Source organism: Nelumbo lutea, chromosome 2 (assembly GCF_056320005.1).
Source record: "Nelumbo lutea isolate HS-2025 chromosome 2, American lotus-T2T, whole genome shotgun sequence".
In the NCBI taxonomy this organism is placed as follows: domain Eukaryota; kingdom Viridiplantae; phylum Streptophyta; class Magnoliopsida; order Proteales; family Nelumbonaceae; genus Nelumbo; species Nelumbo lutea.
In genome coordinates, this window is record NC_142685.1 from 14,883,662 (window position 1) to 14,954,900 (window position 71,239).

The window sequence follows — 71,239 nt, forward strand, 5'->3', positions numbered from 1 at the left end:
TTGATTGATCAAAACTCTTCCCATACCATATCTTTTCTGCATCATAGATTTTCCCTTTAAAAAAATGTTCGCAAAAATTATGAAAAAAAAAATTAGAAAAACTATTTCAACAGTCGTATTTCAAATGAGAAATTAATTAAATTTGTCCTTTTTTAAAAAAAATTGTGAAGTACGAGTTGAAAATAAAAAATAGGGTAAAATAGAAAAACCTCCCCTCACGTTTTTTATAATCATAAAAACATCTCCTATAGTTTCACTTTAGTAAAAACCTCCCCTAAATTTTTAAAGAATTCGACAAAAACCTCCCTTCCAGCAGTGACCCAAACGGAAAACGTCAGATTGGTACATCATTTTTGTTCCAAATTCCCATTTTACCCTTTTACAAATTAGCATACATTTTTATTGAAATACCCCTATCGACCTATTATCCTCTTTACCTCTCCCGTCAACCTCTTTTATCCTCTATCCTATCCCTAAATTCTTTCATCTAAAGAGGAGGAAAGCTACAGCTCTTTTAATCTTTCATCCAAACCCAAACGGAACACAGCTATTTCCTTTTCTCCCTGAACTTTCTTTGTCGATTTCTTCCTCCTCTTTTAATCTCCCAAGAATCTGCAATTTTGTGCTCACTTATGTTTCTCGTGTTTATTGCCCTACTTGACTTAGAAAAAAAATCTATTTATTGAACCATAAAATTTTAATGTATTTTGGAGGTATGGGCCTGTTGAATGATAAAGAGTATTTTTCTTATAAAAAATCTTCAAACCAGTGGTTGTTTGTGCTAATGGAATGTTGTTTTTAGGACAAAATTAATTAATGCACAATTCATTGGCCTGGCCGCCTGACATAAGGTGATGCAAGATACTTATGGTGGGGAATAGGATGATATTGATCATCCGTATGAGGGTCCTATAGCCAACCATCCTCCATTACCAGTCAAGGAAGCTAATGGGAACGAGGGCTCATTCTCATGAGTTTTTTGTACACGGGTTTCCAAATCATAAAGCACACAGTGTGTTGTATATTTTCAGCCCCAGACTTTTTATATACAGGTTTTCAAATCATTCTTCGGTATAAATGCATCACTGTAAGTCATCTGTATATATATTTCACTTCTAGGAAGGAAATTATTTCCAAAATTGGGTCCTTTAAATTGAAAAACATATCATATAGCCCTAATCTACTCTTGCAGGTGAAGTGTTCTCTCTTCCAAAGTTCTGTGATTCCAAGTTTCAACTGAGATAGAGAAAACAGAGCAAGATGAACAATTTGATAACAAAACCCTTCCTCAGCTATGTGGATCTGAAGAAAGAAGCCATGAAAGATTTGGAAGCTGGCAACGTCGACCTAGAGATGGTAGTGACGATGACGCAAAATCAAATAGACCATAGGAGGCCGAGATGGTGAAAGAGATTAGTTTCACCAAAGACATCCTTGGCCAACTGCAGCAAGCCAACGAAGAGAGCAAATGCCTCCACTAGTCGGAGACCCTAAAAGCCCTGCACACACGGACCAATGCCGATATCGTGACCGTTCTTAAAAGGTGAGAAGCATAAAGTCTCAAGTTGAGGATATGGACTGCGCCAACGCTGCCAATAGGAGGCTCTCTAGATACAGAGAAGGGACGCCGGTGGACCGCACAAGGACTTCGGTCACCATCATGCTGCAAAAGAAGCTAAAGGAGTTGACGGACTTCCAAGAGTTGAGGCAGCGGATGATGGTGGAGTATAAAGAAACGGTGGGTTGTCGATATTTCACGGTAATAGGGGAGTACCTAGAGGAAGAGGTGATAGAAAAGATTATATCAAGTGGGGCAGGAACGGGAGGGGAGGAGCTACTGCAGAGGGCGGTGCAGGAGCACGGGAGGGAGGGGAAGGTACTTGAGACGGTGTTTGAGATACAAGACAGGCATGGCGCAGTGAAGGAGATTGAGGGCAAATCTGATATATTATAAATTAATTGAATGACGATTCAAGGTAATTTTGTAAATGTTGACATTTTTCGTTTGGTCATTGACCTAAGGGAGACTTTTGCCGAATTTTTTAAAAATCCAGGGGAGGTTTTTGGTAAAATGAAACTATGGGGAAGATTTTAATGATTGTCAGAATCGTCAAAGGAGGTGTCTATAAAACAGTATCGATCCTAACGAATTGTTAAGCGGTGTCTATAAAACATCCCCCAAAAAAATGAAGAAATTAAGACAAAAAATCTACTGTATTTATTTCAACCAAACGATTGAAAAACAAAAAAACCACCACTCACACTAATTACTGGTATTACTTGTGGGGTACATTACGCGAACCCTTACCCGAACGTTCATTTTCATATCGACATATACAACTCAACCCCACCAAGACCTCCGAGATGGCTGCCTCCGTCTTTTCCCTATCTGAAAAATGCAACGTCTGCAACAACAATATGGTTGGCTTTGCGTCGAAGTTCTGCTTCTCGAAATTCCTCTCGGTTTGCCACTTGACGGTATCATGCGCCATGGGCGCAAGCCACCCCAGAATCTCCTTCAGCGCCTCCCTCCATCCCTCTGCCAGCGATTCATCTATAAACAACTTGGACGAGTTCTTCTCCCTACTCCAAGTGTTCTTCAACTTGGCCTTCACCGACATCTTTAGACTGGCCGGTAACATCTGGTACAGTTGCTCTCGCGTGTCGTTTCCTATGGAACACGGCGAGTCGACATACTTCTCTACCTGAATTATAACGTTTGCATACCGCAACGCCAGACCCGAACCACCCAGCGTCGATGGTGGCGCCACCTGTAGTAACTTATTCCTTTTCCCAACCCCTCCAAACAGATAATAATGGTTCTCCTTGAACCCAATTCCAAAACCCACACTCATACCGATTTGCATGTCTTCCTCCGGGTTCGACTCTCGACTCCAAAACCGGATCAAACCCCGCTTGGGATTGTTAGGGCCTGGTAGAGGCCCCGATTTTGAGCATGCCGATATTTCTTTTACCGATCTGTCGCGAATCGGGTACAGTGGGTAATCAAACTGGTGCGAAGTGGAACGTGAGTGACGGTTTGGAACCTGAGGTAGAACTGAAATGTAGGGCCCAAAAACGGTGCATATGCGGGCGTAGATGATGCAGATGGTTCGAGCCATCAGACCGACGCTCTTGTCGAAGGGCTGACTCCAGAGGGAGACGTCCCTGTAGTGTCGAACCTGTTGCCTCTGCCACGCCAGTTTCTGCTCGAACAAATCGGAGTTCATTTTCTGTGCTTGTAGCTGACCGGGGTGTCTCTTCCATTGCTTTAATTTCCGTTCCGATACCTCCAACTCAGCTACAGCCTCAAGTGCGGAGTACAAAGCAGAGGTGGAGGAGGTGTACTTCTCCATCTTGTCAGTGATCTTCTCTATCTCCCTGGACCCGAAATCCAGTTTCGTTAAATCGATGAGCCCGAGCTTGAGGTCGGAGTATATTTGTTCGAACCCATTCAATCCAGGGTCAAAGCATTTCCTCCCTAACCGAGCGACGACAATGGCAGCGCGATCAAGCTCCTCAATCCTCTCTGCGCAGGCGAGGTTAAGAAGGAAAGCTTCATCTGTGGAATTGAGATAAGCGACGCCTGGGGATCGCATGACCTCCTTGCGGAGCTTGAAGATCTCGTTGTCGGAGAGGGATTTGTAGAGAGAGACGATGCGAGACATGGCCTTGGCAGTCTCGAACGCGAGGATACCGAGAACGGGAGACTTGTCTTGACGGAATCCGAATGGGTGGTTATTGTTCTTCTTGGGATCAGAGGACGCAAAGGAACGCTTAAGGCCGGTGCCGAAGCGGCTCCCCATCTCGGAGAGCCAGATCATGGTGGCAACCATGGCCGATGGCTCTCCCTGCGTCTCTGATCCCCGTTGTTGGAAACTGAGACCAGATCGTCGTAGGTGTTGTGTGAGAAAATGTCGGGTATTTGTATGGGAAGGTTTGGAGAATAATGACAACTTCCCACCTTCTTCATGGGACGCGCTTGGACAGTTGGGTCACAGAGGAAGAAACGGAGAGGACAGACAAATCAGTTTCCATTTGGGAAAGAGAGAGAATGGCATCAACGTCATCACCATTCACCGTTCACCATTCACGCCTTCACGGGAACGAATGTCTATGTTTGGGATGACAGTTTAGTCAGTGCCACATCTCGACATTCCGGTTAAATCGGTTAGAGAGAAGAGACTCATCTTGATATGAATCTGAATGTAATATGCTTGACTCGAATGATTATTCTTCGTCCATGACTTGGAATTTGAATTTGGTCAAATCATTCTTATGATTATCTCCGGAACGGGGTTCGGTTGCTTCCAACCATCAACCAACAAGCTTCCTATTTCCTATTCTTAGGTGCTACTTGTCTCTCTCGCTCCAATGTAATCCCGTTCACGGGTCGAACCGGTTTGCCTCTTTATTAACTAACTAAATGTCCAGGTTCTGGCCTGAGACCGGCGGTCCTAAACTCCTTATATAAAGCACGAAACCCAATTTATAACATGATTTTTTATATTTTTAAATATGACAGTATTTATTTATTTATTATTATTATTAAATAAGTATTGAAATTTCCCTAAAACTTCAATTGAAGGTGGAGACCTTCACCAGAGGAACGCTTCCTCCCGTTGCTTGTAACCCTATATAATGTAGGGGGACCCATCACCATCAACCGATGATTTCTGTCTTTCTGAGATTCTCGCCCAATAAGAAAAATAAAATAAAAAACAAAACAAAGACCAATAAAAGAATTGAACGCGTTATTTGATTATCATATTATATAATTGCCAGTGAAAACACTATTTGTTAGTTTTTTTTTTTTTTTTGTTTGTTTAATTTAGAACATTATAAAAATCATAAACAATACTTAGAGGTTATTTGACAAGTATTTTTGAGAAGATCTGATAGCCCTCATACCCGAAGTCAATTTAGCTACCATATGTTTTTCCATATATTTTCGTGTGAGAATAAAGCAAAAAGGACACAAAAAGCTTTATTTGGAAATTTTGGAGATAGGTTTTTCGTGTCTTTCAAGCATATTAATTTTTTGCAAGCACTTAATGTCCAATAATTGCCATTATTTTGAAAATAATGGCATATCCATCAACTGGAATCATTAATCAAGTTCGTTATAGTAATTAATAAAGAACACATCTCCATTTTATTCAGAAACTACAATGACCGATATCGCAATTCAAACTCTAACAAAATGAATAAAAAAACTAAAAAAAAATGGTCCACTACTAGTTCCCCGTTCCCACTCTGACCGTATCAGGGTTTTAGTCTAAAAGCGGTCCACTCATGAAACCTTTTAATATTTTTCTTGTTTCACACTGAAAATAGTTTAGACAGTCAGACTTGATTTCATTGGTAAAGGGACTTAAATCTCTCTCTCTCTCTCACTGTAATGCCCAATTGTCCATGGCAACGCTGACTGGTCTACACCTCACCAGCAATGCTACTTCCCGCGTGTCAGGTAAGGATTAAACACAGATAAGGGTCCACTAGTTAGCGTGTAGATGAGATTATCTAGAAGGCCAGAAGCCGAGAAGCACCTGAGTTGCTTCTTGCTTAGAACTATTTGAATGTTGGATCCTACACTACACTCTCTAGGGTACACACTTGACACTCCAAATACAAATACGGTGCATCGTCCCAACGCCTAACACTAACTAAATTCTCGCCATCACATCGTGGGCACCAAATCCGAATCGTATGAACACGAGACACCTGGTAAGTCATCAAGTCATTTAGGTCGGAGGGTGATGAAGGAAGATTTGGCCCGACCTCCCAGTTATGCGACACGTGGCAGAAACAACAGCTCGGTAAAAGGGCCAAGCCTAAGGCGTGAACAAGGGGACACCAGTGGACCAAACTCCCTACGGGGGGCCCGAACTCGCCCTTGGCCCAAAACCAGAGTAATCCGAACTGGCCAACCTTGTAACAGCTCGGGATATACCTCGCCGAACTGGCCAACCTTGTAACAGCTCGGGATATACCTCGTCGAACTGGCCAACCTTGTAACAGCTCGGGATATGCCCCACCGAACTGGCAACCTTGTAACAGCTCGGGATATACCTCGCCGAACTGGCCACCCTTATAACAGCTCGGGGTATACCTCGCCGAACTGACCTGCCTTGTAACAGTTCGGGATACACCTCACCGAACTGACCTGTCCTATAGATACCTCTGAACTCAAGACTTCGCCTCGCTCACCACTTCGCATCACCTTCTGGGCACCAAAACCAAACAAGTCGTACCATGACTGACACTGAGGAAGTCCGTGCCCGAGGGCGCCACACCTGACTGACTTGGGATATGACGCTTGGCGGCCACACTCTAAACGGCCACTGCCCTGCCACCGCCACTGACACCACCATCTCCAGTTAGAGAGACGGTTAGACAGTGACGGTTTTGTCCCAGCAGAAAGGACGACGGCCAATTTGACAAGCGCAAGGGTAATCATACCCGACCTGACAATGGCCTCGGAGCGAGTGCGCGAAGTGATTATAAGAGCCCCCTGCCCCCAACAAAGAAGGTATGCAAACTTTGCGCTATCTGGTGTTATCTTGCTTTTGAAGGATTCTAACTTGAGCTTCGGAGCCGCTACACCAGGTTCCCCCCCGGAGCTTCCTCACCTCCTCCGTTTCAGGTTCCCAGCTACCCAGTTCAGAAGCAAGGTCGTTGACAGCTAAGACCGGCCGGATCACGCTTCATCAATTGGCACCGTCTGTGGGAAACGCTTCAAAAAGCCTCCCTCCAAACTTCCATAACCCCTTTTCTTCAAAAAACCCAACACTCATGGCCTCCTCCAGCAACGCCGGACATGGCACGGAGACAAACACCACTGGGGAACAACTTCAAGTCCCCGTGGTGTGCGTTGGACAGTTCACCATCCCCCTTTCGGTGGATGGGATCCCCAGCTTGAACGCGCCACAAGCAGTGGTGCCCGTAAACCTTCCTACCACAAGCATCCCCTTTCCTCCCCCTATTGAGACAACCTTTACTGAACCGACTGTCGTCCCCCTAGCAACCAGCCAAAACCGGTTGGACGACCTAATGCAGTGCATGCGGGCAATGCAAGCCCAAATGCAACAGTTCCAGCAGCACCAGCTTCACCAGCACCAAATACTGCACAACATCTCCCAATATCACTATCAACAGCAATTCCCCCAACTGCCACTGAACCAACCACTACTTCCACCTCGCCACCCCGCTCCGAGGCCGGTCAAGGCCTCCCCGCAGGATGGATGCCCCCACCAGGGAAAGGCCTCCCGGCCCCAGAACCCCCCTAACAGCCAGGCCTCGTCCCCAGGCTGAAGAGAGAAAAATATCATCCCCGCCTCGCAACTCGCAGGCGGGTCGAGAACCTCGACCGCGAGATCGGCACCCCGGCGCTCCAAGCCCGAGTTCCCGCTCACGAAAAACCGGTTCGGCGCCCTAGCGGCAGACTACCAGCATTCCGGGCCCATCGAGCTCGGTAACATGGAGGCCAGCAGCGCTAGTACAAAGCCCACTCAACAACGAAGGCACCGGCGAAGTCGCCGAACCGCCACTAGTGTCTTGTTAGAGCTTAGAGGCAAAGAGACGAGCTCAGACAACGTAGGAGCTGCCCCGATTCTCTCGGTTCCTTCCCCCCTCGCATCAGAACTCCTAGCGGTCCCCTTACCTAGAAATTTCAAGCTCCCACCTCTAGACAAGTACGACGGGTCCTTCGACCCCAACGACCACGTTAACGCCTTTCAGTCCCAAATGCACCTCGCCAGGGCCAGCGAATCGTGCATGTGCGTGGCCTTCACCACCACCCTCAGAGGGGTATCCCGCACTTGGTACAGGAACCTGGCCCCCAGGTCGATAAAGTGTTGGGCCCAGTTCGTGCAGGTCTTCACCGCACACTTTGTCACCAGCCAACGGTGCCCCAGAACGGAGGAAAGCATCTTCGGAGTAGTCCAAAGGGAAGGAGAATCCATCCAGGGCTACATCAAGCGATTCAACGAAGCATGCTTGCAGATACCACGGTTGGACCCCGCAGTGCAGCTCGCGGCGGCCAAAAGAGGGGTAACGCACAAAGAATTCAAATGGCACATGGTGGCTAACCAGCCCGCAACCGTGGCCGAATTCCTCAAGCTCGCGGACAAGTTTATGAGGACAGAGGAAGAAATCAACCAACAAACCGAAGGCGGGAATGAGAAAAGAAAGAGGGAAAGCAAGCTCTCCAACCCAGTCGACAGAAAAAACCCGGCCCGGGAGCCGAAGCCGAACCAGTCGTTCCAAGCTCCCCTAGCAGTTCGGACGGATTACACGCCGTTAAACACAAGGCGGACCGAGATCTTAATGACGATCAAGGGCGCCCCATACATGAAGTGGCCACCTCACCTAAAGGGAAATCCGAACGAGAAAAATAAGAATTTGTATTGTAGTTTCCATAGAGACCATGGTCATAGTACCGAGCAGCGTAATAACCTCCGGGACGAGATAGAGGGGCTCATCCGTCGTGGATACTTGAGAAACTTTGTACAGCACAACAATAATAACAATAAGGCAGATCGGCAAGGGGAGCGCAAAAAGGATGCCCCCGAGTCTAGCAGCAGACCCGCCGAACCGTTGCAACGACAGCCTCCGGAAGAGAGGCCAGTTCGGGGAACCATCCATGTAATTGTGGGAGGTTCGGTGGTAGCAGGGTGTACCTCAGCAGCGGCCCGGACTTCAGTTCGCGAAGCGGCCCTCGAAGAACGGAACCCCCCAAAGAGACCAAAGACCGAAGAACCAATCTTCTTCACGAAGGACGACGTGCGAGGGGTCTGCTACCCCCATGATGACGCGCTTGTCATTAAACTAAGGATCAACAACTTCGAGGTCAGACGCGTACTCGTAGATTCGGGCAGCTCAGCGGACATCCTCTTTAAATCAACATTTGACCAGCTACAGTTACAGAGGAGCGAGCTGAAGCCCATGAACATTCCCATGGTGGGTTTCAGGGGAGAGGAAGTCAGGCCCCTCGGAAAAATAACAGTACCTGTGGAAGTCGGCACATGGCCTTGTGCGGTCAGACTCAACCATGATTTCCTGGTAGTCGCGACCCCCTCCCCATACAATGCCATAATAGGGCGGCCGATCACGCATATCCTACGGGCGGTGGTCTCCACCTACTATTTGGCCATGAAGTTCCCTACGGACTTCGGTGTGGGGGTATCACGGGGCGACCAGCTCGAGTCCCGCAAATGTTATGTTGCCGCCCTGAAGGGAAAAACCAAGGCGGCCGACGACCTCGAACTGGAGCGGCCTGCGGAGCAAGGCGAGGAACGAGCTTCGCCCACGGAGGAAACGGTCGCAATCCCGACTTTGGCTACGGACCCAACTCGCACACTTCAGATCGGAGCTTCTGTCGAGGAACCCCTACGAACCGAACTGGTGAGTTTTTTACTTCAAAATTTAGATATTTTTTCCTGGTTCGCGGCTGACATGCCCGGCATTAGCCCCGACCTGATAATTCACAAACTTAATACTGACCCTGTAGTCAGACCTGTTAGACAGAAGAAACGCAACTTAGCCCCAGAACGCTGGTGGGCGGTCGACGAGGAGGTCGAGAAGCTCCTCGCAGCAAACTTTATAAGGGAAGTCCATTACCCGAGCTGGGTGGCCAACCCGGTGTTGGTAAAAAAGGCAAACGGCAAGTGGCGCATGTGCGTCGACTACACCGACCTGAACCGAGCTTGCCCGAAAGATTGCTTCCCCCTCCCCAGAATTGACCGCCTAGTTGACGCGACCTCGGGAAATGAGTTGCAAAGCTTCCTGGATGCCTACTCGGGCTACAACCAAATCCGGATGGACCCATCCTATGAGGAAAAAACCAGCTTCATAACCGAGTTCGGCCTATATTGCTACAAGGTCATGCCCTTCGGATTAAAAAATGTCGGGGCGACTTTCCAAAGACTTGTAAATAGGTTGTTTCGGCCCCTGATTGGCACGAAGATAAATGCTATGTAGACGACATGGTCGTCAAGACTCAATTTTCACAAGAATTAATACAAGACTTAGATTCTGTCTTCCAAATCCTGCGTCAGTTTAGCATGAAATTGAAACCCAACAAATGTGTCTTCGGCGTCACCTCGGGCAAATTCCTAGGCTACATTGTCAATCGGCGCGGTATTGAGGCCAACCCGGACAAGATAAAATCCATTCTAGATATGAGACCACCTCGAAAAGTAAAAGAAGTTCAGAGGCTAAACGGCCGCATAGCCGCTTCATGTCCAAATCAGCAAACCGCTGCCTACCTTTCTTCAAAGCAATCAAAGGCAAAGGGTTCGAGTGGACCCAGGACTGCCAGCTCGCGTTTGACGAGCTAAAAGGTTACCTCACTAGTGTACCGACCTTAGCCCGGCCCGAGGTGGGTGAGGTCTTAGAACTGTACCTCTCGGCAAGCGACGAGGTGGTCAGTTCGGTATTAATAAAAGAAACAAACCGGGTCCAGTGACCCATCTATTATGTTAGTAAAATTTTGTAGGGAGCAGAGACAAGGTACCCGCAGATAGAAAAGCTAGCATACGCACTGGTGACAGTAGCTTGGAAACTCCGCCCATACTTCCAGGCTCACACCGTCATCATCCTGACTGATAAACATCTGAGACAAGTTTTACTCAAACCCGAGGTTTCCGGTCGATTGACGAAATGGCCATCGAACTCAGCGAGTACGACCTCCAGTACAAGCCAAGAACTGCTATTAAGGCCCAAGCTTTGGCAGATTTTATCGCCGAGTGCACTTTCAGCCACGAAGCCCTACAGGTCGAGCCTGAGGTCGACAGTTCGGGCAAACCCGGAGCTCCCGAGCCAATAGAGTCTAAACCCCGTGAAGTAGTAGCTAGTGTGGCATCTCTCCTGGCCAGGCGAAACGCGAACTGGGATGAAGAGCCCTGGATCCTTCACGTGGATGATTCCTCGAACCAGCAAGGCAGCGGGGCTGGAATATTCTTATGCGGCCTGGGCGGCACAAAATTAGAATACGCACTACGCTTTGAGTTCGCGGCATCCAACAACGAGGCAGAGTACGAAGCACTGATAGCTGGGCTAGACCTAGCGCGAAAGGTAAAGGCAAAACACTTGGTCATCTGTAGCAATTCCCAGCTCGTGGTCAACCAAGTTACAGGCGAGTATGAAGCACGCGAGCTCTCCATGATCGCATATTTGGCAAAAGTAAAAGAGGCCCTGCTCAATTTCCAGTCACACTTCATCAGGCAAATCCCGAGGTCAGAGAACACTAAGGCCGACGCTCTGTCCCGGTTAGCCAGCGCAAGTCACAACAACATGAGAACTGTGTAGAGCTGAGCTGGATCGACCCACTCGCGAGCTTCTTGATAGACGGAACCGTCCCTACATAACGCAATGCGGCCAAGAGGGTGCAGCGGCAGGCAGCCAAATACGTCATAATAGACGAACGGTTATACCGACGGTCTTACATGCTCCCCTACTTGCGTTGCCTGTGACCTGCCGAAGCCAAGTTCGTACTCCGCGACACTCATGAAGGCCTATGCGGCGGACACTTGGGGGGCAGAGCACTCGCCTAAAAAGCACTTCGACAAGGATACTACTGGCCAACGACGAAGGCAGAAGCTGTCGAGCTCGTCAGAAAATGCGACAAGTGTCAGAAGCACGCCAATATCCACCATCAACCTGCCTCTGACCTCAAATACCTCGCCAGCCCGTGGCCCTTTGCACAATGGGGCATCAACCTCCTGGGGCCATTCCCACCAGCAACAGGTGGAAGAAAATTCCTAGTCGTTGCAGTAGATTACTTTACGAAGTGGATAGAAGTCGAACCTCTGGCAACTGTTACGACCCGAAACATACAAAACTTCTTTTGGAAGAACATAATATGTCGCTTCGGGTTACCTCGGGTGCTAATTTCCGACAACAGCAAGCAGTTCAAGGATATCAAGTTCCAAGAGTGGTGCCAGAACATGGGGATTCAACAAAACTTCACATTAGTCGCGCACCCGCAGGCAAATGGTCAGACGGAAGTAATGAACAGAGCCATCCTGCGCGGACTGAAAGCACGTCTGGATCGAGCTAAGGGATTATGGGCCGAAGAGCTACCAAGTGTCTTATGGGCTCACCGAACTACAAAAAAAACCGCCACGGGAGAAACCCCCTTCAACCTCACCTACGGCACCGAAGCAGTGATCCCGGCGGAAATCGAAGTACCAACATTGCGACTAGAAACATACGATGATCGGACAAACGGAGACGAGTTACGTACCAACCTTGACCTATTGGACGAGGTAAGGGACCTCGCGCACATCCGGACAGCGGCATACCAGTAGCAGGTAGCTCGCTACTACAATGCCAGAGTAAAGCAACGAAGCTTCCGAGTCGGCGACCTGGTCCTTCGTATGATTATGGTGCCCGAACCCGGCGTGGGCAAACTTCGACCAAACTGGGAAGGGCCCTATAAAGTAAAACGAGCGCTCGGGGGGCATACGAACTCGAAACCTTGGAAGACAAACAAGTACCTCGAGCGTGGAACATCGTGAACTTAAGGCGATACTACCTATAAACCGCCAAGCGAAGTGGACGAAATCAGGTCCTACGGGCCACGATGCAGCGCCAAGAGGAACCTCGGCGTAAACAAGCAAAGAAGTCAAGCATATATTCAGTTCGACAAAGAATCAGTTCAGGGAAAAGGAACACTTGGGCAAAAAGATTCTATTCCGTTGCAAGAAACAGGAGTATAATAACCCGAAGGCACTTCAACAACACCCGAAGGCCCTACCTCTCCTTCAGAGTCCGGCTCACCATCGGCAGCATTGGCCATCTCCTGAGTTATACGCGAAGTGGATATGGCACTAACATCGAGGTCGGGGTACGTGTTCCGGATCATCCACCTGATCAGTTTGAACCCCCTCCTATAAGAACCCACCATCAGATCGTCAAAACGCGGAGAGGCAATGTAGTCTTCAATGGCCTTCTTCTTGGCGTCTTCAATGCCTTGAGAAAAAATCTGTGTTCTCTCCCTGATGTCCTCCTGAAGATATTCGACTTGATGCTGCAAATCCAACTTCAAGTCCTCCATGTGCTTGACAACTACCCCCATGGCCTCAGTGTCACGCTGAGACCTTGCCTGCCTGGCCATCGCGACGCGAGCAGCCTCTTCGGCAGCATAAGCGGCCGCCTCAGCAGCTTGGGTATTCACCTCTGCAGCACGAAAAGCTTCTTCAGTAGCATGAGCGGCAGCCTCAGCAGCTCGCGCCTGTCGTGAGCTCCTCTCCACTTGGGCCGCTAAGGCATGAATTGAAGAATTCACCTACCAAAAGAAACAAGTGAGCAATAACAGCAAAAGCGACAGAAAATGAAAAAGGCAGACGGAATCTAACTTACCACCATAGCATGTGTTACGGCGCGGCAGGCGACCTGATTCAAAGGAAGATCGGTCCACGCCACGACCTCCTCAGGGAAAATAGCCTCCCTACTCTTCTGAAGAGCGTAGTTCGGCGTCAACACGCTCCTGAACTCCCCATGAGCTCCCGAACCCAAGGGCCCAGCCCGCGTATGAGCGCACCCAGAGTGGGCAGGAGCATTTGAGTATGCAAGAGCACCCGTATGAGTGGTCTCAGCGTAAGGCGCCCCGGCATTTTCATGCATCGGTGGAGTCACCTCGGGCTCCCTGGGCAGATCCTCCGGCGTGTGGTCTGGAACTTGGGGCTCCTCATCCAGGGGCAGCTTGGTACGAGTTCGCTTGGCGACCCGCATCCTCCTCTTCATACCTTGGAACAGACGCCCCCCACGAGTTCTCTCCGCGTCCATCACACCTGCAGAAACGAGTTCGACATCAGAAAAAATGAAAGAACAAAGCAAGCAAGAAACCGCATAGCTAGAAACCTACCCGAACTCAAGCCGGCCGCAAAAGGCTTGGCCTCCGTTAAGTAGTGATGGCACTTTAAACCTTGCCATGCCCATTGCCGGAGGCCCTTCACCATCTCTTTATCGAGAATAACACCTGAATCAGGAGCGACCTCACCCCACCCAGTCTGAAAGGGCCATCCTTGTGCACTTCGCACACCGAGGTAGTCTCGCTTCCACGCCGGGACCTTATTAGGAAGATCGTGCAGAAGCTTAAAGCCCTGGCGAGGAGAAAGGTAATACGCCCGTCTTCCCCCAGGAAGAGAACCCGCCTGTCTCTTGAGCATCAAGATGGAGGAGAATAGCTCTAAGTCTAAAGGGAAATTCTGCTCGCAAAAAAGGGAAACTGTCCCCACCAGGTTCCGAATAGAGTTCGGATGGAGTTGGCCAATGGTGACACCGAAGTGGTTTATGACTTCGACGAGAAGGGGGTGGAAAGGAAGTCGCAACCTCGCAGCGAGCTGCTCTCGAAAAATCACGATCTCATCAGGACCGTGTTCCCAAGGAAAGCTACCCGAAGGAATAAAATATGTATACCCCCCAGGAAGGTTGTAAGACATAAGTATAGATTGAAGCCCCTCAGGCGTCATGGTCGAGGGACCAAACCTGTCTAGCATCCGACCTCGGTGAGAGGTAGACGCCAAACTGTCCGAAGCGGCTCGGCCTACTGGTTCATAGTCCTCGAGTTCCACCTCAGGATCACTGAGGCAATCAGGGGATACGGATCGGTTGGTAGAACCTACGTCGGCCCTACTTGAGTCGTTTGACCTATCAAAGCTAGACATTGAGGAAAAGGTGGATTCAGGAAGGTACTCACCGGAAGAAAGTTTTGAAGGCTCCGGAGACGGGAACAAGCCAAAGAACCTTGAAGGCTATGTAACCAACCTTGACGCGAGCTGGAAAAAACTTGGACGCGAGCTGAAAAGTTGGACGCGAGCTCAGTAGACAAACCACAGAAGTGACAAATCGAATGGGGTCCCCCACTATTTATAGCTACAGTAACCAAGAATCAACCGTGCAGATCAAAGACGATCCGACAGCCCACGTTTTCGCTGACCGCACGTCCCGTAAGGTCGAGACGTGATTGGCGCACGTCTTTCCGAAAAAAGCGAAACGTTAGCGCACGCCTTCTTGAAACCAACGTCTCGCCGACACGCGTCTTTCCGAAACTGACTGCGCCGCACATCTCCCTGACAGCCGCCCACCCACGTACAGCAGTGGCACGCCTTTTTGAATGACCCGCTGTCACGTCCCAGCGGCGCGAATTTTTGAAATTTAAAAATGCGCGCTATCACAACCATCAACATTTATGAGTAGCACGTTTCCAGCCTTCTCGAAAACCGAAGAGCCCTGGCAAAAGCAACTCGTGCAATCAAGATTCGAAGGACGGGACAAATCCACCTACTACCTCGCGAAACTCCACGCACCAGGGCAAGACCCTTGGCGCTAGGAGTGGGGGCAATTGATGAAGGAAGATTTGGCCCGACCTCCCAGTTATGCGACACGTAGTAGAAACAACAGCTCGGCAAAAGGGCCAAGCCTAAGGCGTGAACAAGGGGACACCAGTGGACTGAACTCCCTACGGGGGGCCCAAACTCGCCCTTGGCCCAAAACCAGAGTAATCTGAACTGGCCAACCTTGTAACAGCTCGGGATATACTTCGCCGAACTGGCCAACCTTGTAACAGCTCGGGATATACCTCGCCGAACTGGCCAACCTTGTAACAGCTCGAGATATACCCCGCCGAACTGGCCAACCTTGTAACAGCTCGGGATATACCTCGCCCAACTGGCCAACTTCGTTACAGATCGAGATATACCTCGCCAAACTGGCCACCCTTGTAACAGCTCGGGGTATACCTCGCCGAACTGGCCTGCCTAATAACAGTTCGGGATACACCTCGCCGAACTGACCTGTCCTATTCAATTAACAATAATTATTTTTATAAGTCAACATTAAATGAAAAATAAAATGATTAAATCTTTCAGATTTTTCCATGCACTGCACGGTCCCTATATATATATATATGTTCTATCTTTTTATTCTTTACACAACTAAGTGTATGATTTGTTACATTTCATATACTCTATATTTTTTTTGGCTCATTGCTTAGCAAAGTTTAAGGTCCTATTGTGAGTATTTGGAAGGAGACCCCTCCTAGGTGTATTTGTAATTTCTTTTAGCAATATTTTATCGAGTAAAAAAAATAATTAGTAGTTTTGATTATATAAGTCCAATTTTACTTCTCCATTTTATCTTTTTCCATGGTACTTTGTGAATTACCCAACGAATTGAAGTAATCTTCGTGGTTTTTTCCTTTTTTGTTTGGTTTGGTCGTTTGGACCATATAATGAATGCCTCTACTTGTGATTGACAACAAGAGGTGATGTGGATAGTTTTGTTGTATATGTAGGTACGCATGTATGTATGCATATAAGTATGTAATATAAATTATTATTATATGATGTAAATGCTTACTTTTGACTTGACTGCAATTTCAAACGACCATGTTTTAAATTTGAACAATTTTTTCCTCACCCATATACTCATATAAGGGTTGTTAATGTACTCCAAAAGTCTACATTGGATGACTCTATTGTCTCCAATATGGATGTTAGAATTTGAATGTGATTAGTAATTGGATTAGATGTGCATTTAATTTAATTTGAATCAATTTAGATTTGGGTTAATTAAAAAATACTACTACTATTACTATTACTGTTATATATTATTATTATTATTATTATTATTATTATTATTATTATTATTATTATTATATGTATATTTTATAATTATCAATTTTAGTATTATATATTTATATACATTTATTATAATAATTAGTTTTTTTTTTGTCATTTTAAGCACAATAAGCCGGGTGTCGACATATCAGGTTTTGGATCCATAGATTTGATAAATGATAACAAGGTTGATGTCTGTTTACCTAGATATGATCCGATGAAATTCCTAACTCATATATCTCCATTCCCTCCCCTTTCTCTCTCTTTACGGGTGCAAACAGACCGGATTATGATATGTTTTGAATTCAAATGCAATCCGATTGTGTCGTCAGATCGGTTGAAAAAGGAAAATTATTTGTTTAAATTTGGGTCAAATTTGGATCACCCCTACCTGATAAAAAAAAATCCGATATGATATATATTTAAACATGTAATTAATTTTTATATTATATATATAAATACATGCATATATATATACATAAAAAATGTATATACAATTTTGTAATTTAATTTTTATACATATGTTAAATATATTTTTATTGCATTTTTAATTTAAAATTTTTATTTTATTTGTTGTTTTTAAAAAGGCATATATACCCCCATTTTGTTTAAATTATATTATGACAAAACTTTTGAAAAAAAAACTTGTCTTTAATATATATACATATATATATATATATATATATTGATGAGGGGTAATTTGGCACGACCTAGTAAGTAAAGGTCACGTGGACGCGATCTGCCCGTAGGATGACAACTTAGTAAGATGAGTTTGGTTAGCAGTTTTCAAAGCTCAGGTGTTCAGTCACCTCGGCACAAAGCCACTTCAGCATAAAGTCACCTCGGTATAAAGCTAGTTTGGAGCCCAAAAACTGAAGTGACACATAGTCGACTCTAGTAGCTTCCCAACGGACTCCGAACCTCACGAGATCAAGCCCCGTAACGACAGGCTTGATCCTTTCCCCGCCCGGATTAGGCAGTAACAATAGATTTCATTGACTGATACGTTACTCCCTGACTAAAGCAAAAATGGATCTCATCTACTCAGGCCAAAGATCCCAGAACCGTTTCATAAGACCCATGACAACTCAGCTATATAAGGGCAACAACCTCTCCAAGGCTCAGGTATGCGCGATTACTTACATTCAAGCTCTCTAGCACTCAAACTTTAGCTCGCAACCACAACAAGAATACTAACTTAAGCATCGGAGCGACCTCACCGGGTCATCCACCTCGATCTCTTTGATCCCTGTTTTGCAGTTTGATCCAACTCGCCACATGATCGCTCATCATCAATTGGCGTTGTCTATGGGATACAATCAAAAGGTCATCCCAATCCTAGTTACAGTCTCAGTCTCGGTTTCAACCTCAATGTCACCATCCAGCCACAATGGAAAGAGTGACATGAACATTACTGGGGGGCAAGAGCAGCATACAATCACTTCCCAAGGTTCCTCAAAGACTATTGGCCAGTTCACCATTCCCCTTACTGTCTCCGAGGTCCCATTACTGTCCGTGCCGCACACTACCCAACAGGTGAGTGTCCCGCTCCGCCAAGTGAGTGCCACCTTCTCGAAGCCTTCCGTGATCCCTCCTAGGGTCAGGCACTCCCAATTCAACGACCTTGTCCAGAGCGTCCGAACAATGCGGATCGAAATGCAGCAGACCCATCAGTTTCAACAATACTACTTCTATCAGCAATATCAATAGCAATTTCCACCACTGTAATCAAATCAGCTGGCAAATCATTATCAAAGGCAAACCTAGAACCAGAATCAGCACCAAGCTCACCAGAACGTCCGCCAGTCTCCTCCCCGCGATGAGAGAACATCTTAGGTACCGGTCCCTCTCTTGGGATGGACCCCGCCGCAGGGTATAGTAGGCGAACGACATACTCTCCCTGCTTCCCGAAGAGAGAGCTCAAGGGACAAGCCTAAACCTAGCCAGCCCGAGAGACACAGTCAGCAAGTTCCGCATCAAGGTAATAAAGATCATCAGCTCGAGGCCCAAGGTGCGGGCTCGAGAGGAGACCCCTCGGTTCCCCATGGTAGCCAGCATCGGGTATGCAACAAAGAAGAAGCAGCGAGAACCCCCGAACCACCTCGCCCTACCATTCGGAGTAAGATTGAAGTACTTGACAATACTAAAGTTGGCAGTACAAACGCTACACTACCAAAGAAGCAACAACGGCGACGTCGCAAGACTCGCCATTCATCCGCAAGGAACAGTCCACCAGTGGATCAATGTCGAGAAAGAGAGGAGGTGAGCTCGGTGGCCACAAGAACAACACCTACTTTGTTGAGCCGGCCATCCCCCTATTACCCGAGCTCCTGGCGGCCCCAATGTCGAAAGATTTCAAGGTATCGTTGCTAAACAAGTATGACTCGTCCTTTAATCCCAATAATCACATAGACGCATTCCAGTCTCAAATGCATCTCGCCGGAGCCAACGAGGCTTGCATGTGCATGGCTTTCTCCACCACATTCAGAGGTGTAGTTTGGACCTGGTATAGTAACCTCGTGTCAGGTTCCATCAGAAGCTGGGTGCAGTTCACAAACATATTTACGATCCATTCCATCGCCAGTAAGAAGTGCCCGAAGTCACAGGAGTGCCATCTGAACGTGGTGCAAAGGCAAGGAGAGTCAATTCAGAGCTACATCAAGCGCTTCAACGAGACATGCCTGCAAATACCAGACCTTGACCCAACAGTACGTCTCACCGCAGTGCGAAAGGGAATCACTTACAAAGAGTTCAAGTGGCATGTCGTGGCCAACAAGCCGAAGAACATCATCGAGTTCCTCAAGTTGGCCAATCAGCTTATCAGCAAAAAAGAAGAGATAAACTAGAAAACCGACAACCAGTAAGGAGAGAAGAGGAAAAGAGACGAAGAAAGAACGAGCAATAAGAAAAGGAAAAAAAGCAAGTCCCCTAAGTGAAGAAGCAAGTCCCCGAGCTCGAGGAGTAAGTCCCCCTCACGAAGTTACAGGTCAGGTCGGCATTCCAAGACCCCACCAATGGAGAGAACCAACTATACTCCCCTTAATGCGAAGCTAAGAGTGATCTTAATGGCCATCAAAGATTCCTCCATCGTTAGATGGCCACTCAGGCTACGGGGAGACTCAGTGACCAAGAACCTGAACGTCTATTGTTACTTTCATTAGGACCATGGTCACAACACAGAAAATTGTAGAAACCTCAGTGACAAGATCGAAGAGCTAATCCGTCATGGGTACTTAAAGAAGTACATCTTGCACGAGGAAAAGGACAGGGGGACTGACAGGGAGATCGGAAGAAAGATGCCCCAGAAAGCAACAGACAAAACGAGTAGCCACCTCACCTGCTACCAGAAAAAAGACCGATCCGCGAGGTGATTAACATGATCACTAGAGGATCTATTGTAGCGGGGTGCACAACAGCAACTGGAAAAACATTAGTCCAAGAACTAGAGCATGAAGTAGAGAACCCACCCAAGCGACCCTGGATCGAAGAACCCATCTATTTTACTGAGGACGATGCCTGTGGGATTCAATATCCTCTTGACGACGCCCTGGTCATGAAGATGATCATTAATGACTTCGAAATGAAGCGGATCTTGGTGGATTCAAGCAGTTCGACTGATATCCACTTCAAAGGAACCTTTGATAAATTGCAACTATAGCAGAGCGATCTAAAACCAGTAGATGCCCCACTAGTAAGGTTCAACGAAGAGGAAGTCAAACCTATAGGTCGCGTCATAATACCAGTGGAGGTGGGCATGTGGCCAAATATTGTCCTATTCGAGCACACATTCTTGGTGGTCACGACTTCATCCCCATACAAATCAATCATAGGTTGGCCTATTACACATGTTTTACGCGCGATAGTGTTACTATCTCGCGATGAAATTCCCGACGGATTACAAAGTAGGGGTGATACGAGGCGATCAACTTGAGTCCCAGAAGTGTTATGTGGCTAACCTCAAGGGAAAGACAAAACTGGTAGAAAGCATCGAACCGGAGTAACCAACAAATTACACCGAGGAGCGAGCTGCCCCGATGGAAAAGACGGCCTACATACCAGTGTCTAAGATCGAACCGACCAAGACTCTCCAAATCGGTGCACTGATAAGTGAACTGCTCCGAACACAATTAGTTAGTTTCTTACTTAACAATTTAGATGTTTTCGCCTAGTCTGTGGCAGAAATGCCCGGAATTGACCCTAGTATAATAACTCATAAACTTAATGTGGACCATTTAGTCAAGCCAGTTAGACAAAAAAACACAACCTCACCTGGAGTGGTGGAAGGTAGTCGATGAGGAGGTCAGGAAGCTTCTAGCCACTGAATTCGCCAGGGAGGTCCATTACCCGAGCTAGGTCACCAATCCCGTGCTTGTGAAGAAAGCCAATGGCAAATGGTGCATGAGCGTCGCCTACACTGACCTGAACAGAGGTTGCCCAAAGGATTGCTTCCCCCTGTTCAGAATTAACCACCTGGTAGACGCGACCTCAGGGCATGAGTTACTGAATTTCATGGACGCCTACTCCGTCTATAATCAAATTACGATGAACACAACTGACCAAGACAAAACTACTTTTGTAACTGAGCTCGGGCTATACTATTATAAAGTTATGCCCTTTGGTTTAAAAAACGCTAGAGCAACTTTCCAGCGACTTGTAAATAAGATTTTTGAACTTTTGATTGGCAATAAAGTGGAAGGTTATGTTGATGACATGGTCATGAAGATCCAATTTTCTAGATCTTTAATTGACGATTTAGATGTTGTTTTTCAAATTATAAGGAAACACAACATGAAGATAAACCCAAATAAGTGTGTCTTCGGGGTCACGTCAAGCAAGTTCCTCAGTTACATACTGAACCGAAGTGGCATCGAAGCAAACCCGGACAAAAACAATGCCATCTTAGAAATGCGACCACTCTAGAAAATCAAGGAGGTACAACAACTAACTGACCGGGTAGCTTCCTTAAATCGATTTATGTCTAAATCGGTAGGTCACTGCCTTCCCTTTTTTAAAGCAATTAAAAAGAATGAAACTTTCGAATGGACTAAAGAGTGTCATATCGCATTTGATGAGCTGAAAAATGTACCTAAGTACCACCCCGATTTTAACCTGACCTGAGGAAGGAGATGTGTTGAAGTTGTACCTCTCTGCGAGTGACGAGGCGGTCATCTCGGTACTAATCAGAGAGGTAGATCTGGTTCAAAAACCCGTCTAGTATGTAAGTAAAGTGTTGCAGGATGCAAAAACTAGATACCTCGATATCGAGAAGTTGGTGTACTCGCTAGTGGTAGTAGCTCAGAAACTACACCCATACTTCCAAGCCCATACCATCATTGTCCTTACTGATAAGCCTCTGAGGCATATCCTACTTAAGCCCGAGGTGTCAGGAAGATTGATGAAGTTGTCAATCGAACTTAGTGAGTACGACATCCGGTTTGAGCCACGATTAGCAATCAAAGCCCAAATCTTGACAAACTTTGTAACAGAATGCACGTTCAACACACCAGCCCCTGAACTGACTAAGCCCGCTAAGACGATGGAGGCATCAACCATTGTGGCCCGGTCCCAGTCAGGTTGGCATCGACCTGGGACGAGGAACCATGGATCCTCCACGTCGACGGCTCATCCAATCAACGAGGATGTGGTGCGGGATTGATATTGTACGGCCCAAGCGAGGTGAAGATGGAGTATGCTCTCTGGTTCGGATTCGAGAAGTCGAACAATGACGCGGAGTATGAAGCATTAATTGTCGGGTTGAACTTAGTGAAGGAAATGGGAACAAAACAACTTATTGTCTGTAATGATTCTCAACTGGTGGTTAACCAAGTCAATGGTGACTATGAAGCACGCGACTCGACTATGGCAGCCTACTTAACCAAAGTCAGAGAGATCCTACCATGCTTCAGCTCTTGTATCATTAGACAAATTCCAAGGTCCAAGAATGCTGAAGCTGACGCCTTATCACAACTAGCAAGCACAAGCGACAACACTATGCAAATTGTGTACGTAGAAGACTTGCCTCGGTCCAGCATTCTCAGGGGGCAAAAAAGGTCACTCCCATGTTGCAAGCGGAACCGAGCTGGATTGACCCGCTCATTGATTATTGGCTCCATGAGACCCTACCTGCAAAACGTAATGCAGCTCAGAGGGTAAAGCATCAATCAGCCCGGTACATCCTCATAGACAGATGGCTATACAAGAGATCCTTCACGCTCCCCTACCTACGTTGCCTACGACCCTCAAAAGCTGAGCTCGTACTTCACGATATCCATGAATGTTTATGTGGTGGACACTTGGAGGGCAGGGCCCTCGCCCAAAAGGCATTAAGGTAGTGCTGCTATTGGCCCACGATGAAAGCAGACGCACTCGAGTTTGTCAATAAATGTGACAAATGTCAGAGGCACACCAACATCCCTCATCAGCTTGCTGCTAATTTGAAGTATTTTATTAGGTCGTAGCCCTTTACGTAGTAGGGAATCAACATCCTTGGCCCTTTTCTGTCAGCAACCGAGCAGAGGAAGTTCTTAGTTGTGGCAATAGACTACTTCAGAAAGTGGGTGGAAGCTGAACCATTGGTAAGCATTACAACCTGGAATTTGCAGAATTTCTTCTGGAAAAGCATCGTGTGCCAGTTTCGATTTTGGATAACAAAAAGCAATTTGAAGACATCAAATTCCAGAACTAGTGCACCAAGATGGGGATTTAGTAAAACTTCACTTTGATAGTACATCCGCAAGCAAACGGATAGGTCGAAGTGACGAACTGGGCTATCCTCCGCGGACTAAAGGCTCGTCTTGTGCGAGTTAAAGGGTTGTGGGTGGACGAGCTGCCCAACGTCCTTTGGGCTTACTGGATGAGCTAAAGGGTTGTGGGTGGATGCCCTTCAACCTTACATTCGGGATAGAAGTTGTGATCCCGACAGAGATTGAAGTACCAACATTGTGGCTCAAAGCCTACAACGAAGAGACAAATGACGATGAGATCAGAACTAGTTTGGACCTCGTCGAAGAGGTACGTGATCTAACCCACATTCAAACTGTACCTTACCAACATCGAGTAGCTCGGTATTATAATGCCCGGGTCAGGAAACGACTATTTAGAGTTGACGACCTGGTCCTTCGTAAGGTAATGGCACCTGAACCTGGCGTGGGTAAGCTCGGTCTGAATTGGGGAGGTCTTTACCGGGTATGACGGGTGTTCGGAGAAGGAACCTATGAACTCGAGACCATGGAAGGGAAGTAGGTACCCCGAGCTTGGAATATCGATAACGTAAGGAGATACTACATATAAACCTCAGTACAAGCAAAAACGACTAAGTCTATAAGACCACCGAATTGATCCTATGGACAATGAACTTGAGAGAGGACCTTAAGTCACTCCCTGAAGAGTAAGTGCTATGGTGCCGAGCTGATAAGAAACCTCGGCACAACTTAAGATCCGGTCACCTCTTCAGCACGGGCTCATTAAAACTCGGTCACTTTGGCATGGGTAACGCAAAGTAGCCCAGGTGCAGACAGGTCAGGCATGTACACCCTACAATGTCTGCTCACCCCATCATATAATAACGATTATTCCTATTCGAGTTCGGGAGTAATCTTGAGTTTGGGAATAATTTATACTTCCAAAAAATTTGCTCCTATATGGTCTAGCTCACGAGTAATCCACACTTAGACAAATTTTGCACACGAAAAGTTTTGCAAAATGTTTGTATTCCATTGATAAAGTACTTCGAGTACATAGTGAAAAAAGAAATAAAGAAAAGATTACAACTGTTTAGCCGAGCTCGAAGGCTCGGGACATCAAGTATTTACAAAAGGGGGTCCAAGAAAAGAGGCATCAGTCAATTTGGGGCTCCTTATCCCTAGCGGAAGCGTCAACGGGTGGATCTGTCTCCATGTGGTCCTCAGCGACATCAGCCCCCTCTCCTTCTCCCGTTGTATCATCATCGAGAAGGTTGTCTCCGCTCTCCTCCTCAGAGTCTGGGTCCTTTGCGGCTTCGACGACCATCTCCTTCGTCATCTAAAATTTTGTGATGGCACTGAGTTCGAGGTGGGGAAATTCACATCGGGTCAACCACCTACTTAGCTTAAATCCCTTGTGGTAGCTTGCTGTTTCGACCTAGACCATCTTCTCGCGGTACTCCGCCGAAGACTTATACTCCTCTACAGCCTTGGCCTTCGCGTCCTCTATAGCTTGGAGTAGAATTTCAGTCTGCTCCTTCACAAGTGCCTCGGGGTTCTCGTTCTCTCTCTTCTGGGCCACCTTTGCTTATTCTCTACTTCGAACTCCTTCTCGGCCATCAGTAGAGTCAATAGCTCCTTCTTAGCCCGTACGTCGTTCTTCAGCTAGTTGATCTCGTAGCAAGCTAAGTTGAGCTTAGAGTAGGCATTTCAAGAGGACTCCTTGGCTTTGAGAGCTCGCTTCAAGTTCACCTCGAACTGATAGGCCATGGCGTGGATAGAAGAGTTCACCTACCAAAAGACGAAAGCGAGTATAAGTATGAAGAAAAATCTAAGTACAAAGCAACTTGAAGGTCGAGTACGTACCACCATACAATGTGTGGGCACTCGGGCCCCGAGCTAAGCAACCGGCAAGTCAACCCAACGAGCAACCTCCTCGACGAATACCGCATCCTTGCTCTTGAGAAGGCCAAACTTTGGAGTCAAAATGCTCAGGACTGAAGTATCGCTACCTGAAGAAGTGGCGATCGTTGGTACGGGCTGAGGCTCTGAAAGTGTGGTCTCCTTGGGCAGCGGGGTGGTGGCCTTGCTTGAGTCCTCTTCAACCAAGTCGATCACGGGAAGCTGTTTCGGCAACGGGTGGGTGTTCGGGGGCAGAGGCGGCGACGTCAAAGATGGTGGTCTCAGTGTGGAGGCCCTCTTCTTTTTCTTCCCCTTTTGCATGCTCCCAAAGAGCTCATCGGCAGGGATATTGTCCATGACAATTGCAACAAGTGATGAACTAAGTTAGATACAATACCGAAGTAAAACAAACAAGAAAAGGTACAACAGTTAGCGACCTACTAGGGGGGCTTAGACCGGCTTACATGAGCTTCTCCTCGTTCATGAAGTTTTCGAACTTCAGGCGATCTTCGCCCAAGATCGGACCTCCTCACTTGTCTTCGAGTCCAGTTTAACGCCGGGGTCTTGGATGGCTGCCCTCTTGTGAGTTGGGAAAGGCCACCCCTTGGTGTTACGGACCACGAAGTAGTGTCTCTTCTAGGCCGGGACCTTGTTAGGGAGCTCATGCAACAGCTTGTACCCAGGGTGAGGAGACATATAATAACTTTGCTTGTGCTCGGGTAGAGCACTGGACGAGTTCTTTTTTATGGAAAGGATCGAAGAGAAGATGTCGAGGTCTAGAGGTCGGTTGTAATCGTGGAAAAGGGCAATGGTACTTACGATGTCATGGATGGAGTTCGGATGTAGCTTGTCTAGGGCAATGTCAAAGAACTTAATGACTTCAATTATGAAAGGGTGGAGTGGAAGACGTAGCCCGACAATGAGCTGCTCCTCAAAGACCACAATCTCGCCATGACCGTGATCCCAAGGAAAGTTGCCTAAGGGAATACTGTCTGGTAGGAAACCTCGCTGTGAGCTGAAGGCAGACAAGCCGGAGGCTTCTCGCTCTCGCCGAAGTGAGTCCACATCCTATGCCAAAGTGCCCACCTCGGTAGGATGAGGCTCCACGATCTATGCCGAGGTCCCCACCTCGGCCCCAACGGACTCGCTGCTCCCACCTAGAAGGCTATTTAAGCTAATGCTACACATACTATCAGAAAGGACAATGGAATCGAAAGCAAAGGGAGACGAACTCACCAAAAGAAGACCGAAGAAAGCAAGACGACCTCGGACCCAGGAATAGCTGACACCGAGCTACAATACTTGAACGCGACCTTAGGGACTTTGAATTCACAATTTTGTGGCGAAGAAAATGGGTCCTTCGACCCCTATTTATAACCAGTATATCCAAGAATCAACGATCGAGATCTATACAATCCAATGACTCCTATGAAAATTGGTTGCACACTTCCCGAGGTTGAAATCAATTTAGCACGGGTTTTGACGTTTGTGGAGACTATAATCGATTTGATGCCCACGTGTACTTGATACGTGATCTGGGTCACTTCCTGGTTGAGCTGAATGGTCGAACAGGTCTGACCAACGGTCTGCCCTCCATATCACCTAGACTTCATGCCAAATCCACCTGGGCTCTCCATGAACTCCCCGCACTGGGTCAGGACCTCTCGCACGAGGAGTGGGGGCAATTGATGAGGGGTAATTTGGCACGACGTAGTAAGTAAAGGTTACGTGGATGCAATCTTCCCGTAGGATGACAACTTAGCAAGAGGAGCCTAGTCAGTAGTTTTTAGAGCTCAGGTTTTCGGTCACCTTGGTACAAAGCCACCTCGACACAAAAGCCACTTCGGCATAAAGTCACCTCGGCATAAAGCCTGTTTGGAGCCCAGGAATTAAAGTGACATGTAGTTGACTCCAGAAGCTTCCTAGCGAACTCTGAACCTCACGGGATCACGCCCCGTAACGACAGGCCTTATCCTCTCCCTGCCTAGATCGGGCGATAACGATAGATTTCATTGACTGATACGTTACTCCCCGGCTAAAGTGGGAATGGATCTCATCTACTCAGGCTAAAGATCCCAAAACCGTTTCGTGAGACCCACGACAACTCAGCTATATGAGGGCAACAACCCCTCCAGGGCCCAAGTACGCGCGATTACCTACACTCAAGCTCTCTAGCACTCAAACTTTTGCTCACAACCACAACAATAATACTGACTTAAGCATCTGAGTGACCTTATTGGGTCATTCACCCTGGTCTCTTTGATCCCTGTTTTGTAGTTTAATCTAGCTCACCACGTGAACACGCCTAAGTAACTTTCCAACTAGGAGTTTCAAGATCCCACATTTTATATATATATATATATATATATATATATATATATATATATATATATATATATATATATATATATATATATATATATATATAGTTTTTGCTTTCATATGTTTTTAAGTCACCACATCCCAAAAAAAAAAGTTTTTGAAGTACTTGTTTTGAAAGGCAAAATCAGGTTGGTTTGTTTTAAAAAACAATACATATATACGCGATAGATATTAACGCCCGCGTGCAAAAAATAAATAAAGAGAGAGAGAGAAACAGCATCAACCCTAACAATGAGTTTGTAATTATTCATTAATGGAAGTGGGTTTCAACTAAGAAAAGTTAAGTCTATGTGCAGATGACTCCCATTTTTTATTGAAAATTTGAGTAGAAGAAAAACCGATATTTCTTTGCAAAACTTTCTTTCTAAACTTGCAATCATTAATGGCTTCCACTCCTGATTAAAAGCTCGAGGAAGAAAGAGAGCTCTGCAATCGTTAATGGCACCCATTTTCTCTAGGGTTTGGTTAAATTTCCCTCCTTTATTTTTATCCAAACTCTCAAGTATTGAATATTCGATTTGGGCTTTTCTTTTTTTAGGGCAAATTACAAAGACCCCCTGTACTATGGGGTCTGTGACAAAACTTCCCTTGTACCTTGTTTTGCGATAAAAACTCTGTATTATCATGAGACAAATACTTTCTTTGACCGTTAAGTCAGATAACGGAATACATTAAATTATAAAAATACCCCATTAAACTTTTTTTATTTTGTTTTTTTTACCCTTTTTCTCTTAAAACCTATTGTCTCCCCTTAAGAGGGAATGGGGATAGCATTCCCAAGTGAGGGGGAACACTTGTGTAAAACAAATGGAGGTTTTTTCACTTATCTTTCTCATTTAGTTTGAGCGTTAGAACCGAAATAGTATTTGCTTCCTAAACATATAAATTGTAAGAAATTTTTATTGGCAAAACAAATTGGGGGCGCTGAAAAATAATTCTTGAAAGTGAATGCTCTGCCCAGCGGAAACTAAAACGGTCAGAAAGAAAGCCAGAAAAGGCGGTACTGTTTTTTTTTTTTTTTTGTATTGTTTTTCAGTCTTGTTGGATTGATACTAGCTTTGAAATCGATCGTCATTTGGCCGACTGGTTAAGGCATGTGCCTACTAAGTACATGGGGTTTCCCCGCGAGAGTTCGGATCTCTCAGGCGACGTTTGGAATTTTTGCTACTCTCTTCGCCAGTTGGAAATGGAACCATTGGCTATCGTTTTCGATTTCCCCTCTCTCAGCAAAGCTTGCTACTACTTCTGATGACTGGTTTCAGCCGGAAGTTGCAGCAGCACCGTGAGAGATGTTTGGAATTTTTGCTGCTCTCTTCGCCGGTTGGAAACGAAACCATTGGCTACCATTTCCAATTTCCCCTCTCCCGGCAAAGCTTGCTACCGTTTTCGATGACTGGTTTCAGCCGGAAGTTGTAGCAGCATCGTGAGAGACGTTTGGAATTTTTGCTGCTCTCTTTGCCGGTTGGAAATGAAACCATTGGCTACCGTTTACGATTTCCTCTCTCAGCAAAGCTTGCTACCATTTCCGATGACTGGTTTTCAGCTGGAAGTTGCAGCAGCATCGTGAGAGACGTTTGGAATTTTTGCTGCTCTCTTTGCCGGTTGGAAATGAAACCATTGGCTACCGTTTGTGATTTCCCCTCTCAGCAAAGCTTGCTACCGTTTCCGATAACTGGTTTCAGCAGGAAGTTGCCGCAGCACCGTGAGAGACGTTTGGAATTTTTGCTGCTCTATTCGCCGGTTGGAAACGAAACCATTGGCTACCGTTTTCGATTTCCCCTCTCTCGACAAAGCTTACTACCATTTTCGATGACTGGTTTCAGCCGGAAGTTGCAGCAACACCGTTTCTGCTTCATCTCAATCCACTTCTTTACCTTTGCCGATGACTGCCTCTCAACTGGTTTGGCTGGGCCGATTCCACCCGCGACACAGATGGCATCGCTTACAAGGGGTTTGGGCGCATGATGCCATCGATAATTGCCCGCCAACTGGTTTCGGCCAGGCCGGTTCCACCAACGACACATGTGCCACTGCTTGCAGGGGATTTGGGCACATGAAGTGTCTGATGCAACTGCGGAAGATGAAAAATTGCATCATGCAAGCAACAGAAAACTTTTGCACATGTGAACCGAGGTGCTATTGTAAACTGTGTGATGCCCGACACACACCATTCAGACTACATGAGATCCGGACTCTTGTAAAACACCCCCTAAATATCACATATCATATCCAACATCTTAGCAAATCGAATTCGAATTAATATTTGTAAGATCCATCGGATCATTGAATCGGTTATAGAATCTACATTATCGAAACAGATTCGGATATATTCGAATCGGGTCTAATCTGATCCATTTGCATTCCTGTATCTCTCCATATATTTGCACGTGCCACTCAACCAGTTGTAGATAATACGAGTCGCTTCGTTTGCAGCCCTCTCCTTTCCTCTTCACAAACCTTGGCTTGAATATGGCGCAACGCCGATAAAGCGCGAAGCTATAATCCCTCGCTTCCCCGCTCCCCAATTCATCCTCAAATTCTAATAATTCTTTCTGCTGAAAGTTTGGTGGTGGCTACCAAATCCTTAGAGGATGTCGGGCGGATTCTTCCGGGTAATATCTCTTTTGTATTTCAATTAAAAAAATGAGATTGTATGTATTTGTAGGTTTAGGATCCGAACTCATCGATCTTATGCGTCTCTGTAAGATTCTGCATTCGAAGTATTTGATTCCTGTTGAACTTGTATCGACATTGATTTGCTAGGGCACTTCTGCCGATCAAGACACTCGGTTCTCGAATAAACAAGCGAAACTATTGAAAACCCAGAAGTTCTCGCCTGAATTGGATCATCTGGTTCGTAGTTGTCATTTGTTTTTTACTTTGATTTTTCAGTTTCAAGAAAACTATCAGAAGGAAGAATATTCAGTTTCGGTAATTATTTATAGTTCCTGAAAGCTAGGGTTTAGTAGGATCCAACAAGTTTTAATTGGGGTTAGTTCATTAGTACTAAAGTAACGATTGATAAGTATAACAACTAATTGGTAACTTAATTGTCATCAAAATTATGCATATAGGTGGACATGACGAAGGTGAAGATGGATGTTATTAGGCCTTGGATTGCTAATAGGGTGACCGAGCTTCTTGGATTCGAGGATGAAGTTCTAATCAACTTCATATATGGACTTCTTGATGGAAAGGTAAGCAGTAAGCTTATTTCCTTCACCCCGAACCTGTTTGGATGTTGTTTTGAAGATTAATTGTTTTTGTTGATCAGTAATGAGCGTCGATTATCCTTTCCTTTTTTCTTGTAGGACGTGAATGGGAAAGAGGTTCAGATCCAGCTCACTGGGTTCATGGAGAAAAATACTGGAAAGTTCATGAAGGAGCTTTGGACTCTTCTGCTCAGCGCCCAGAAAAATGCGAGTGGTGTCCCTCAACAATTCTTGGATGCCAAGGAAGAGGAAACTAGGAAGAAAAAGGTTTATATTCATATGAATTGTTGCTTTACTTCTCATTGTTGAAGCTCTGGTGTTGGTTTTCTCCTAATTCTGTTTATGGTCATCATAGGCTGAGGCAGATCGGATTACACATGAAATCCAGAAAAAGAAAGAAAAAGAGTTAAGAGAGCTGGAGCGAGAGAAGATGAAGAAGATGGTAACTTATTCATTCTATGCCAGAGATAGCTTTTCTCGAACTGGGGTTTCTGGTTTTAACTTCCGTTTATATCTTTTCTTGCACTCAGCTTGCTTCTGCAATTATTTGGGTTCATATCATTCTTTACCTCAAACTACTGTAGGACGGCGAGATTGATGTCTTGAGGACCACTAATTCTGCATCTGACCCAATTTCAAGGCGTTCACAGTCAAGAGCATCCAGTGTTCATCCTGATGAAGAAAAAGAAGCTGATGGGATAAATGGGTCTAGGGGAAATAACAGGTTAGAACTGATACCATCCACTTCTCTTTCATTTGCAGGATTTTCTTTCTGTCATATTGTCTCTTTCTTTGGCTGTTTTGGCATTTTCGGTTTGTTGCCTAAAAAGTCTTTAAGGAGGCACATGAAGCTTGTGCACAAAGGGCATGCCTCAATGTATAAGAGTCACATTTCACATCTTGAGGTGCCTTTTGTGAGGGATTGCACCTCATGGATTATTGAAATAGGCTTTCTTATAATAAGTCTGTAAAGAAGTCAACACCAGTTGTCCCTAGTGTTTATTTATTTTTGTTGGAACAAACTTTTCAAATGTTGATATCCTTTCAGAATAGCAAGCAGTTGTAACTAGGCTTGAATACAATGCACTATGTCCAGTTGGCCTGTTTTTTATCAGCTATGTCCAGTTGGACTGTTAGATTGTGTTCGTGCTATTGAATTTAAGTCTGTTCTGTAGCCAGTCACATATTACCATGATGAAAAAACACTGTATTTTTTAATATGTATAATTGTCCTTGTGACTGGTGCTGTTAAAGTGCATTGTGATTGCCTATAAAAAATTGTAGTGTTAAAGTGTTCAATCCAGTGCTACCATCATTTATTTATGATTTTATGAATTTCGCATTCCTAGTTTCCCTTGAAATGAAATGCTGACTTAATTATGTTTATGAACACTTAACATCTTGCCTTTGATGTTATTCATGAGGTGCTTGTAGACAAAACTGCCGCAGCTGTATAAATGAATGGGCGACATGTAAGCATAACCATAAAATTGCTTTGGTTTATAAGCTAGGTTCCAAAACTAGAGTTGCTTCTGTTTTGCTTGGATCCATTTGGCTGTCGTTGATGGTAACTCATCAAAGGCCAGTGTAGGAAAATTTGGAAAATGGATGGCATGACGCCATAATGGTATTAGTTCACCTCATAACCTTGCCAGTCTAGCAAGACTGGTCTCAGTAACAATGTACCTTGTTCTGGGATTTCTGTGCAACTTAATGTTTACATAAGAACTGAAATTGTTCTTGTCCAAATATTCACTGTTCAATTAAATTAATAATACTACAATGAACTAGGCAAATAAAAAAAGGGCATCCACTTTGTATATCTTGGAATGATACTTCTATTTACCTGATCAATTTAATCTTGGATTTGTTGTTATATACAATAATTAGAATCAACTATGTTCTTAAGCAGTATATTGCCTACTTGTTTATTCCTGTTTGTTGCTAGTTGCACTTTCTTTCTCAAGTTATCTATGTTCTCTTCCTCCTCTTTATTACATGCCTCTACTAATGCTAAGTGGATAACTTTTCTAATTATTTTTCTTACTCTTCATTCTTATCTATATCTTGATACATTGGCATGATAGATTGACATCCTATGTCCTGGTTTGATGGGTTGTATAGGGTTGGTTATCTAATATGTGAGATGTTACCATTTTTTAGTCTAATTATGATTTTTTTTAATGTCTAGCAAGCAATGTATAGTTCCCAGTTTTGTTTTAGTCTCTATCACTTTATGCAAATTGTTTTAGTCTAGCAAGCAATGTATAGTTCCCAGTTTTGGTCTCTATCACTCCAACTTTTTTAATCTCCTTCTTTGCATTGTGAAGTAAGTGGTGATCGGTCTCTTGGGTGGTTATAACTTACAAGTTCAGTTTTCTGTAGTTATCCACTTATCCTACTAGAATATATAGAGCTGTTTCTTTTAGCATGTATTTGAAGCTCTAAACTTATAAATGACATTCTTTTCTTCTTTACAGGGTCTCTAGATCACCGCACTTAGTTGATCACTCCCCTTCATCTCATCGGTATTTATTCTTCTCTTGCATTTAATATAATTCTCTTTTCCCCACTTGGGTTACATTTGGAAAACATGTTTATAATATATGTATACATACATGTGTGTGTACCTACTCTCATTGGTTTCTTTTCCAGAAGCACACATTCCAGGTCTATCAGTAGGTCATTTTCCAATTCAAGGAGCTACTCAGGGTATGTTTCTTATATTATAGCGATAAGATTTCTTGGATTTGTTAGCGTTGAATAACCTCTTGTCTATCTTTTTTTGGGAATTAATAAGAAATCTAATTTTCCTGTCCCGAGGCATGACATGATGTATTGGGGAGCCTTAACACCTACCCCGCTTTTTTTTTTCTAACTTTTATTGTTTTACTTGACCCATATGTACCTATCTTAGTGATGGACACAAATCAAGAAGCATATCTGGATCACCTCAACCACGAAGACGCTCTAATTCTCCTGAAAGGGAGTACCGATCGCCACGAAGACGATCTATTTCTCCACATCGCAGGCATTCACCAAGAAGATCTCGGTCTCCTTTAAGGCGAAGATCACCTCATTCACGACGCAAATCACCCTCTCTTGTGCGGCGTAGGCTCCTTTCTCCTTTGCGACGCAGATCTCCATCTCCTATTCGGCGTAGGTCACCATCTCCCGTTCGGCGTAGGTCACCATCTCCTATTCGACGTAGATCACCATCTCCTGTGAGGCGTCGATCCCCACCTCCTTTGCGTCGAAGGTCTCCATCACCTCCAAGGCATAGGTCTCTTGTGAGACGGAGGACCCCCATTCGTAGGCGGTCACGGACACCTTCGCGGCATAGGTCTCCATCTCCACTTGGGCAGTCACTATCTCCACCTCGGCGTCGGTCTCTATCACCAGGGAGGCGGCGGTCACCTCTTCCTAGGTCCCCAAGATATAGAAGAAGATCGCCTAGACAAAGAAACAGGTATTATAACATTTGATTTGCTTTAATATTATCTTTTATTATGAGGTTATATCTTTTGATGGAATCATGTATTTACCGGAGTGGTAGTCCTTATAGAAGTCACAGTCCTGCATACCGGAGCCGAAGGAGCTTGAGTAGGGATCGTGATCTCCGTAGTAATGGAGTAGACAACAGAAGATACCGTTATGATGCCTGTGAAAGGTATATATTGTTACAGTAACTCAAATAGGTTATCCTTTTCAACCTAGATCCTTTGGTAACCTTATAGTTGTACCATGTTTTACCATCTGATGCAGCTCTCCATATTGATCCTGTAGGAAAATGTCTCCTGTGCGTAAGACCCCTGAGAGAGAGGAGGTTGATCGGTCTATTCATGCACGCAAGGAGCCAGTCTCTGTTTCTCGCCGACCACCAATTTCTTTGAGGTCACCACAACGGGATCCAGATGATCAAAGAAAGGCCCGCCAAAAGATGCCCACTATTTCACCATCACCAGAAATGTCTCGAAGTCCATCAGTAAATTCACCACGTGGACGGAGAATGAGTCCTAGTGAAGATAGGTCTGTATCATGGTATACCTGTTTGAAAATGTCATAATCTTTATGTTGCACATTTCTAGAATTGGTGTTCTCACATTTTTCTGTACTTTTAAATGTACGTACAGTCTGTCTGAGAGCCCCGTAAGGCAAACAAGGGAACGATTATACCATCGTGACAGTCCATCTCCTGCTAGGCAACCAAGAAAACATGTTTCACATCATGACAACTCAGAAACAAGTGAGGAAGAGGAAACTAGTCGTGCCAGGTCAAATTGATATGCAACTGTTCTTTCAGTTTCCAATTGAAATTTTGGGTTCCATTTGTTTATATTATTTTTTCATTGATGCTGGACTTATTTATTTTAGGGATGGTGGTGATAATAGAACTGATTCTTCACGGAAAAGAGCTAAGCATTCACTGCCAATTGATAGTCGGAAAAGATCTCCTTCAAGGAACTTACGGCAGGAAAGGTGCTCTCTTGAAAAATTAGATAACCGTGGGTCTGGTGAAGATTGGAGTCATCTGGATGACACATTATTAAGGAAGAAAGACGGGGAAAAAAAGAGGTATGGAGTTATCTTGGTTGTTTGTTTTATTCTTGTTCATCTGGAGATATCTGTAGAAAAACCTACATTGCAAGTCCTGGAGGTATAATTATACCAAGCTCTTCTGCAGTGAGAAAGCTTCAGCAAGGACTGATCCTCCTCAAAGTCCTACTAAACTAAAATCACCAATGCTGGAAGAAATTGAGTACGGGCCAGGGAGACCAGAGGGGGAAAGCTATTCATTGGATCGTGTTAGGGATGAAAAAAGGGATTCTCCAATTGAAGAATTACAAAGATCACACCCTAGAGATGGCCAAAAATCTGATGAAAAGAAGCATTCTCGTTCAAGCCACTCTGAAGGCACAGACCGGGTTCATAAAATTGAAGCTGTTAACAAATCAATGAAAAAGGTTGATAGGAAAAACCGGGCCATTGCTACCGGTTCTGAATCTGAGGAAAATGATAAGTACAGGTTGGAATACATGGAGAAGAGAAAACATAAGAGAATGGATAGACATGAAATGAATTCGGAAGATGATGAGAGTCATGATTCTGAAATTGACGGAAGGAAGGAAGCAAAAAGAAGAAGGAAAGAAGAAAAGAGATTACGTAAAGAAGAGAAACGCCGACAACGTGAAGAACGGCACCGTAGAAAGGAAGAAAAGCGTGCTGCCAAGCTGAAAGCCAAGTCAATGGATACTGTGACTCCGCCTTCAGATTTCGAGAAAAACCGAAATGATGGCAATGATTCAGATGATGAGGCTGACTTGAGGAGGGAATCTCATCCATGTGGCGCTGATGACACAGAGTCTGAGCAGAAAAAGCTTGAAATTGAGCTGCGAAAGAAGGCTCTTGAATCACTAAGAGCAAAGAAGGGCATCAATAACTAAATATGTTTTTGTTGTTTTGGATACATTGAACTATTTCTTCTTTTCTGTTGAAGAGTAACTTTTAGCGTTTTAGCAATCTTATGTTTTGATAAAGTGGGAATGTTATTGTTATATAGCATAGTTGTTTTAATGTAGTCTGTGTTTACTGCTGGCAGCTGAACTGGATAAATGAGGATTTCCTGAGCTATTCTCTTGATGTGCAACTTTGTGCAGACCTTGCTGCTAGATTTTCTGGTAATATTTGCTTTCCCTTTGTTGGGAATTTAGTTTATTGTTTTGTAGGAGTTCTTAACTGGGTGGATATGAGACCATCTCATCATTTGATTGATGTTTATGAAGTGGATTTAAAAGACTTTCTGTAACACTAAATTATATACTCTGATGTGGGTTTTTGTCCTGTTCCTGGTAAAATAACAATTACGCTTAACAAGGTCAATCGAATAAATATTATTGCTTAATAAGTTGTAAAATAAAGCCTAAAGGTCTTGACACTTTTGTAAGATGAAGTTCGTACTAAATCGGCTTTGTGGTTGATTGATAGATGAGAATACTGTCAACTAGATGACTTGGTTGAGCAGGACCTTGTGCAGAACCACTTATTGAACATCAACTCAGGTGAAATGTCATACATGCTTTACAGGATTTTTAGATGGAAAGACTCCAGTCTCTCTTGACTAAAACCTCTTTGTATATAAATACTTGAGATCTTTTATATTGTATTTTGGTTTGACCTTTGAATACTTGGCAGTTTGACAGTTGTTCCGGGGACTTTGTTTTTAATATTCACCAAGGTGATATAGGCTCCTGAACCATCCTGTCTTGATGTTGATGTCAGCTGTTAAGTTTCTCTGGACGGCATCTCCATGTATGTGTAAGCAATAACAAATTATGCAAATGCTTATGCACTTTCACTCTTTACTTGCATTTTGGAGTTTGATGATATTGTTTTATGAATTGGTTGTTTTGGTTAGTAATATATGGGATTCTGATAAGCATTTTCTCCTCAGAATCCAAGCTGGGGAAGCTATATGATGTAATATTTGTTGCATCATTCAAATTTCAGTCGGGGAATGTGTTTTTTGGTGATTCATGTTTTTTTCTTTCCATTGTAATTTTTTCCTCTTCAAATATTTTATATCATAATTTATATTCTATTAGAAGCATGATATGGTACCTGGGGCAATAGATTATTAGAGTGGTTGCTTGGCCGAAGGGTTGTCTTCTCCTCAACAGGTTTGCTTTGTGATGATGACATGTGGTAGGATAAAGTTTTGAACCCTAACATGGCCATATTTTTGGCACCTTGGGGAAACATTTAGGGATGTCTTACATGCCTCATCAGCATTGGAATTTGAACGGTTACATGTCTAACATGTATGAGTAAACTTAAAGGGAGTACAGTTTCATTGTTTCTTGTTTCTTTAAATAACTCGTAATAGTTTTGAAAAAAATAGTTTGAATGTCTAGAAAAGGGACCGTTCTTAAGTGTCAATGGAATAACTTACCGGAATTTTCTTTCTTTCCAAGTCAAGGATATCTTGGATGTGGATCTCTTTTTTATTTTGGCAAAAAGGTAACTTTCTATCCCATTTCTCTTTACTTTAGTGAGTATTTTTTTGGGTAGATTGATGTTTGAAGCACAAAATCTGGGTCTGGTTCTTGATTTTAGGGTGGATAGGAAGGCCATGATGGTAAACTTAAAGATGATTTACAGGCTTATGGGTAGGGCCTTTGTGTTGAAATTCAATTTGAACTGGAGTGGGATTGCTGGCCTAAATGTTGATACAGAGAGTTGGAGTTTGGTGTTAGTGCTTCATTTATGTTTCAGTGGCGGAGGCTTGGCTTCTTAGGTATCTTGGTCTTCCTTTAGGTTCTGATCCCAAGACTGGAGTTCTGGTAACCTGTTGAAAATATAGGGAAGTATTGGTGGTCTAGAAACCCAGGCAGTGAATTACTTAAATTCATGTTGACTGATTTCCTATATGTACTGCATCACTTTGTTCAGAGCTCGTGTAGTGGTGGAACAGTTTTGCATTTAGAGAGGTTTCCTTTAGGACTTGGGGTGTTTCAAGGGAAGATGTTGGCGAGTCTGGAAATGAAGTTATCCCCAGGCAGATAATTACTTAAGTCAAATTCATGTTGACTAATTTCTGTACTGCGTCCATCTTTGTTCAGAGCTCATGTGGTGGTGGAGCAGTTTTGCATTTAGGGAGGTTTCCTTTAGGACTACTTTGGCTGGGATGCTGGGGTATCGTCGAGGGCTACTTTGGCTTCTCCTTGGAAATCTATTTGTGGAGTGCTTCCTCGGTTCCTAAGCCAAATCAGGTATGATGTTTGCTTTCGATATATGGTTCTTTTTTGGGAGGACCTTTGAATTGGTAATTCAACCCTTAAAGATCTGTTCCCCTCTTTGTTTTCTCTTTCTTTGTTTAAAAAGTAACGTGTCTCTCACTTTGTTTCCCTTTCTGAGTTGACTGGGTTAAGCTGGAACTTAGGGTTAAGTAGAAATTTAAGGGACTTTGAATCAGAAAGGGCAACCTTGTTACAAATTCTTGATTCTGTTGCCCTGGATTTCTCAAAATCAGATGGCCGGATTTGGATTCCACACCCCAAAGTTCGTTTTTCTTGTGCCTCCTTATTCTCTTTCTTGTGTTCAGACCCAAACTCTCTTCCTTGCCCTGCTGATGAAATTTGGTTTAAACCTATTCCTCCCAAGGTTGGGGCTTTGTGCTGGGAAGTTTTCATAAGAAAATAAACATTTTGGATGTTTTGCAAAAAAGAAGACCCTTTATGTGCCTGTCCTCCAACTGGTGTACCTTGTGTAAAGCAAGTGGAGAAAACTGCTACCATCTTCTGATATCTTGCCCTTTTGTTGCTAGTCTCTGGGAAAAGATTTTTGAGCTTCTTGGTCACAGGTGGAGCTTGCCTACTAGAAGTCTCTTTGAACCAACGACCTTCAGTTGGCCAAAGAGGGGGTAAAATTCTGTGGAGATGAATCAGGGCTGCATTGATTTGGACGGTGTGGGAGGAAAGGAGTGGCAGAGTGTTCAATGATAAAGAAAGAAAGAGGCGGTTCTGGATTGCATGATTGCATCTTATATAGATCTTTAATGTGGACCAAGTCTCTAAACTTATTTTCTGCTACAAGGAGTAAACTTGTTGTGGGCTGGAAACCACCGGTTGAAGGATTTATCAAACCGAACTTTGATGGCAGCAGCCTAGGGAATCCAGGCCCGGCTGGTATAGAGGGAGTTTTTAGAAACTATGAAGGTCATGTTATTACTGTGTTCTCAGCTCCAGTTGGAGTAGGGGACTCGGTTTTTACCAAGTTCCAAGCTGTCCTGCAGGGAGTAAAGCTTGCTAGAGATTTAAATTATTATAGATTGTTAATTGAAGGTGACTCTAAACTGGTAATAGGATGGTTGAAGGAACCTGAAACTGTAATTTGGAAATACAAAGAACACATGAAAAAATTTTAGTGGCTGGTCAGAGATATGACAATTTCAGTCCAATGGGAAAGGAGGTCAGCAAATGGGATGGCAGATTTCTTTGCAAAACAGGGGTGCATAAGTCTGAATTATTCTGGGCTCAGTTGTAATCTGGCTATATGGCTGGGGCTGCATCTCGCACTTCCTCTGGTTGTACTCTGTAATCTTGTGATACTTAACTATGTTCTAATAAAGTTTATATCATTTATAAAAAAAAGGTTTCCTTTACGACTAGTATCAATGGATCATCTTCACATTTGGCATCATTTTTAAAGCTAATGGTAGTTGATGATTGACCATGCTGAATTAGTTGGGTTTTATTTGGGGAATTGGTTATGGAGGTTAGTTGGAGAGCATTATAGTTTGGGGTTTCAAGCAAGTATGGGATGCATCCTAGCATTTCGGACTGTGATAACCTACCTTTTCTAGCTTTTGGAAGTTTGGTTGTGGTGTCTGCCTTGTCTTTTCCCCCAGTTATCATGTCTTGTGTTGGTGAATGGAGTATCTTTTGAGGGGTGAAGTCTTGTCTTGAACCAGACAGGACTGTAGGACCATCAGAACCAGGTACAGGCGGGCAAAACAGTTTATGGATGTATGGTTCTTGAAAATGTTGACCTAGTCAAATTTACTCCATTTGTCTTAATAGTTAATACCCTCTAAAATTTATTGTTTTAATCTTATTTACTCTATATGTCTTAATAGTTAATATTACTTTTTATTTTAACATTGTTTTATTTTCTTATTTTTTACTTTTTATTTGATTTAGTCAAACAATTGAACCTGACCAATTAATTGTTCGACCTGTGACCCAGTTACTGATAGAATCGAATGTCCAGTCCGAGTCTGACAACATTGGTTAGAGTTTAAAATATGTGAAGTATTTTTAATAGCACAATGTATTTAGAAATTTAGATGTGTTCCTGATCTTTTTCCGTCATCCTGAATCAGACTCCTGGTCGCATAGGATTCTGATTCTCATGTCCATGTTCACGGGCCACCACGGGAAACCATGGATCCTTGTCTCTAGTGTCTCTTTCTTCAACATCCTTCTCTTGCACCAACTTCTCTATGATTCTGATAAATCTTCTTAAGGGGCTTCCATGGGAGGTGGCTCATAAAAAGTTACCGACGAGGCTATGTCATATATTAGAGGAGGCATACATTGTAAACAATGATACCCCTTCTCGTGTCATGTGCATGGCAAATGGGGAATTGGCAAACCATTTTTTCACCGTTGCTCTACTTCAGCTGTTTGTCATTTCCTCTGTTTTTTTGTCGGCATAATTAGGGGTGCAACTAGGGTCGGGTTTGGGTGGAGCATTTTGTTTAGCCTGAGCTAAAATCCGAACCTCATGTAATTGAAATCCTTCAGCTCGGGAAAATTTTGATTTACATCCTTAATGTGGTGCATACATTGACCGATTGTTGTCTTATGGAAGTGGCAAGTAGTTAATAAACGGATAAACTTATTCAGATTTGTTATTACATTTTTGGGGTGTCGGGAGGAACCGCACAAATTTCAAGTCATGCTTTTACTGCATTCAGATCAGTCTGATCAGAACATGACTCATGGTAACTCCTAATTGTCTTTAACCTTGAGGTGTTCAAACTTCAAAAGGAATTTCCTATTGACTTGGTTATCATAGGTGTGGTTGGTATTTACAAGTTTCCTCTATCTCATCATCTGCGGGTATCAATGTAGATTGGGGTTTGGATATTTGTATTCGTAGAAAGAACAAAATTAAAATGTGTTTTATGGGTGTTGAATCTGCAATTTTAGTTGAAAAGATCCAATCCAGGCATGCTAGTTTTGTGCGTATCTTTCATTCTTAAACGTAGAAAACTGCATGTTCTTGAACGGTATCGTGGGAGACCTGAATTCGATTTGATTACAAAGCACCAGTTACGTCTCAAATCTGGTATGATTATGAATGATTTTGTATTTCTTTACCATTGGATGTGTTCAAACTCTAATCTATTGGAATCCTTAATTGACTTGTTCGGGAGAACGGAGAAATGGTCTTGTTCTTGTGGGGTTGTGTAGCATTCATGTTTTGCATGTTCAGGTCGTGGCCATTCGAAGGGCTCTCATGCTTTTATATTCTCTCTTTTCCCTTTGTAACAACCTTCTTAGTTATCAATATAAAATTTCAATATGGATGAATGGCGTGTGGAGAAAAAGATGGAAGGAAAGTGTATGTTTTTTTATGGGAGAAACTTGAACAAGTTTACTCATGTGGAATGTGTTGCTTTGATGACAACTTGTGGCTTTATTTGAAATTGGGGATATCAAGATAGATTTGATGGTCGAGGGTCTAACAAAAGATATTGATATTGTCCATGATAGATAAGGGAGGAAGTTTCTGTCATTCCATCTTCAGTTGGGGCCCACAAAACAGGCGGGGTCCATTTATGGACTGATGAGCTGGGGCTGGATGTGACCGAGGCATGTTAGGTCATAGGTGGAGCTTCAAAACAGGGATTTCTTACCGTCTGAATATACAAAGCTTGCAACTATACTAGATAAATATATCTAGCATCTTTCCAGAAGAGGTGGTTCAAACGGAAAAGTGAGAGGAACCCCCCCCCCCCCCCCCCCCGAATCAATGAAAAATAAGGTCAGAGTTGGAACGCTCCATCTATCCATATCCAAGTATAATGGATGTTCCCGACTCTCAATCTCACATCTCTTATTCTCAATCCCTGCAAAGATCGGAGTCCTCTGACCATTAGGACAAGGACGGGTACACAGGAATCATCAATGTTTTCATAACCGGATTGGAAGGTATAGTTGGACCGGAAAAACTGGGTATCGGTCACTTGATTGATACCATTTTACCCGAAAGCAGTTATTTGGCAAAAAATCGTTGATTTGGTCAATGATCCGCTGATCCAGGTGGTTGAATGGGAGTAGTTTTTGGCTGTATTTTGGATATTTTAAAATTTTTATTATTTTATTTTATTTTTTGTTAGAGGGGGCTGTCTGTTCGGATCGAATGGTTGGACTGTTTGACCCGAAAACTGGACCCAGAACAGTTCCCTGTTCCGGTTTTTAAAACCTTGGGAAGCATACCTTCGTGGTGTTTAGGGGCTCCCCCAATTACTGAACATTGCAGAGCTACCCAAAAAAAAGAAAGGTAAGTTGCTGAAACCTCTCCTGAAGTGTGGTAATTGCAATCACCTCTTTGAATTTTTGACATAGTTGCAATTAGACCCCTTATGTTAGAACCCTCTAAAAAATGCATGAAAATGTCTAAAATACCTATGTAGTTATTTCTCACCAAAATGTTTATTTTTTTTTTAATTTTTTCTTCATATGAATTGTTACTGAAAAGTCAAAACCTTTTCAATCTCATTTTTGAAATTGATTTATTTTTCAAATTTGTCCTTTATATCAATCCTTCAATGGTAAAACTACAACTTTAAATTCTCCTTTTTTTATTGTTCATAAATTTTGTATTGTTTTTTCATAGAAGCCATCATCCAATGTTTTCAAAACCGGATTGGACCAGAAAAACTAGGAATTGGTCACCTGATTGGTTCCGTTTCACCCTAGAACTGCTTTTTGGCAAAAAATCGTTGATTTGGTTGGTGAACTGTTGACCTAGGCAGTTGAACCATTCGAACTGTCGACCCAAACAACGTTTTTTAAATTTTTTGTCAAATGGGCCATCTGTTTGGTTTGAATGGCCAGATCATTGGACCCCTGAATGGTTTGTTGTCCGGTTCAATTTTAAAAAGCTTGCCAGCATCAATAGTAATTGCATGGGTATTTTGGATATTTTAATGCCTCTTTTCAGAGTATTTTATCAAAGGAGATCTATTTGCAAATGTGTTAGAAAGTTTAGAGGAGGTGATTGCAATTATTTAATTTTAGGGGAGGTTTTAGCAATGATCTAAAACTTCAAGGGTGTATAATTATTTTTTATTTTAGTTTCAATTTTTATTATAAAAATTAAGATTTAAGACTATAGAGGCAATTTTTGTTTAGAAAAAACGGTATTGGGCATTTTTTTTTCTGTGAATTTCAATTTTAGGGATATGATAAAATCGACCAGGGCCTGTCACGTTGAACCACTTTGGTCTGATTTTTTAAACAGTGGTGCATAGCTTTTCTTGTTACCAAGGGATTTACCTTATTGTGTTAAATTATTTGGAAACTGAGTTGACCCAACCTGTGAACCCGACCCAAAAAAATAGGGTTAGGGTCTTATATTTAGCTACCTGAATGTGAAAATGAATCAACCCAACCCAGTTTTTTTTTTTTTCGGGTCAGGTTGGGTTGGGTCATGGGTCAACACGTTGACCCAATTGTTAAATGTTTAAGTTTCTTATTTTATATTTAGAATTCTAAGGTTAATTCTTTTAATTTTGACATTTTTTATATATTTTTTCTTTATTTTTTAAATTTCAATTATTTTTTTAGGATGACCTAAATTGACCCATATGTCAACCCTAACCTGAACATTTGGGATTAGGATTTAGCATTTGACAACCCAACCCAAATTTCAACCCGACTCAAAATCAACCCGAAGTACCATAACCCAACCCCACCCAACCCAATTGCCAGGTGTAGGTGCAAATGAAAGAGTTGCATGGCTTGAGTAATTGTTTGAACTTTGCATTGGGTTGTCTGTTGGCTGACAATTCGGTTATTATTATTATTATTATTATTATTATTATTATTATTATTATTATTATTAGGTTGTTTGAGGTTGCCAACACCCTATCAAGAATCAATATAAAACGCATGACGTCTGGTATCCAAGAATTTGGATGAATTCGAATAGAATTAGTTCGTACAAATGGATACATTTGGCAGCCCCACATGGAAACGTCTGGTGTCCAATTTTTTCATGAAGATAAACGCATGTGACCTGGCAAAGCCCCATAGGCTAGCTCCTTAACCTCACCCATCCAGATAAACAACCCTCTGTGCACACACAGCCTTTCTCCTGTTCAAACAAAAATTTGGGATTAAACCCAGACCAGATTCTATCAAACTTTCTCACACGCTCTCTCTGATGAGTGATGGCTCCTACGCTCACCTCTAACTCATTTCTTCTCACCACGACACCTAGTTCAAGAGTCGCTGTGAAGAACCCAAGGTTGACCGTATTCGCTGCTAAAAGAGCTGGTGCATTTCCCTCGTTCGGTCCCGGAAGGCAAGAAGATAGCGAGAACGAGAGTGGGTCTCCGGCAGGCGAACGCCAGACAGAAGGGCCGAACAAAGCCAATTCTTTCAAGTTCGACCTGGGAAAGATTCCAGATGTAAGGTCTCTGATTCCGGTTGTCAGTCAGCCATCTTCAGCTCTGTCGCTGGGGAACCCGAGACGCAAGGATCCTGGGACGGTTTTTGTCACGGGTGCAACTGGGCAAACGGGCATCCGCATTGCGCAGATGCTCCTGCGCGAAGGCTTCTCCGTTAGGGCTGGTGTGCCGGATCTTGGTGCCGCCCAAGACCTTGCTCGTATCGCTGCCAACTACAAGGTTAGCCCCATCCGCTTCTAATCTAATTTGGCCGTCTCTGATTTGTTGAATTTCTCTCCTCAATTGAATCGACGGTGATGCGGCCGTGATGATCTTGATGGTTGATGGCCCCTTTTACATACATCCAGATCAAGTAGAGATGTGATAATCTTTCACTCTCAAAATCTGGTTCTTTCGGGTGGGGTGGGACCCATTTCCTGGATTAGATATCGTTGGTTAAGACTTAGAGATAAATAGCTAGCTAGCCTCGAATCGATTGGATAATTACTATTACCTTATCTAATCTAATATGATCCTTTTATTATTATTATTTATTTTCTGAAAGAATATTTAAACTATATATATCTGATCTACTGAAATGTCCTACTCCGTGGGGATCAATGGTCCATGGAAACCGCAGATTATCTCTACTGAAGAATCAAAACGCTTAAATGCGGTAGAATCAACTTTCCAAGACCCAGAGTCCATCGCTAAAGCGATCGGCAATGCTAGCAAAGTCGTCGTCACGATCGGTCCCGCCGAGAACGGGCCCAGAAACGAGGTCACCACATCCGATGCAGTGAAAATCATCCAAGCTGCCCAGTTAGCGAGTGTTGGACACGTGGCAATAATATACGATGGGAAATCGATTTCGCCCCCGTCCACGTACAACGTCCTGGATGGCATCTCGTCGTTTTTCAACAACCTCTTCTCCCGATCGCAACCGTTAACGGTGACGGAGTTCCTGCAGAAGGTGGTGGAGACGGACGTCAGTTACACCTTGATAAAGACGAGCTTGACGGAGGATTTCTCGCCGGAGAGCTCCTACAATGTCGTCGTATCGGCCGAAGGGAGTGCCGGCCCAAACGACTACAAAGTAATGCACTAATGTATGCGTTTTATTCCATTTTATAATCATTTTTTTTTTGTCTTAATTAATACAGTAGATTGCTTTTAATTTGAATATCTCTGTTAATAACTCTCTTTCTTCTGTGGTGAAGGTATCGAAGTCGCAGATAGCATCGGTTGTGGCAGATGTATTCTCCAATACGGCAGTGACAGAAAATAAGGTTGGTGTTGTGTTAGAGCATACTATTCAAATTTCCAAAGTCGGTCCGTGAATGGAAAAATTCCTTGTTTATTGATTTTAGCTGGTGATTAACTAAACACTGTGATCATTCTGTTGTTCAGGTTGTCGAAGTGTCAACGGATCCGTCGTCTCCTTCGAAGCCCATAGACGAACTGTTCAGGTAAATAAATGAAACTTATTATTAGAGTTAATGGAGCGCCTTCCGAGTTCCAATCTTTTCTGAGCTGTAGCCTGTATATTTGTTTGGGGTTGTCTGTTGTTTAGCGTCATTCCTGAAGATGGGAGGAGGAAAGCCTACGCAGAAGCACTGGCAAAGGCCAAGGCAGAAGAGGAAGCGATAATAGCGAGTGAGAGAGCACGAGAAGCGGCGGAAGCAGCTAAGAAGCTGGAAGAAGAGGTGAAAAAGTTGTCAGAGCAAGAAGCTCGGGCCGCCAGTCTAGCGGAAGAAGCGCGCAAGAAGGCAGAGGCCGCGGGAACATCAATGGAGAGCCTGGTCAATAGAGCAAAAAGCATCGGTTCAGGGTTCTCTTGGGAGAAGTTGAGTACCCAGATGGCAACGGCCGTTCAAAAGCTGCCCGATGAGGAGAAGGAGAGACCGAAAGTGCAGATTGCTACTATCAGGGGTGAGGCCAAGGCTCGGACGTTGCCGGTTCAGAAGGCGGTTGTCAAACAACCCACCCCGAAACTTGCTACTTTGAAGCCGAGGGAGGAGGCCGAACGCACTCCAAAACCGAAACCCAAACCCAAAGCAGCGGAGGTGAAACCAGAGGTCAGGAACGTATTTGGGGGACTGTTTAAACAGGAGACTATCTACGTAGACGATGACTGAGAAAGAGAAAGAGAGGGAGAGGTTGAGGGCAAGGCTGTTTTTGTGCTTCAATGAACGTTCAAACCTCAATTGTGGTTAAGTGTATTTGTTATGTTTAATATATATATATATATATATTCCCACCATTTGAGGCTTTTTCATTTTTATGGAAATTTAGACACATGTCATTTTCTTAGAAGTTATTAAAGCATACAACCTCAACCCACTATCATGCTACAGCCCCCACCATTCAAACACATGGTTATCCAAAGAAAATGCAAAAATGGTTATACACAACCACTTCTACTTACATTTTATCAATCTTAGTTCATCATTAACCCTCTATATATCATATAACAAAATAAAAGTATCCATATTCTAATAATTATTAAAAAACTAAATTTTGAAATAAATGTTTCTTAAAATTTTAATAATTATTTAAAATATTAATAAATATAAATTTAACATTATTGATTTCATAATCTAAATTTAACATTATTGATTCACCGTAGTTAGAAGCTAGTTTATATATAAAGAGTCTCAGCGACGACAATAAGCTTTTGGTACCCCAATTTCCCTCCATTGTATCACGTGATGATTATGTAATTTAAATTTTTGAAAATGTCAAAATTACATTTTAAAAAGGGTAAAATACAAAAACCTCCTTGAAGTTTCTGATAATCATAAAAACCTTTCCTATAGTTTTATTTTAACGAATATCTCTCCTAAACTTTTGAGAAACTCAACAAAAACCTCCTTTTCATTATTTTCCCAGACATAAAACATTAGACTGATACACCAGTTTTTTCTAAATATCCATTCTATCATTTTATAAATTATTTTACATACAAAATTATTGAAATAATTTTGTTTTAATTTGACAAAAACCTCCTTTAGCATCATGTTTTAACGTTTTTGTCGAGTTAAAATAGGGTCATCAATCTACATTTTCCATTGGGAAGGTAATGAAAGGAAGGTTTTTGTCAAATTTCTCAAAAGTTCAGGGAAACGTATTTCTTAAAATGAAACTATAAAGAAGGTTTTTATGATTATCAGAAACTTTTGTGGAGGTTTTTGCATTTTACCTTCTAAAATAGGGAGAATGGTCAGGGACGAATCCTGAGAGTTGATGCCAAATTCAGGGATAGGATATCCGTCCACGTATGTTATTAATGGTGAGTCTCCCAGATTTAAATTTTACGAAATCACTTAGAATTAAGAATGACTCCCTGTACCAATCAGCCAGGACAAGGCCGTTCCGGGTAAGTTGAGAAAGAGAGAGGGAAGGGGTTAGGCACCCCTCTCTCTAGTCAATGCGAATACCATAATCTCTTTTTTGCTTGAGATGGGTTTAGGAATCAGGTTCTCTAGCGACTCGAAGGAGCTTGGTGTTTCTTTCTTCTCCATCAATCCCCTTTTGGATGTAGGGGCCTGAGAAAAAGGATGAGGTATTCCTCACCCCTTTTCTATTAGAACCCCACCTTCGGACTCAATAAACTGGTCTGAAGAGTGAAGAAACACACCAGCCTCTCGGTCGCAGGAGAACACTCCGATTGCAGAACCGAACCAACAAGAAACAACCACCGTAGCAAGCAAGTCGATAATAAAGAAGCAGTGAAAATAAAAACAGATAGAAAGATAAACACTATGCGAACTGTTTAAACACCTCAGGCAAAAAAATAAAGACTAAACTACATTCAAACTGCTAAAACCCTACCTCGAGCTGGAGGAATGAGTTTTACCTCTTGTGGCTTTAACGTTGATGATACTGCAGGATTCGTGCGAAGGGCTTCAGGATATAATTGGGTTTTGGTGGCGCCGAAAACCCTACCTCGAGCTGGAAACGGGTGTATCAGAGATGGTTGACACTGGTTCAGAAGAAGAAGCAATGATCGGCAGTGACAATAGAGGTTTCTCCCTTTTCTTTTCTGTCCACTCTTTCTCAGCAATTTCGCTTTCTCACTCTTTCTTCTATGTTGCCCTCAGACAAGCTCCTCTCTCACAATCTTCTCTCTTTTCTCAAAATCTTCGCCCAACCCTCTCCATTTTCTTCTCTCCCTCCCATCTCTCTTTCTTTCTCACAGATCCTGTTGATTTTCTATTCTCAGAACTCTCTTTCTCAACCCCCCATTCGGCAGCAAAAATAGCAAGAGAACGAGACCCCCCTTTCCCAACTTTTCCTTCGACTTCCCCATTGGGAATAGTGCCTCCCTATTTATAATTGGAAGGGGGGTTAATTTTGACGGAATTTTGGTGATTTGGGGTTTGAAGGGGCAGGTTCAGAGAGGTATTTGGGTAATTTGAGGAATGAAGGCCATTTTGGTAATTTTAGGTCTAAAGGGTATTTTGGTAATTTTGGGAAGAGCATTTTTGGGAATTTGGACCAGAGGTAATTTGGGAATTGATCAAAAGGGTAATTTGGGTAATTTTGGTCAAGGGTATTTTGGTAATTTTGGAAGGAGGGGTATTTTTGGGAATTATGTCTAGGGTAATTTGGGAATTGGTCAAAGGGGTAATTTGGGTAATTTTGGTCAATGGTATTTTGGGTAATATGGTAAGGGATAATTTGGGAATTGGTCAAAAGGGTAATTTGGGTAATTTTGGTAGTTTTTGGAAGGAGGGATATTTCGGTAATTATAGGGGAGATGGTATTTTGGGAATTGGTCAAAGAGGTTTTTGTATGTTCTGGGTTGATTGGTGGAGTCAAATTGGCTTAGTCGGGCCCGGATTGGGCAAATCTAGAAAAGTTTGATACGACTAATATGGAGCTTCGAAATAAAATCTGTGTGATCGAAGGGCAAACAAATTCTGGGCTGAGATTTCACAAGTGGGTATTTGAGAACTGATGGTTGTATTTGATCTGATGGTTGAGGTGTAAGTGGTGGGGTCAATCAGAGCGATCGGATAGGTATCATGCAAGTTCAACGGTGGATTTGAGGGTTATGGGGATGAAATTTGAGATTTTAGGGTTTTGGAAGGATTGGAATGGTCTGAATGGGTGTTTGGGGTAAATTGGAGGTTCAAGTGGTGGACTAAGCAAAAATTGAGTGTTGATAATTGGGTTGTATAGTACTTAACCCTTTAAATTAAGACACTGCTCATCATATTCTTCCTTGAGAATCAAAGCAATGGTGAACACCTCAAACCCACCACCCAATTCAAAGAAATTTGGGCATTTGGGTAACCAATAAAAAATTAGATGACACCTAAAGGATATACAACCACTTAGTAGCGGATAAAGATTTTGAACCAAATTGGAATGTTTTAGAAATTCAGGTATTGGATTGGCAAGTTTCGAAATTTGGATATCCAAAGTGAAACTACGCCCAAAGTCTAGGGTAGGGGTGATCATGGGCCAGGCTCGGGCCATGCTTTGCACTTATGATCATGGTTCAAAGTATCGATATGGTATGCCCCGTATCAGACGTATCGTATTATATCTTTTGAAAACGATACGCTCCAAAACGCCTGTTTGCAGGTGTTTCGGAACCCCAACTTTTTTAATAAAAAAGCCTATTTTTAGCTTCCCAAAAAACTAAAATTTGAAAAAAACACTAAAGAAAAAGAGTTTCAGGCGTTTCTAAGTACCGATACGATACTGTGGATACGCGTATCGTATCGATACTTTGAACCTTGCTTATGATAAGGACTATAACTTAGGCCCAAGCCTAAAACATAAGCCCTAGCCCAGGTCTATATGGACCCGGGGCTGAGCCTGATTCTGGGCTAATAGCTTTCATATATAAAACATTACATATCATTTTATATAAACTTATTTTATACATTATATAATATAAAATATACATGTCATGATATAATATTTATATATAATATATAATATAATGTAAAATAACATGTATACATATATAATTATACATAATGTGTAAGTTTAAATATATGCAGACCTAACTCCAGGCCAAGCTTGAAGTATTAAGCCCAAACCCGACCCTAAAATTTATGGGCCTGATGTGGGCCTAAACTGGGCCAGGCTGGGCCTAAAATTTCTAGCGATTCGTAAGAATCCCCGGAACCAGTTTTATTTTGTAAATAAGCAAATGAACAACCAGCACTGGGATTTAACATATTAATTCCCCAAGAACTTCCTCTAGACTAAAAACTGAAAACCAAATCTCATATAACAGTAGTAGGATCAAGCCAATTGGCATCTATTAAATCATCTTCTCTGTCCATAATGATTAATGAGCTTGGTCTCACGCCTCTCCTACCATCGTGTGATGACTGATGAGGGTTACTGACCATTCCATTGTTCAATATTATTGAATATATAATATGGCAAACACTAGGGCTCTTAGTTGGCCATTTTGCCCTTTCAAAAAGTATATGCTGCCTAATTTTCATCACCGCTCAATCCCATGGTCAAGCTCAACAACCTCATACACCTTACCGCCCATGTCTATCCTTGCTACTTGTTTGGTGACTACGGTTAGCTCCTGGGCCCAAGATCACATGAGCACCAAGAGAAAGTACGAACTTAGTTTTTAGGATACTTGCATCTGTATAAAATTAATCATGAGAGTTCAGTTGTAAACAGTCAAATACACGGTCAGATAGGATAGGTCCAGGATACCCAAATTTTCCCATAGAATGCCAAAGAACTCTCTCAAAATTGGTACCTGTGCGCCCACAGGACCACTTAATAGTTCATAATTTGTAAATTTAGATCTTTAGAACAACAAAACCATATCTACTGTTAATGTCTAGGGTGAGTCATAAATAATAAATTGGGTCACTTTGCTATTTGTATTATGTTCTGATTACAAATAGGGCTGCAATAAATGATAAATCCCCCTTCATGAGTTTTCATCCACCAAAGGCAGAACCAAGATCAAAAAGAAAATGCTCTGCAGTTTGGGGGATAAACATCTTGATGAGTAGCTTCATCATTGCCCCCAAAACTCTCTCTCTCTCCCCTGTTTTCATGAGTTTTCACTTGCCAAATATACAAGACACAAGGAAATGCACAAAAAAAAATCCAAAAGAGCATCGATACTTTGAAATTCATCTCTCCCTGTCATCTTTTGGTGCCTAGAACGCTTTGAACCATGTCCTAGAGGCCTGAACATCTTGACAAGGCAATAAGATTAGCAACTTGTACTCTTTAACACATAACAAATGGTTTTGGATCTCAAATAAGATTGCTCTACACTTGTGTTTGTAGAGTAAGCATTTAGGGCTTCAGCACATATTTCTTAATGCAACTCTCCAGTCTTTTGTAGATTTTTGTTCACTGTGTAGGGTAGAATTGTCTTTAAGGATCCATCATGCAATAAACCATCTCCTGATATGAACAGGGTTGGATATCCAGGATTCTCCATTCATTCATTTTTTTTTTCTTTCTGGGAGGAGAGAAGTATAAACTTTAAAATGATTATGAGAGTGCCCCTGTATTAGGATGGGTGTGGGTGACACCTCCTATATACAAGGCTACGACCCCCAATGCTTACAAAGGGGAAGCATGGCCCCCTTGCTCTGACCTTGGATATGTCCAAGAACGATGAGAATCTAGACACTGTTGTTATCCATCAAGACAATCGTCAAGATCTAGGTAGTACCATGTATCTCCTAGCAATTGCATTGTATTGAAGGGCATTGACTAAATCATATATATGCAATGCGACTAGAGAAGAAAGGAGCTAGACAACTGAAATTCCTATCCACATGTTCATATTCAAAACCCCAAAACTATACTGTGTGATGGGGGCTAAAGAGAGTTATAATGACAATCATGCACAGTTGCAAATGCTCTGGATCTGCCATGTCTTTTCTCCAAAAGTACATATCATCCTTTACAGCACACTGGATTGAAGTAATGTCTGAATTATATATATTAGCCATCTCAACTTTTGATTTTTTTTTGTTTGTTTCAGAAGAAATGACTACAAAAAAAGTTCTATTTTTTTTTTTTTTCTGATTCATGGTAAAGACTTTTGGCCTTCCTCATAGTGCTCAACTAAGGGGGTATTCGGCAACATTGTTGGTTTTGTTTTTGAAAACATTAAATAACTGCCATGCTGCCATGTCAGCAAAAACCAACTGCTACATCAGCAAAATTATAAAAACTTGTTTTTCTGACATGGCAGTTATTGTTTTATGTTTTAAAAAACAAAACCAACCATGTTGTTGAATAACCCCTAAATTATTATAAATATTTACTTGTTTTCTAGATGGTCTTAGAGCATTAAATAGCTTGTTGGAATTGTCATCCATCTATTGAACTACATCACTAAGGGGCGATGGATTCCAATTCTGTTGCTTGAAATGAATCAATTGGTACTCCATGGAAGGATAGTTAAAGCACAACTATTTCTGAAGAGATCTCTAACACAAAATTAACCAACCCCACTATATTCTACAAAATATGGCAATGCCTCAAGGATGCATGCTTTCAATCCCTAATTGTCAAAACCCTGCAAGTTTGAATTTTGGAATCTTCTTTAATTTCAATTGCAACTATGCAGTAAAAGGTGTAAATCGACTTTCAAACTCCAGGAAGAAAACTAAATGATGACAAATAATGATCCAAGGAACTACTATCTTCCATCTAATCCATCACTCTCAGCATTCATTTCAGATGCATAAATTGAGAACACTATCACTGTCCAACAATGGTCAAAGTTTCAAATATGATGCCAAGCAAAGACACTCTCATGGGGGCCTTATTCATTAAAAGCCTGCAAACCAAGATAGTTGTGTCGTCGCTCAAGAACATGGTCATCAAAACTAACTAATGACACAGTGCATGTCCTGTAGATTTTCTTGTCACTGCCCCTCAAGAATTCAATTGGTAGTTGCACACAGGTATATGCCAGATGACGGAAGGAACTAGGGAATCTTTGAAACTTAAATTTGATGTGATATGAACTTTATTAGTTACTACTAGCATTCCACTCATAAAATTTCATAATAAATCACGAGTCCTCAAATATTTTCTTATGACAACCAATGCCTCTTTTGGCTATCTTGTCCTTTTCGAGTTCAACATGCACCAGAATCATTCTTTTTCACCCATGCAGCCAATGGTCTTTCTCACACAAGCCCAACCATTCCATTTACTTTTCTATAATGTTTTCACGTATTGAGATTATCTATACATTCCCATGAATACACTCATTTATGATTTCATCCTTTTGGAACTTCTACTCATCCATCTCAACCTCTGAATCTTAGTTTCATTCTATAGTCTGAAATTGATAAAGACATGTATATAGTTTGATCATTCAATGGAGGATAACTAATTGTTCCTATTTCATGCATCTTTAGCTTCTCCTGGGTGGTTTTCCCATGAGTCAAATCCTTCAAACCAAGTTATCCATTATAAACTAGTATAGGTGGTTTCCTGTGATAAACAGGTTCTACATGACACAACATGACATGAATGTTGGTGTGGTATATGAGTTGAACCCCAAGGGGCAACAATAGTTGGCCCCACAACTAAGTTTGCCCTATTTCAAAAAAAATTAAATCTCCCCTGCATCTTCTTCACTTTTTGGCTAGATAGATTGAGACTTTATGGGTGGTGGGAATCTCGACAGCACCGTTTGGTGGTAGGCTTAGCAGGGCTGAAGCCAGCTCAAAGGTCAAGTTGAGCCTCTACTCCACTGCCAGATTTGTCATCAAATGATCAAGTTATCATGCCATTTATGGAGAAAACTGCTTTGGATCCATTTTCTTCTATATTATGGAGGGTCATCTGCATTAAAAATCCGGAACTTCATTACTCATCTCAATAGACCTCTGAGATAGTACTTCTGATGTTCATCATGATCCCTTGAGCAAATTCACAAGCAGAAAATCATTTCTCATACCTAAAGCTGGAAGTGCCAACATTAAGCACAAAATACAAGAATTTAAAAATTTCTGAAACCATAATCTTGATGCCACTAGGAAAGAAGAACATGCACCCTACATATTCCATCAATCACTTCTTTGGCTCTATGTATCAGAGGGTCATTCTTCTTTGTCCCTTGATTCACAATCTCAGTTAGAATGATTCCCTTAATTCTCATCTCTTGATAATCCGAGAAAGGCTGTATAGAGAATTACACCAAAACTTGACAATGTTGAGCATTGTGCAGGGTTGCCCCTATGCATTATTTTCATTATGTTCTACTTGGGATTTTGTTCAACATACTCCAAATAAGAATTTTATGAGAAGTCTTTAGATTGCCAAAACCAAGCTCAAGCCAATGTGATAATTGAACATCTGAAGGTAAGGAAAAAGGATATTAATTATCAACTACCTGCACTTTAATTAGCTCAGTTTTCAAGTGTATCATATGTAATATTGCCCATATTAACACATGTCAAAGGTTGAATTATATTTCAATTGTATAAAAAAAGTTCATTCTCTATGGTAATCACAAAGAAACTTTCATATAAAGCTGGACTAAGCAATGAACTCCTAATTGTTTCACAGTCGATTCATTTCAACAAGGCCAATCCTACACAATCTATTCATAATGATCATTTATTTTAAATAGTAATAGTTAATGATAGCATCAAGTGATGATGGCAATCTTTTTCTGATTTTGTTAATAAGTTTGTGCTGGATGATTTATGATGAAGGATTTTGATCTCTTCTACTAGTTTCCCGGCCATGTAACAGTTACACCATGTTCCAGTAGAACCATTTAATGATAAATAAATACATCGATCAAGTTCAATCTGTTTCATTCTCTACTGTTATGAGAAACAAAAGGCACTGTTGCATTTCCAGTCTTTTTACAATTCAAGTATAATTAGAGTTTTTTTATACATGTCTACACATTTTACATTTATGCCTGAATTACTCATAATTAACTTTGTTTTTCAGTGCCTTCACTCCATAGTTCATATCCTTGCCATTTCGAAATTTATGAAGTGTAAAAGTCTGTAAAGGGTGAGTGAAATCACCATTCTCCAACACAAATTTGGGTGGGTCCTAGATACAAGTTATCAACTAATGGATTATGCTTACTTTGAATCCCAATGCATCTTATGATCACTAAGAAGCAACTGATAGTTGTTCAAACAAGAAAAACAGCATAATTGTGAGTTATGTTGTCAATCACATTTGAACTCACTGAAATTCATATTTCTTTGTGAAATTGATGTACCCTTGAAAAATCCATTCTTTCCAACCTTTCCACATGTCTGCATTTAATTCAAGACAAAGTGGGAAAGCAGTGCTACAATCAAATGCATAAGCAGAATTCCAATACATGATCATATGTAAACAATCACCTAGTTATCTATACCTCTTTAGAAAAAAAAAATATTGCACATCCTTGCATTGATGGAACAAGTTATATTCTTTTTAAACAGAAAACCTAAAAAATGTTAAGCTGCTAATTAACCTCATGAAAGGAAAGTCTTTCCTGATCTACACTTGAGGACTGGGTGTTCATGTTCCTTCACTAGCTAGTCTGAGGGTGTGAAACAAGGATGAGAAATACCTAGATTGATGGAATACAAATTCCAAAATCCAACAATCATGGTAGAATCTAAAGAAGTAAGAATAATATTAAAAGATGTTATACACTCAACCCCTATAACTGTAAAATAACTCATATATACTGCTCAAATTTGAATAAAATTATCCCTATTCCTGAATTTGACACCTTAAAGTATTTTATAATGGGTTAGCCCATTATCCACCCTAAATTTGACACTTCATCCACCAACTGCATATTCATATGGAACCTGTGTTAGGTCAAGAATTACATAGTTCAACTGTGTATAAAGAGCAAGTTTTCAATCTTTACTACAGCTTCTGAATTCTGATGGTCACATTACCAAAAAACTTGATATAAATCAGTTTAAGATTCCAACACATTGAGGCCCCAAAATCATGCATAAGCATGGGGGTTTTTGTTTGACATACTGTTGCACATAGTGCTAATAGGTTGTTTGGGTTTACCAACTTGGTATGCATTCTTTTTATGAGGAGACATGATCTTATAATAATGTTTGTTGATGACAAGATAATCACAAATACTATGCCATGACATTCAAGTATCAATGAGGATGATGACAGAAGACCATGAATCCAAACATGAATTCCGAAGAAGTTGCCAAAGTTATATATCATGCATGGAGCATATAAATTTTCAATTATAATACGATCATATAAAAACTGTAATCAGAAAACAAAATAATAAAGAAAAAAAATATAATGACTGTAACTGAATACACATAATGTCATGATTCAGAATTCTATATTATTGGGAAGTCAGTTGGATTTGACCTGTGACATTGTGGGGTTGCAATGCAATGCATTGATCACTTAATAGTAAACTTAATCTTAAAATGAATGAAAAATTAAATATTTTGATTTAGTTAATAATAATAATAATAATAATAACAATATATTATTATTATTATATTATTATTATTATTATTATTATTATTATTATTATTATTATTATCCTGTGACATTGTGGGGTTGCAATGCAATGCATTGATCACTTAACAGTAAACTCAATCTTAAAATGAATGACAAATTAAATATTTTGATTTAGTTAATAATAATAATAATAACAATATATTATTATTATTATTATTATTATTATTATTATTATTATTGTGTTTGGGTTCTTATTAAGAGTCCTAGGTAAATATTTGTTGAGTGAAACTAAGAATATTTGTTCATTTATTTAAGTGTGCAGACTAATAAGGTGAGTGTCTAATTAAGAAAAAATGTTCATAAAATCAACTTATCAAGAGCAGGTAACATCTACAAAAGCAGAAAAGATAATATAAAGAGTAGAAATGGAAATGGATGGCCATTAAAATAGCGCGAGGTCAGCATTTATACTTGCTTTTTTCTTGGGTAAAAGTTAATTTCTGTACTTTTTTTTTTTGGTAAAAATAAGTGTTCATACTTGCTTGAGCATCTAAGAAAAATGTTTCCATCAAGAGAGAGAGAGAGAGAGATAGGGGCTTTATCCAGCTAGCTAGGTTCAACCCTTCAAGAAGGAAGAGACAAGACGTTACCATTGACAGGAGTTGTGTGGTTTTTTCAAAAATAGAGCCTATCAAAGTCTTAACGGCAGGTTGAAAGCATACTTTGATGTGAAAGCATGTACTCTAAGGACCCAACAAAGTCTAAAAGACCCCAAACCAACTTGTATGGAAATGACCCATTTGTGGAACCATCCAGATGTACGCAGGTCACATTGATCACTTACAAACACTCCCCTCCGCCCGGCCCCCCCACCCCCCCTTCTGCTTCTCGCAGCCAGCCACCCCCAATAAACCAAGATTATTCAAAGAATTAAAGCACCCGGAACTATCCTCCAGTAGAAGGTTCCAGATAAACTATTAGTATTAGTTTCATTTCGTTTCGTGTTTGTTAGATTAGATGTTTAAGTACTGTTCATTGTTCAAGCCTTCGAGGTCCTACGTCTACCTTGTGCATTTATTCAATCGATTCGATAACACAAAGATAAAAATAACATTAATAACTTAAGCCGGTCAAAACTCGGGAATGTCAAATCGGTGCTACAGCTGCTTTGCCTTAACTTCTTTAACGAAAACCAATGACGATCTCTCCCTCCCGAAAGTCCACAGTCTCCAATTAAACTTAAAATCTCCAGTCTTAACTAAGCTTTCTCAGCTCTGGCCTCTCAGGGGCAGGGACTCAGGGACCTCCCTCCCACCATTAAGAGTTAGTAAATGTATTGTTTAAATTTATATAATAATGTTCGGTTTACTCACCAGACCAGACCAGACTTGACTCTTCGAGGTTGAGAAGAAGAGGTTCTTTTGTCTTTGCAAAGGAAAACCCAAATGGATTTAGAGGCTCCAATGTCATTTCTTGACCTTTTTTTTTATTTTTATTTTTTTTTCTACAAAATTGAATCAATTCTTTCCACCATCTGAGAAGATTAGAGAACAGAAACAAAGCAACCCAGAAAAGTGCACAGGAGAATAAGCCTACTCAGAACATATCAGATTCACAGAAAAGAAAGGAAGAACTAAGAAAAAATTGTCGACCTTGCTTGCTATGATACAAGGACACTAAAATAACAACGCTAACAAAACCATTCAGAAAACACAAATGAAAAAGAAGAGACAGAAAATTAATACGAAGATGATGATAAAGAAGAAGAGGAGCTCTCTCACTCTCTGCTTGCTAGCTTTCTCGCCTTTTCCACTTCCAATTTTGTTACGTTATCAGTGCTTCTGGTTTTAATAGGAAGGAGGTGGACGAGGAGCCCAGAACACATCATGCGGCATCTGTCCGTTGGGGAGCAGATTTGGCGGGAGATTATAGATGGGCATGGAAGACGAATCGGGTAGAGTGTGAGGCTGAGATGCAGAAATACCAGTACTTCCCGAATTTACCCCTGACGATTGCTGTAATTGAATTCCCTCTCCTGCTGGTTCGTCTTCGATTGGCAGCCGCTCGTACGTCGCATTCGTGAACGTCGCTGCAATCACCATCACCGGTCCAGACGCCACGAGCGCACCCACGACACTACCACCCACCACCTGCCCTTGCCCGCCAGCCAAGTAGACGGTCAGCCCGGTCGCACCGGGCGGTGACGGTGCGGGCATAAAGGCCCCGGAGAGCGAGAGTATCTCGAAGCGTCCATGAAGGGAGACAACTGCGCCCGGTGCTGCAGGTTGACGGAGAGTAACATTGGTGACGATACCGCTGCCGCTTAGAACACAGACCCCACGCTGCCGGCGCCGAGCGAATGTGGCGATGCTCTCAGCAACGTCGCTACCGCTACTGATCTCCAGAACGTGGCTCCGCAGCGCATTCGGGCTCTCTCGAGTTATGATTATAGGGGGTTTGGCCTTGTTCTTCGATCCCGGTGGGCGGCCACGAGGTCTGCGGCCAGTACCAGCTTCGATAACCTCATGGCCGACGTTCTGGTCTTCTGCGTCTCTGTCGTTGTCCTTGCTGTCATCCTCATCGGCGTTGTGGTTGGAAGCGTTAGGATTGGCATTACTGTTGCTGCCGCTGCTATTGGTGGTAGTAGTGGGGTCCATAAGCTCCTGCTCTCTCCTAGGACCTAGTCGCCCTAATCCACCATGCTCATCGTCTGTGTTTCGGAGGTGAAGGGAAGGGGTCGATGACACAGGATCGACCCCTCCCAACGCCACATTTCCTGCCCACCACCGATTTGCCAGGGCTACTTCTTGGAAGAAACACTTGCAGCCTGATAGGAGGGAATAATGCCGTGAAATACACGAAGAAGGGGGAAAGAAATCTTGGAGAAGACAATAAACCCTCTCCGCCTAGTCCTGGACTTTGGTTGGCTTTTTTTTTTTTTTTTTGTCGATTGGATGTTTAATGCACCAAAACTGAGTCTCAACCCTGTCGTGGATTGAGACCAACTGGGAGATCCAGTTACCCAACTCAGAATATGGAGAGTCTGTTAATTTGTTCTATTTCTTGTTTTGATGCGAGAACTTGATGATGAAGAAAAACCAAGCTCTCCCTCTCCTCTCCCACTGCAGCAGATAAAGTCCAAAGACCTTATCTCTTGTCTGGCACCAAAGCTAGTTTTCTTCCAACAGCTCTACCAAGCGGCAAACCATGATATTGAAGGAATCTGAACCTCTTTTACCCACATGCGTCTTCTTTTATTTTTTACTTTTGCATGAAACCCTAACCGATAGATTTCCAATTGGAGGCTGATGAGATCCAAAGAAAAGGATCGAAAAAGATAAAAATATAGAGCCACTCCAGGCCAGCTCCTGAAAATCCAAAGAAATGCAACTATCTCACATCATACCACCTGAAATCGTAGGAATCAGTTAAGGTTTGCTTGCACTTCATTCACCCCAACTTAAAAGACTGAAGCCCAAGCCCCACTGTTGCACCTGCTTTACTGAAATAGATCTCTGTCCCAGTGTCCCCCCTCCCCCCTCGCCCCTCTTCTCTCTCTAGGCGTGTATAAAATATATATGGTAACGACTTTTGCTGCTGCTGTTGTTGTGGTATGTATGTTTGTACTGAGACCACTTTCTTTCCCTTTTTCTTTTGTATCTAAACTGAACAGAAAAGAGGAGGCTTTGCTTGCCTGAACAGATACGGCAAGTACACAAGAGGATGGAGAGATGGGTTTTTCAGCGTTTCTGGCTCAGAGAGTACGATAACTAATCGAGCACTACCTGGCGTACGATGCAAAATCGATCTCCGTGTATATGTTTGAGGAACAAGAACCTGCAAATCATCAGCAGATCAGTGATGGGAGGAGACAGTTATCATCGTCATAGCTCCATCACCTCTCTCTCTCTCTAGCATCTTATCTTTCTATTATGAGTATTATATCTAGCGATCTATCTATCCATATATCTACCTGTCTTCTTAGTCTTTGAATAGATAAAGCGGTGGGTGGTGACTGGGTGTGCTTGTGATAGCTCAGAATTCAGATTGGCGGTTTTGGCGTGTCTGGTTTTGTTGGATTCCTGGTTTCTGTCCTTCTGTCCTTACCTCTCTTTCTTACTTGTCCGTGAAAGACAACTCTAATAAATTACAATAAGGAAATGTGAGTACATTATTATGTATTGTATCGCAGTGTTGGAGACGTAGTGTGGGGTAACGTGCGCGTGAGAAAGTGAGGAAGTGGGAACACGTCACTGTCCCGAGTCCCGACATGGTATCGAATGCCAAAGTCGGAGAAGATAATATAATATTACTAATAACTAGCTCTCTCTGACCCCACCGGAGCCAACCCTTCCCTGTTCATTTCCTTGTTCTCTCTCTCTTCCTCCCGGGGACCTGGTTGATTACCATTAATGCGTTTACTTAAGTAATAGTACTAAGTACTAACATGGGAATTTTTTTTTTTGTAAGAACCTCTGGGTTGACCCGGAAATCTCTCTGAACCCACTCATTGTGACTGATCAGATTTCAGATCGGCCAAGAAAGAATTGGCATCTCAGATTTATTATGCAGTATGGTCTCAACTGATCACAAGGCCTTGTGCTACGACAACTGGGTCGGCTTGCCGTTTATCGCTTTTTTCACACTCAAAGCCATTTAAGCAAATTTGGAAGCTATAACTTCAGTAGATTTTCATGAATGGATGACAATTGACACATACATACATAATTTAATGACTGAAAATTGTATCAACTAGCAGCCGATGTATACACCCACCCTTCTCATCAAAAGCTTTATTTAGTTGTTCGATTGAAATAGGTTTCATTTTTTTATTCTGTTTAAACTTTAAACTATCCTTTTCTTTTCTGTCTTTTTTGGGGGGATCGAGAATTTGTTCTATTGGTCTTCTGTATATGTGCTTGACCGGGCAGAGCCAGAGATCAAATCGTGGCCAAAAATCTTATCACCTAACTAAAACAAAACATATATAGACCCATCCTATTGTTCTTTCTCCCCGTGTATCTGATTTCTTTGAGACAAACATTTTGATCTTCGTTATTATATTTAGAATTTTTATTTGATGTTGAATAGTTTATTAACAAATATAGATTTTTGTTTGGTGTATATAGATTTTAGAGTCAATTCAATCGTTTTTCATTATCATTGCACCCAATTATCAACTTTTTATGTGTGCAAGTTCTAATTTCTCTCTTTCTGTATAAGAAGAAACAGAGAGACCCACACTTAAGAGTCGATGATCCCACCATTCCCCATAGCTAGCTAGCTAGAAACCCATTTTATCTTAGGAAAATAAACGAAGAGAATTCTAAAACTGAGAGGACTAAAAATAGAACGCATCCAAGGTTCTACACAAGCAAGCAACATCCAGAATATTGTTTGAGTGATACATTTTTAATGATTGATTGGGGGTGGCTTTTAAGAGTGCAAACCGAAAGGGAGAGGTTCCATGTGGATAGGGCTTAAGAGAGATTCCATTTTTAGGCCACTAAGTTGTGCGTGCAAGCGGTGGTGCGACTGGGGCAGTACCCAAATTGGACAATTCTAGGTTCTACGACCAAAATCATTCTCATATATAGATCCTTCATCCAACGAGTACTACCCCTTTTTTCCTTGAAAAGAAAAAACATTTGTTTCGAAGAATTTTAACTCACAAGTCAGAACAATCAAGTAAAAAGCTCCAGAGAAATTATTTTCAGGGTAGCTTCATGAGACATCCCTTCTGGGACCTGGGCCCTATTACTTCTTCAAAAGCACCCTCTGAATTCTGGTGTGGACTTTGGATCGTTGTCGGTAAAGTTCCATGTATATGTATTCGCACAAGTTAAACATTTTTCTCTTCTAATTAAACAAAAGCAGCACAGGTATCATGTGTGCTTCCGCATCTTTAGCTGATATATTTTTCACAGCTACAGCTTTACTGTATTCACTGTTCAAATTCCGTAGTTTGAACAGCTTGCTGAGTGTTCCTTTCTTCTTTCAAACTCAACCTGGGTCCTCGGGGAGAGAAGTAGACAGAAAGTTATCCCCTACTAACCAGTTTCGTATTCGGTATTCCTCATCCAGCAGAACTATCTGTGGTGTGGTGACTATGAAAAGTTCCTCGATCAATCAGTATTTTGAAATCCGCAAAAAATAATAATAATAAAAAAGGCTCTAAAATGAAATCGGCTAGTTTGAAGAACATTCTCTCACAATTTGGGAACTTCAATAATTAGCTAGCTGTTCTCTCAATTGTCAACTCAATTTCCACCATAATCTAATTATATCCCCCAAGAAATCCTTATCAAAACTTAGTAAAACTACTTTATTTTAAATTCTCCATATTGTTCTCTCCGGAGATTTAGAGTACTTGGTATGACACCCAATTCACAGGTTTTGAAGTTTTGTGCAGTTTTGGCATTGGCTCTTTGATGAGGAGCGATTTGGCCATTGTGCCACGTGGTGGTCCTGAATTGTTGCTTAACATCTCGGATTCTCGATTCCACTTAAGTAAGGCTGGTCTGTAGGCACCTCGGTCCAGGATTAGGTTGGCCACCACAGGATCAGATCGGTCAGTACTTGATCAGGTTGGCCATCTCAGGACTAGGTCGACCATCATAGAATCAAATCGGTCAGTACAGGATAAAGCAACCATCTTAGGATCAAGCTAAAGACCTTGGCATCGGGGGCAACCTCTCGCTATCGACCTAGCTGAAGCGCAATGGCGACTTGCATGACGTGGTGGCCGACCCCATCGTGAGTGGACTATCGTCTTCAAACCCTTTAGGATCACATTGCCCCATTGATGGAGCTGACTCCCACCCCGCCTACTTCGGAGGCAACTGGATAAGTTCTATCACTTAATGCCGAATCCAACTCCGGGTGTAAAACCACCTCCGAACGAGATGGGCTAGTGATCTCGAATGTGCTACATGAGGCCCACGCAACCTTTGCACCTCATTGAATAGAGAAGGTATGTGCGATTTAACATTCACACTTTCTAGCTTTTAAATACTCTTCACTGACTTAAACATCAGAAAGCACTAGATCGCACATCAACTCTTTCTAATAATGCAGGTTTCTTCCTTTAATGCCATTAATCTGACTTCCAATTTTTGATGTATCTAACAGTAAATTTAATCGAGCAACAGTTTTTTTTTTTTTTTTTTCTTCTTTGATTGATTTGCATTTCTACTTATCTTCTCAGCATGAAGAATGTATCACCTCAGTCTTGACTTGTATCCACTTACATAAATGTAGAGACGTAGTAGGTCGTAACTGCAGTCGAAATTTGGCCAGTTTCTCCCATTAATACTCAAAACCAGCAGCCTGACATCAGCTGGTTTAATTAGTGGCTTAGTTGATATCTACTCATTCATTGTTATTTGTTATTTTTGAATTTTGAGTTGTGTGATCCAATAAGAGATTGAGTAAACCATGAGCACTCTTAATGTTTATCAATCATTGGACCTCTCTGAATTTTGAAGCCAGTGAGTGGCAACACGCCAGTGTGAATGGTTTCTGAATGAGAGGGTGTTCATAGGATCATCATTCACTACCAACGGTAGAGGTGGGATGGTGGGTTATCTGATTAGCTTAATCCCTTGAATGGTTACAATTGATGTCTGCCAGCAAACGCAACAGCCAACGATAAAAAAGCTAAAGCAAAGTAGTCATGCTTCCGAAGCTTAATCCACCGCAAAATTATGTGTTATCAAATGTCTTTTGTTCCAAAGCCCAAACACTACTGGTGGAAGCTTAAGTGGAGCCCCAAACACCATTTAACATGTTTATCCCCTTTTACATTTGTTTATTTGGCGCACTTATTTATATATTGAGCCCCCCCGCCCTCTCTCTCTCTCTCTCTCTCTCTCTCTCTCTCTCTCTCTCTCTCTCTCTCTCTCTCTCAATTCCATCATGCTGCCAGGTGACTAGTTTTAGACGGTTTGTTGCAGATAAGAGTGGTGAAAATTTTTTTACCTCTATCTCTTTTGGTGCAATATGATCTGTTGACTAATCGGACGCTAGCTCTACTGATTGCCACGTGTCTTATTCTAAGAGGATCATGGCCCATCATTCAGTGGGTAGCAAGTTGCACTGGTAGGGCCAAATACATGCTTAATTACTGTTTTAATAGTTGGATATTTAAATGAAATGAGTTTAGTGAGCAAGAGACATAGTGCAGCTGAAGCAGAGATTAATGGTCAAAACCTAACCTTTTGAATCTGAGTTTTGACATGGGGGCAATGTCTTTGCGGGCTTGGGTCCAATTTATAAAATAAAGAGAGCAATGGGAGCTGTGAGCCCAGCAAGCAAGACACTAGACACTTATGAGAGTGAGAGTGAAAATGATGGATTGGACATTCACTTCATAAGTGCCAATTGGCCCAAGTTCGATCTAAACGAAGCAAATTAAGCATATCCCATCATCGCTTATGTCCATTCATAGTCGTAGACTCGTAGGTAAAGGAAAAGAAAGAAGAGGGAGAGAGTATTAATTTATATAGCCCATCCACATGGTGGGTGGTTCATGTAGCGTAGCGGTCCATGGGCCATATGATAAATAACAATACTACCACCTTTGAACATATCAAAGCACATGGGTTGTTGACATAGGAAGAGGGGATCTACATTTTAATACGCACATGGGATCGTTTTGGCCTTTGGGTCCGATTTCTTAATCCGTGGTATGGTCCTCAACCCAATTACTGGTGGAGTTTATGAGACACGTGGCAAGATGGAGGGGCCCTAAACTTTTCTACGAGTCTCGGAATCCCCATACTACCCAAGTTATGGTAGTTCTTTCTTCTTCTCTTTCTAGCTAGCTAGTTTCTCTCTTGCTTTGTGTCTCATCATATGTATGATGTATCCCCACGCATTCATAGACATAGACATAAAGGAGCACATATTATATTTATATTATTATTAAAAAAAGTAGAGACTAGAGAGTGTATTATTATGCTTCGCTGTACAAGCATTTGCTCATGCATCCAATTGATAACTTACAATCTTAATTAACCTTGTTTGGCAACAAGAGTCCACCCTCTCAGGGGCTGTTACGAGGACTAATAAAGTTGATTGTTCGCCAACCAATCAGTTGACTTTTTTATTTTTTCCTTTATTTATTTTTAGGACTGGGTTTGGTTTGGTGTGGAGTGTGGACCACTGGGCACTGCTAGCTATAAAACTCAAGAAGACAAAGCAATGCATCAGTCGTTATTTGAATTATTGGATTGGAATCTCTTATCTTGATTCATAGGATTTGTACAAACCCACCCTGTGGGCCTTGGTTCCATCCTTTTACGTGCTGGCCGTTGAGAGTGGAACTGGAAATTAAATAACCCAAATGCTCATCAAGTAAATATATACAAGTCTATTTTTGAATTTATGAAATAATCTCATTATCATCATCATCATCGTCAACATTTGGCTTCAGGTCTATCCAAAATAATCTGTTAGCAGTTAATAGGTCACAGTAGCTGCTAGGTCCCGAATCCTCATCTTCTGGGCGGTGGGCATAAGGCAACAGCACAGCACAAAATAACAAATAACGGGGCCCAAACATCAACTCTAATTAAAAATGCAAGAGAAGCAACAACATGTCGTCTGTTATTTTCACAATACAATGTCCAAAAGTTTGGTCAAATGAGACTTGTACGCGTCTGTCTCTCTGTCTCTCCTCTGAGCTAGAAAGAGAAAAGAAGAATAGTAAGTTTGACGGTAGAGATTAAAGCCATGTTGGTACGCCATTACTTCATTTAAATTAAAATTCAACAAGGGCTACTCTACTCTTCTTCATTCATGTGGAACCAACTATATTCGAGTCGAGTCCATTTGTTTATTGTCTTTTATTTTGGGTTGGTACTTGGTAGCAGAAATATTACTTAAACTCAGGAATTGTAGCCCTGTAGGTGTGGATAAACAAATATGGGGGGCCGGGTGGGCCAATTTATGGAACATAGCCTTAAAATTAGATCAACTGATTCATCTAATTGCCTCTGTAAGGTCACAGCAGCTCCCATGCATGGTTGTAAGAACTAGTCTAACTATGGCCTGCCTCCGCCCTGTCCAACTGGTAAATTCTCATCCATTGTTACCAAAAAATGGAAAATAACCATCTTCCTTTATCAAATCTCAACTGCTCGAATTTCTCATCTCTCTCTCTCGGGTGTGCAAGTGCATTCTCGTCAACCACTCGAAAAGACCGATGTCGAGTACAGGATTTTTAGGGGCGGTTTGATAGCAACTGAATTGAATTGAATTGCCAATTGGTTTGTCTTCTAGTGAATAAGCAATTAATTAGAAAGCAAGCTCTTTAATTGCTCAATGATATGTCAGGATGAATATTTTACCTCTAAATAATATATATGTCTTTACGTTATCATACACTAAGGCTCCGTTTGGGAAGAGGGTGAAGCCCGGTTCGATGGAAATATGCACCCCGGGTCAATTTTTCTGCCATTTAGTAAAGCTGAAATCGAGGGAAATATGTAATCTTGTCAGTATTTTTCTCAATTTGGGGGTGTAAATGCACATCAACAAAAACAAAGTAAATTTGTGTTCTAATAGAACACTGATTTTCTCTCTTAATCACATCTTCTTGTCGAGGAACACCACAGCAACAGTTACTTTTCAACGTCTACCTATCATCGTCTCAACCTCCGACAACGGAAACGGAGAACTGCTGTTCGAGCTCCCACGGACTTGACATCGACATACGGTGTCGGCTATTCTGAAGACCTTAGAACATCTCGGGTATGTTCTATGTCCTCCCCATGGAGATTCACCGGTGATGGAAAGACCAAAGACATCATATCGTCACCGTATTTCATAGTATTTGAAAGGGTTGTTTTTTTTTTTTGTTTGTTTTACAGGCAATAGGGCTCGACATAGTTCTCATTCATTCTTCCACCTAGTAAACAGTTGATTCTTGATACTCGAAGATACATAGCCTCTGACTCTTGCATGTTCTCCATATGTTGGTTTCATATGTTCTTCTATTATATGATTTAAAATAAATGTAGCCTTTGATTGGCACATGAAGGTTTTTTTTTTGGTGGATGACAATATTATGAAAAATTCATGTTTTTTTATCCCATTACACTTCCTTTGGTTTAGTTCCATGCTTACTCCATTTTTTTTTTGTTGTTTTCAATCATTTTTTACTATAATGGGTTGTTCCGAGTGTGCAAGAGAGAGATTTTTTTGAATGTTGGGTTTCGGGCAAGGTTGGCTATAAGGATTACAAATTTATATTGAACAAGAGGTCCTCACATAGAGGACTCTTTGATTTTTTGAATAAATAGGTGATACTTTTTATTTCTCTTTCTCTCTCTCTCTCTCTATATATATTTTGCTTCAACTTGCCAAAAGTGTTTTATTTCTTTATTGTTTTGTGAGCCATCAACTCATTATTGACTACTTGGACACATTCTTTTTAGCTCAGAAATACTTCCTAGTGGTGCAGTGTTTTGTCTTCTCTATAAGGTACCAAAACCATAATATATTTTCCCTCATTTTATCTTCTATGAGGACAAAAACCAATTCCCCATGAATAAGCTTACTACTACCCTTCCTGACTTTGAATGTTATTAACATGCCGCTTGATTATAATTTTGTTGCACATATTTAAAGTTTTTTTTATGATCAATGACACATTTTGAGAAATGTTTAAAATATAATTGCATATAAGATGAAAAAAAATTATGTGGTCTTGAAAAAATGAAAGCCGAGGGTGTATGAATCATGGCTGGAGTGTCAGGCACAGATATGTGGCTATAAGAGCAATTCTTATTGCTCATACTCTAGCTGGTCAGAAGCAGGGCAAATGTATCGTCGGTGCTGTAATGATGCATCAATTGATAATAATAATGGACATGAGGTGGTGAGTAAACCATTGCATTCATCTTTGCTACATTTAACTAAACTATCTTAATTTTCCTCTCCAAGTACAAGTATGAGATGACATTATGAACATGACGACATTATCCTTTTTCTAGTTTAACAAGGATACAATTTTTGCCAATGTGGGGTTGAATCCACATGTAGGTCACTTTAAACTATTGGATACCAATAATTCAAATTCATTGAGGTTTTATTTAGATCCATTGGCTTAGACATAATACAATGATGGGTTTGATTATATCAGTGAATATATAGAAATGATAGAAATATGATTGTTCATACGGTGAAACAACTGTTACTTGGTAGGTGTTTTTATTGGATCAACACTTGGGAGGGATTATATTGTGAAGAGCAGGTTAGATAAGTGCCAACTAGTAGGATATATATAAATAAATGATTTGTTAATAGGTTTCTAGCAGGTATATATGTGTGGATTTTAGTAGGTGTTTAAAAGGGTGTATAGAATTGTATATGTGCATGTTAAATAGGTAAGAGAACAGCTTTAGTGGCGGGCTAATAGCAGGTTGTTAACATACTATTAACATGCTAGCATGTTGAATAGCTATACAACTACACAATAGCAAGGTATTATCATTCAACAATTTTTCTCGTGGGAACACTTTGCCTACTTAAATTGGAATTCTGGTGCAAAGATTAATACTTACCATGTATTACAGTTCAAACGCTATGTTAAGTTGGAAAACCGAAAAATATGGTCAAGTCTAGTTCAAACGGTTCACCACATATCCTAGCTAAGACGGTTCGTTTATGGGAATACAACCAAATATACATATATGGTGGGACCCATTCTCTAAATTTGCAATGCAAAAATCTTCCAAACACCAGCAAATTTGCATTGTCAGATTGTTTTCTTCCAACCAAACAACCATGGGTGCAAATGACCATAAAACCAGCCTAACTTTTGCATTTACCCTCTTCCCAAACAGAGCCTAAAAGACAAACCAATAAGAGCTTGTAGAGGAAATGTGAGCTTTAAAATTTAAATTCCAAGTAGAGATATTAAAATAAATGACAGAGGTCAGCTTGGGTAAGCAATGGTTAGATAACTGGACCTTGGATGAATCGCTTTTTCTTCTGCGCCGCGGGTTAGTCCTTGAAGCTCCCACCAATGCATGCGGGCTCAACACATATAATTATACTACATATAAATGCATATGTATTTTTTTTATACTGAAAATTAAGATTTGAAGCCCCAAAAGGTGTTTTTGGCAAAAATAATGGGGTAAGTCACCTTGAAATGCATAGATTACAAAATATTGCCCAATATATATAAAAAAAATAGATCACTCTAATAAGACAATCAACTGCAAAATTATGGCCCTCATAAGTTTGTATATAAGAAAAATAAATGCAAAAATAAAGATATTTTGAAACTCGGATCAATTCACCGGTTCTCCAATATTATATCAGCTGGTTGGTTAATTTTGATCAGTTTTTATTATCCTGGTTTTTTTAATAGGGGTGCAAGTCAGGTGGATTGGGCTGGGTTTATGGTCAACTTAGGGCCAACCTAAGATTTGAGTCTAAAGCCTAAGACCAAACAAAGCCTGAGGTCAAGCCCAACCTTCCTAACCTGAGCCGAGCCTACATTGGAATTTGATGCAATGAGTTGGGCTCGGGCTCGATTTGGGTTTGGATTGTTCAATGAACTCATTCTATAACTATACATGTATATATGTATTTATGCAAATATATAGACATCTATGTATATCTATATATGCATGTATGCATATAGTGAAGCTCAGGCCGTGTTAAGGCTACCTAAAGGCTAGGCCAGAGCCCAACCTGAAAAATAAAAAACGTCTGAACTCTTGGGCCCAACTCAGATGAAGACCAAAAATCTAAGGCCAGTCCATGTAAAACTTCGAG

General features: G+C 42.0%; 4 protein-coding genes, 2 long non-coding RNA genes and 2 pseudogenes across 10 annotated transcripts; 5 read left to right on the forward strand and 3 right to left on the reverse strand.

The window, feature by feature from the left end:
* The first annotated feature begins 1,042 nt into the window (after positions 1-1,042).
* LOC148868754 (syntaxin-111 pseudogene) lies at positions 1,043-2,004 on the forward strand (annotated as a pseudogene).
* Positions 2,005-2,276: 272 nt separating this feature from the next.
* Positions 2,277-3,836, reverse strand: LOC148868755 (protein PSK SIMULATOR 1-like). The gene has a single exon (XM_088969875.1). It carries the CDS (start codon positions 3,834-3,836, stop codon positions 2,277-2,279), a length of 1,560 nt encoding a protein of 519 aa, XP_088826001.1.
* A 15,131-nt stretch (positions 3,837-18,967) lies between these two features.
* On the forward strand, positions 18,968-19,471 carry LOC148868756 (uncharacterized). Its single transcript, XM_088969876.1, has one exon. The coding sequence runs from the start codon at positions 18,968-18,970 to the stop codon at positions 19,469-19,471; it is 504 nt and encodes a 167-aa protein (XP_088826002.1).
* A 9,117-nt stretch (positions 19,472-28,588) lies between these two features.
* Positions 28,589-37,408, forward strand: LOC148868757 (uncharacterized). 4 transcript variants are annotated; one of them, XM_088968577.1, is made up of 16 exons: positions 28,589-30,201; positions 30,353-30,442; positions 30,664-30,786; positions 30,901-31,068; positions 31,157-31,243; positions 31,386-31,525; positions 33,282-33,329; positions 33,457-33,513; positions 33,719-34,270; positions 34,358-34,471; positions 34,588-34,830; positions 34,935-35,075; positions 35,176-35,376; positions 35,486-36,479; positions 36,787-36,860; positions 36,994-37,408. In XM_088968577.1, exons 1-14 carry the CDS (start codon positions 30,181-30,183, stop codon positions 36,243-36,245), a joined length of 2,745 nt encoding a protein of 914 aa, XP_088824703.1. In that variant the 5' UTR covers positions 28,589-30,180; the 3' UTR covers positions 36,246-36,479; positions 36,787-36,860; positions 36,994-37,408. The 4 variants fall into 4 exon arrangements, with proteins under 4 accessions (XP_088824703.1, XP_088824705.1, XP_088824704.1 ...); XM_088968579.1 differs by having other exon boundaries at positions 35,194-35,376; XM_088968578.1 differs by having other exon boundaries at positions 34,367-34,471.
* A 908-nt stretch (positions 37,409-38,316) lies between these two features.
* Positions 38,317-39,950, forward strand: LOC148868758 (uncharacterized). The gene is made up of 2 exons (XR_016106963.1): positions 38,317-38,570; positions 39,161-39,950. It is a non-coding gene; the product is annotated as an uncharacterized LOC148868758 (long non-coding RNA).
* Positions 39,951-44,500: 4,550 nt separating this feature from the next.
* Positions 44,501-47,299, forward strand: PTAC16 (plastid transcriptionally active 16). Its single transcript, XM_088968581.1, has 5 exons — positions 44,501-45,223; positions 45,624-46,079; positions 46,204-46,272; positions 46,394-46,452; positions 46,557-47,299. The coding sequence occupies exons 1-5, from the start codon at positions 44,765-44,767 to the stop codon at positions 47,119-47,121; spliced, it is 1,608 nt and encodes a 535-aa protein (XP_088824707.1). The 5' UTR covers positions 44,501-44,764; the 3' UTR covers positions 47,122-47,299.
* On the reverse strand, positions 45,466-49,294 carry LOC148868760 (uncharacterized). The gene is made up of 2 exons (XR_016106962.1): positions 48,843-49,294; positions 45,466-45,947 (listed from the first exon to the last, which is right to left on the reverse strand). It is a non-coding gene; the product is annotated as an uncharacterized LOC148868760 (long non-coding RNA).
* A 9,729-nt stretch (positions 49,295-59,023) lies between these two features.
* Positions 59,024-61,558, reverse strand: LOC148868761 (AT-hook motif nuclear-localized protein 20 pseudogene; annotated as a pseudogene). The gene has a single exon (XR_016106714.1). The product of XR_016106714.1 is annotated as an AT-hook motif nuclear-localized protein 20 pseudogene (transcript).
* Positions 61,559-71,239: the final 9,681 nt, after the last annotated feature.

Excerpts from the sequence above, each read along its gene's own strand:
- LOC148868757 (XM_088968577.1), top strand. The coding sequence starts at position 30,181 with ATGTCGGGCGGATTCTTCCGG. Across the intron at positions 30,787-30,900 it reads ATGGACTTCTTGATGGAAAG|GACGTGAATGGGAAAGAGGT; the intron begins GTAAGCAGTAAG and ends TTTTTCTTGTAG. Across the intron at positions 35,076-35,175 it reads GAGGAAACTAGTCGTGCCAG|GGATGGTGGTGATAATAGAA; the intron begins GTCAAATTGATA and ends TATTTATTTTAG.
- LOC148868755 (XM_088969875.1), bottom strand. The coding sequence starts at position 3,836 with ATGGTTGCCACCATGATCTGGCTCTCCGAGATGGGGAGCCGCTTCGGC.
- LOC148868756 (XM_088969876.1), top strand. The coding sequence starts at position 18,968 with ATGTCGAAAGATTTCAAGGTATCGTTGCTAAACAAGTATGACTCGTCC.
- PTAC16 (XM_088968581.1), top strand. The coding sequence starts at position 44,765 with ATGGCTCCTACGCTCACCTCTAACTCATTTCTTCTCACCACGACACCT. Across the intron at positions 46,080-46,203 it reads CCGGCCCAAACGACTACAAA|GTATCGAAGTCGCAGATAGC; the intron begins GTAATGCACTAA and ends TCTGTGGTGAAG. Across the intron at positions 46,453-46,556 it reads CCCATAGACGAACTGTTCAG|CGTCATTCCTGAAGATGGGA; the intron begins GTAAATAAATGA and ends TCTGTTGTTTAG.